This window comes from Eurosta solidaginis, chromosome 5, assembly GCF_040869045.1.
Source record: "Eurosta solidaginis isolate ZX-2024a chromosome 5, ASM4086904v1, whole genome shotgun sequence".
Classification (NCBI taxonomy): Eukaryota; Metazoa; Arthropoda; class Insecta; order Diptera; family Tephritidae; genus Eurosta; species Eurosta solidaginis.
The window spans coordinates 64550689-64622777 of NC_090323.1; the positions used below are offsets into that span (position 1 = coordinate 64550689).

General features: G+C 38.2%; 1 long non-coding RNA gene across 1 annotated transcript; it reads right to left on the reverse strand.

The window, feature by feature from the left end:
• Positions 1-8840: 8840 nt before the first annotated feature.
• LOC137251652 (uncharacterized) lies at positions 8841-30336 on the reverse strand. The gene is made up of 3 exons (XR_010953308.1): positions 29998-30336; positions 29725-29933; positions 8841-8909 (listed from the first exon to the last, which is right to left on the reverse strand). It is a non-coding gene; the product is annotated as an uncharacterized lncRNA (long non-coding RNA).
• Positions 30337-72089: the final 41753 nt, after the last annotated feature.

Here is a 72089-nt window from a genome sequence, read left to right on the forward strand (position 1 = left end):
AAATAGTGCTTGAAGTGAGCACAGAAGGTTCACACATCAATACCAAACTGGTCATAAAATAGGAACGGTGTGCTTGAAAAAACTGTTTTTAAAACAAGCCCATGGGTCACGAGTTAAGAAAAAACGTATTTGATTTAAATTTGTAGTCGATTTAACAGTTTCCGTTCCCAATTCAAGAACGGTTTGTGCTTGATCATTGGTGGTGGTGGGAAGGTAATTTTTTGATAGGTACCCAGTTATTTTTTTTTATTAATAATATTTTTTTATTAATGACAAAAAAATTTAATTATTATTAAATTCCAAAAGTATAAGAAGGGAATAATATAAATTTTTTCCATATATTTCTCTTTCAAGCTGATTGCTTACAAGTGACGATTCGATGAAATTTTGTTTGGCGTTAATTCATTGTTCGTGTCTTAAGACATTATTGCTCACATTTTACTTACAGTTTTTGTACTTCTTTTGAACGGAATGGAATGAGGAAAGAAGGAATAAAATATCAAGCGAGGTTCATGTCTCCGTTATTAAGCACAACTAGTATTTTAGCGAGTTACTCAATATTTCTCTTTCAAGCTGATTGCTTACAAGTGACGATTGGATGAAATTTTGTTTGACGTTAATTCATTGTTCGTGTCTTAAGACATTATTGCTCACATTTTACTTACATTTTTTGTACTTCTTTTGAACGGAATGGAATGAGAAAAGAAGGAGTAAAATATCAAGCGAGGTCCATGTCTCCGCTATTAAGCACAACTAGTATTTTAGCGAGTTATTCAACCACTGCCCCTAGATGGGTCTAACTCTCCTTTGCGCGCCTAGCCTAAAGTTGCAAACAAGCATGCATACAAGTGAAGCTCCCAACTCAATGGAGGTCGCCCCCTCCTCTGCTTCCAAACTGCGGTGTCCACTGAAATACCTTCTTGGTCGGAGCGTCTTCGTTCATTTGCATAATATGGCCTAGCCAGCGAAGCCTTTGGGTTTTATTCACTGCACTATTGTCATATATATGCGTAAAGATCATCATTATACCTCCTTCGATAGTCGCCATTATCGTGATTTTTGTTCTTTGAGCGAGGACATCTCTTTTTACTCTTTCTTGGATAACAGCAAGTAATTCGTTTTGTCCACCAGAGAAGGCAGAGCCCACAGCACGTTTGTTATTATTATTGATTGTACAATGACGGTTTAGTTCTGCTGATATAACTATCTTATGTTAAAGAAACAACACGATATGGAGTCGCCTTGTCTTAAGCCTCATCTGGTTTCATTGGCTCGGAGAGGTTCTTCCCAATCCTTACGGAGCTGCGATGTTGCTAAACGTCATTTTACGAAGCTTTGTTAACTTTTCAGGGAACTTAAATTCAAACATATCAGCTTACAAGCAGCTTCTGTTTGCGCTGTCAAATGGTGCTTTGAAGTTCACGATAAGGTGGTGAATGTCGATTTTCTTATCGTGAATCTCCGCAAGGATCTGGTGCATCGTGAGGACCTGTTTGATAGTAGATTTACCAGGTCTGAAAGCGCACTGATAAGGTTCAACTAGTTTGATGACTCTGGGCTTATACGCGATATTAAACAGGCTGATGTGGAGGTAGTTGAGAGTACACATAAGTACAAATCTGAAGGCATGCGTGCATCGGACCATATTTTGCATAGGAGTTGATGCATGTTTGAACAGCCCGGATAGTATTCCGTCATTACCTGGCGCCTTGTGTTTTTTAGCCGGGATATTGCCTTTCTCACGTCGTCATGATTTGTGCCGGAACGCTGCTCATGCACTCAGAGAAAAATTGCATTTTAAAATCAAAAATAAAATTTTTATTTTTAATATGCACGTTTTTAACGAGGACATTATTATTTTAAAAATGAAGATTTTCAAAACAAATCAAAATATTTTTAAATTAAATATGTCATTTTTAAAATTAAAGTGTATTTTAGATTTTAAAATGTTTCATATTTGAATTAATAATGTTGCATTTTTAATTCTAATATTGACATATTCATTTTAAAAATTGCGTGCGATTACAACGTTCCATACTTGAATCAAAAATGTACCACTTTAGTTCAAACATAAACGTCTTTATTTTAAACATGTTCATATTTAAAAGTATGGCTCATGCATAAGTAAGAAGAAGCAGTTTGCTGAGTTTAGTTGATTTTATTTGCTGTCCGTTCTGACAAAAAATTTATTTTGTGGATTTTGCTTGATATATTGTGAACAAAATGAACAACTCGTTGCAAATTGATGATTTTATTTATAATTTCGAGAACGTGGAATCTGAAGGAGTGTGAACAAATTTAGAAGGAGTAGTTGTTACTACCACACAAATTGTTGACAATCAGGATGAGGAGAAGTTGGTAGAGCTGCTGAAAGAGTTTGATTTGGTCGACGTTTTGCCATTCCTAAAAGGTGAGTAATTACTTAACAAATAAATATTTGTATCGAGCTAATAACTTGCTATTATTACATATATCTGACAACGACCTGCAGCTTCGCAGATAACTTTCAGAAGCCTGCAATTTCTAAAGGCTGCTGACCTACAGGAAGCCATTCCGCCGCTGGGTCTACGTGTAGAGTTTAGAGAGAAATTATTTATTTGGAAGAAAAAAGAGGTGCGTATGTACATTGGTAAATTCTTAAAAAATCTTTATCCGTTCACATATTTTATTTTGTTAATAGTATGGAATAGATGATGAAACCATGTCGATGCCAAGCAAAGTAACTGAATGGTTACAAAGTAATAACTTTATGCCGTCAAGTCAATCATCTTCTTCGCCTCACTGTCTCAACAAAGTAAGTTTAATAAATTATTTTCGATCTAAATACCCCTAATAACTATCCTTTCTTGAACAAGGATTTACTAAGTTTACTCCAACAAACTTGCAAGGGGAAGCTTTTATTAGAATCCTACAAAAAAAAATCAACATTTGACCAACAGAAACCGTGACGACCTCACAAGCATAGTTATTGACGAAGTTATAGCAAATGACATTATACTAAAAGCCAAGGATTTTGCAAATTTGCTCGAGCAGATTATAAATCTCTTTCCAAACGAAAATGGTGCTCGGGTAATATATTTATTATAAAATTGATTAAAAAATATAACTAATTCTGCCACCTGTTTTTCTAATTTGCCAGGAATACTATTATATTCCGCGCAAGGGTAAAAAATGCCCTAGTGGAAAGTTATATGGGAAATATGTTAACCAACGCAGTAAGAAAAGGAAGAGCATGTGCTTTGAGCAAAGCACACCATCACCTGCTAGTGATAATACTGGGGCCCCCACCGAAAATGACGAAGTTCCTGAAATTGATGTTACTATATGTAGAGCATTGAAAACATCTCTCAGTAGAAGCATTGCTGATTGGAATGAAGTCAAAGATAAATGGCAAAAAACATTTAACTTGAGACAGAATGACTTAAAAGAACTAACAAATATTGATTTTCTCCAAACCTGGCCGAAATATACTGATTCGCGGGCTCCTGAACTGGTAACTATGAAAATACATACATACATACTTAGTTTGAATTTCCCAGCAACACATCCACACATTGCAGATATACCTTGATTTTAAGATCATGTATCCTGGTAAGGAGAATTGTTTATATTCGAAATGGGAAATTTTTACCGAAAAAATACAACGCTTTTATGAAGTTAATCTACACAACGATTTTTGCAAGCAGCTCTTTTCTCTCGCTAAAGCTTCAACGAAAAAAGGTACATAAACGCTGATCAAGTGTAATGAAACAAAAACAAAACACTACAAAATCCATGCGCTTACTTTAATTTATGTTTTTTTTTAGATACACAAGACTACATTCTTACAACGCTTCTAAATGGAGTTCTTCCACCTTCGTCGAGGTTTCAAAGTTCGTGCGGGAAAATAAGGAAAAAGGCCACAATAGCAGACGCACAAGAAATCGTTGTTTTGCTATTAACTTCAATCAACGATTACGAAAGAAAAATTACTGAGTTAATAAGTATGTACTACTCTGTAGGAATGACAATACAGCCTTTCATAATTGTCGAAGGAATAGTTGAGGAAGATATTATAGGATTTTATATATATTTTGATAAAACATTATATAAATTTGAGTCCTTTCTAGAATGTTTAGATATCTGTTTCAAAATATCCTCAGGCATGTGAAACTTCTTGGACTTTCATACAACACTTTTTTTTTTGAAATTTATACTTCATATGACTGCAAGTCGGCAAACCTGACGTCCCTTTTGAGTTTTATGACAAATAATTAATTCGTTCAAAATGTTTTTTTGCTTTAAGTGTCACAAACATTTTTCAGAAGCTGACGCCTTAATATGTCATTTTAAAGTATATCATAAGCTTTCTACGAAACTTTTACGACTGCGTTGTAAGCAAGATAACTGCAATCAATTATTCGCAAAATTTTCTTCTTTTCGCAATCATTTGCAAAATATTCATACAAAATTTGAAAGCACATCCGCACAAAACGTAGCTCCAACGGAAGATATGTTGTTACCGATTTTAAGTAATAGTTCAAGTACAGAAACGGAAACACAAGATGGTGCTAATTTATCAGTGCAAAATATTGTTAATGAAACTAAAAATCTAAAGAAGAAGGCGCTGTATTTATCTTTAAGTTTGTATGCTCAAAACAATTTGCCACGAAAACAAGTATTCGATATTCAGTATCTTCTCTACTTTCGTCTATATCCTTTATTATACATAATGTATTAAACTCAGAGGCTATTAGTGATATTAATGATGACTTGCAACTACTACTAGAATTTTGTAAAAACCCTTTTCAGGATATAAGCTCTGAGTATAGACTCTTTAAGATATTAAAGGAACTTAACTTATATGAACATCCAAAGACTATCACCATCAAAGAATCTGTTACTGAAACAACAAAATACGGTATCCAACCTTAGCTCCTAAATCATTCGACATATACATTATGCCATTAAATTTTCAGTTCAAAGCTATTTTTGAGATTCCATGCCTTTTGCAGAGCACATTACAGAATACAGAAAAATACTTAAAAGAAAGTAGTATACAAAACTTTGTCAGCGGCAGAATATTTAAAGCACGAAAAGATAAAATTCAATCTGAATTAGTTATACCATACATTCTTTATTTTGATGATTTCCAAATCAACAATGCTCTCGGCAGTCATACGTACTCAATATGTGGATGTTATTATAGTTTTCCATCAATGCCAAAACACCTGTTGTCCAAACTACAATACATTTTCCATGGAGCTTTCATTTCAACAAAAACAGTTAAATCCAGCGGTGTTGAGAACTCATTTCTATACCTTGTACATGAGTTAAAGCTCCTTGAAGAAGGTATTGAAATTGTGACGGAAAATGGAAGTAAAAAAGTTCATTTTGTGCTAGGTTTAGTAATAGGAGACAATTTAGCCGTTAATAGCATAATGGGGTTTGTTCAATCATTCAATTCTAAGAGATTCTGTCGGGTTTGCACTAGAGCAAAAGACCAAATGAGAAGCGATGTATCAGAGGAGCAAGAAGCTTTGAGAAATGAAGAGAACTATTACAAAGACTTATCAGAAAATAATTATCAGGAAACAGGAATAAGGGAAGTTTGCGTTTTTGATAACTTAAAATATTTTAGTGTGACTGAAAATTTTACATTTGATTTAATGCATGATGTTTTCGAAGGAGTTTGCATATATGATGTTTGTAATGTTTTGCTAAATTTGATTAAAGACGAAGTCATAACACTCGATATTATTAACAGTAGAAAACAATTTTTTCAGTTTGGCGAAGTAGAAATAGGCAATAAATCTCCCCCTTTAGAAGCCGGAAGATTAAGTAATTATAATTTAAAAATGTCCGCATCTGAAGCGGCATGTTTCATTCATTTTTTACCCCTAATGATAGGCGACTTAATACCACGCGATAACGAGCACTGGAAGTTTTTTTAATTTTAACGCAAATAATAGAATACATATTAAAACCTCAAATAGCTACTGAAGAGCTGGTTGTCTTGGAAGAGCTAATTAAATCGCATCACTCTATTCATATTCGGCTTTTTGGGACATTAAAGCCCAAACATCATTTTCTTGTGCACTACCCCACAGCTATTAAAAACTGCGGACCTCTTAAATATATTTGGAGTATGCGTTTTGAAGCGAAGCATAAAGAAGCTAAAGTATATTTTAACAGCATTACTTCGAGAGTTAATCCTCCATATTCTATAGCAATAAAGTCAAGTATAAAATTTTCTAAATTTTTGTTAGATAATGAAAAATCATTTGAATCAATTATTAGTTATAAAAGCTATGAAATTCTAGATTTAACAAAAGAGGAATTTTTTTTAAAAATAAATATCAATCAACCCATTAATTTTAAAACTGTAATGTTGTTAAATGAAGTACATTATAAAGGCCCTTATTATAAAAGCAATTATTATTTATGTTCTCACAAGAATTCTGAATTATTCAAAATTAAATCATTTCTGTATCAAAATAATAATCTTTATATTATATGCTATCCTATATATATTAAAAGCTTCGACCAACATTTTCATTCCTATGAAGTTGGCTTGAAAGAAGACGTTTTAAAAGTTATAAATATATCTATGTTTACAAGTCAACCATTACATTTATATTCTATAAATAATGGCAAAACATACGCAAAACCAAAATATCTTTAAACGTTGTATTTATCATGTATTTATTCTGTAACAAAACAATAGACATGTGATGTTTTGATCAGTTTTGATTATCTTAACTTGTTTGAATAATACACATAACTTTATTATATATAAATATATATGTAGCTCATTTCATTTAAATGCCGAATTTAATATGATAAAATTATAATAAGGCATTTTTGATAGTACGATTTTAGATTTACGTTTTTGATTATAACTAACAATTTTTGTATGGCTTAAAAAAGGTGAATAAATAAAGTGTGGTGAAGTCGAAAAAGTAAAATGTTTCATTATCAAAACGAATACGTACATTTTTAATTCAACAATTTAGGTATTTGATTCGATATAACTCATATTTGATTTAAATATAAATATTTTTAAATCAAATGCGTTTGTTATTTAAATTAACAAAACCCATGCTTGAATCAAAAAGGAAAATTTTTAAATTAAATGTGATCATTTTTGATTCAAAATCGTGATGTATTTAAAATGAAATTGGAAAATGTTTAAATCAAATATCTTTTTACTTGATTTTACAACTTTATAATGCACATTTTTAAAATAAAAATTTTCATATTTACGTCACTTTTAAATACGTTTTTGCTTGGATTAAGCACGTTTTCATTGATCTTACAATGTTTTTTCCCTGAGTGTGTTCTCTTTTATGCAGGTTGAAATGCGTGCGAATGTCGCGTCAGTTGCCAAGGACTTGCCCATGTCTATTTGCAAGGTTTAATTGTGTTATTCAGTTGACACGTGTACAATGAATATATTTTTAATGAAAAGTACAAACTCTTAATTAGTTTTATCAGTTTCCAAGCAGCTGTTCCTTGTTTATTTTAATTCTTTATTTTCTTTGCCGTTCTATGGAAAGGTTACTGCTTTTGCAGACGACCTTGCTTTAGCCTATAGTTCATCGAACTATCTGGAATGTTTAAGTTTGTTTAACGGAGTAGATTGAATGTTATACATTTATTTAGTTTAGTATACAGAATATATGAACCAAAATTGGAATAAAAAGAAAAAAAATCTGTACCTTTTATTGTAAACATATATAATGTGAAATTCTAATTTTCCGAGATATTATGATACAATATTATAAACTGGCTGACGACATTGTGTTCACTCTCGTATTACACTCAATGAGATGAAATTAGCTGGTATAGATCTATGCATCTTTTTTACGGCGGCCACCGTGGTGTGATGGTAGCGTGCTCCGCCTACCACACCGGATGCCCTGGGTTCAAACCCCGGCAAAGCAACATCAAAAATTTTAGAAATAAGGTTTTTCAATTAGAAGACAATTTTTCTAAGCGGGGTCGCCCCTCGGCAGTGTTTGGCAAGCGCTCCGGGTGTATTTCTGCCATGAAAAGCTCTCAGTGAAAACTCATCTGCCTTGCAGATGTCGTTCGGAGTCGGCGTAAAATCATGTAGGTCCCGTCCGGCCAATTTGTAGGGAAAATCAAGAGGAGCGCGACCTTAGATCTCTTCGGAGGTTATCGCGCCTTACATTTTTAATTTTTTTTTTTTATTTATCTTTGTTTTATAAATTTTGCTAATTGAAAATGCTTTGATTTTTAAATGTAAGATGAATCAACCCGAAATATATCTGTAAATGTAACACCATAAAAACATGATTTATTACTAATATTTTTATACTACACTGATGTATTCAGAAATACTCCGTATGAATTTATTCTGAAAATTGTATTTGGCTGCATAATATTTATATAGTAAAGTGAATAAATTTTTAATGAAAAATGTAGAGGAAAAATATAGCAAATTCTTCAAACTATTATAAAAAAATTCTTTAGCAGAAAATTAGCCACCCACTTCAGTTCCCTAGAAATTAAATCTTAGGGAACGTACCCAAATTACGTGACCCCTTTAGAGGGGGAGGGGGGTTTCTTTAGGTATTACACCTGGTCACAGGGGGAGGGGAGGGATTGGGGCTTTGTCACGTAGTCAATAATCTCTAGAAAATCTTCGAATTTTTTTGTGGAATTTATTTCGCGCCAAAAATTTCCATGGAAAATTGTCAGAAAAACGTGCACGGTAATGCAGTGGACGACGTGTCTCGCGTGCGACCTCTGCATGTCCTCTCCAGGAGACCAAAAGGGATCTTATGTATCGCGGAGCAAAGCGCGGAGTGGATAGACATCGAGGCTATCGACGAGGAAACTGCTGATGCTACTGCTCCCATAATCTACGATGTATCCCAGTGGCTTGATGCTGGAAGCGTATTCTTTATAAAGTTGAATTAGATGAAAAGAAATAAACAGGAAAAAGACTTTATAAATTAAGTTGTTGTTCGAATATGTTTTTAAATACATTTTTTCTTCTTAATATTATTAACTTGTAATTATATGTATGCACGCACGCTTCGCGTAACGCGGCGGGTGCCGAATTAATAGAAACAAATATAAATCAAATAATTTTTTTTTTTTTAACTTAGCAAAAAATAATTAAAAATCATACTTATGAACTACTACGTGAAAACTAAAGAGGGGGGGGGGGGGGGTCTTAAAATATACTACCGATGGTCACCGAGGGGAGGGAATGGGATAAAAAGTTATTAGAAATAAATATAAATATTTAGGCACCTGGGTCTCCTTTAGGAAAACCTCACAATTCAAGAGGTCATAAGTTTACATAATAGAAAAAATATTTTTACTTTAGCCACAGGTAGAATAGGGAATACTAATAGAAAAAAATCTTTTATTCTAAGTCCAAAATAGAATAAAAAATAGTAGTACAAAATATTTTTATTTCAAATATACCAATAGAATAAAAAATAATAATAGGAAATATTTTTACTTTAAGCTACACATATAATCCATAATAATAGGTTTAAACCAATATAAAACATTTGCTAGTAACCCAAATGATTTGAAAAAAAAAAATCAAAACAATCAAACTATAGACATTCCAATTTACTCGGCAATAAAAATGTAAACAAACAAAGGGAAAATAAATATATAAATATAAAGTCATGTTGGCATCAAGTTAAGGTTACTTCATAATAATTTGTCAACACATGCCGATTTTTAAGTGAGTCGACGCTCTTAAAGACCGGCTGTGCAAAACACATTTAAAATTCTGATATGTAGATAAAAACAAATGTCAATAACACTTGATGCAAAACATTATTCATAATCACAAGCACATAACCATACAAATATACATATATATATTATACACGTTCCTCCCTTCAAAACATATTAAAAAATGTACACACAAAAGAACAAAAGAAACAAGTAAGGAAGGCTAAGTTCGGGTGTAACCGAACATTACATACTCAGTTGAGAGCTGTGGAAACAAAGTAAGGGAAATTCACCATGTTGTAAAAAGAACCTAGGGTAATCCTGGAATGTGTTTGTATGACATGCGTATCAAATGGCAGGTATTAAAGAGTATTTTAAGAGGAATTTATTTTGTATGATATGGGTATTAATGAGTATTTTAAAAGGGCGTGGGCCTAAGTTCTATAGATGGACGCCTTTTCGAGATATCGCCAAAAAGATGGACCAGGGATGACTCTAGAATTTGTTTGTACGATATGAGTATCCAATGAAAGGTGTTAATGAGTATTTTAAGAGGGCGTGGGCCTTGGTTCTAAAAGGTGGACGCCTTTTCGGGATATCGCCATAAAGGTGGACCAGGGTTGACTCTAGAATTTGTTTGTACGATATGGGTATCAAATGAAAGATGTTAATGAGTATTTTAAAAGGGAGTTGGCCTTAGTTCTATAGGTGGACGCCTTTTCGAGATATCGCCATAAATGTGGACCAGGGGTGACTCTAGAATTTGTTTGTACGATATGGGTATCAAATGAAAGGTGTTAATGAGTATTTTAAAAGGGCGTGGGCCTTGGTTTTAAAAGGTGGACGCCTTTTCGGAATATCGTTATAAAAGTGGACCAGGGTTTACTCTAGAATGCATTTGCACAATATGGGTATCAAACGAAAGGTGTTAATAAGTGTTTTAAAAGGGAGTGGGCCTTAGTTCTATGGGTGGACGCCTTTTCGGGATATCGCCATAAACGTGGACCAGAGGTGACTCTAGAATGCGTTTGTACAATATGGGTATCAAATGAAAGGTGTTAATGAGTATTTTAAAAGGGCGTGGGCCTTAGTTCTATAGGTGGACGCCTTTTCGAGATATCGCCATAAAGGTGGACCAGGGGTGACTCTAGAATTTGTTTGTACGATATGGGTATCAAATGAAAGGTGTTAAAGAGTATTTTAAAAGGGAGTGGGCCTTAGTTCTATAGGTGGATGCCTTTTTGAGATATCGCCATAAAGGTGGGCCAGGGGTGACTCTAGAATTTTTTTGTACGATGTGGGTATCAAATGAAAGGCGTTAATGAGTATTTTTAAAGGGCGTGGGCCTTAGTTCTATAGGTGGACGCCTTTTCGAGATATCGCCATAAAGGTGGACCAGGGGTGACTCTAGAATTTGTTTGTACGATATGGGTATCAAATGAAAGGCGTTAATGAGTATTTTTAAAGGGCGTGGGCCTTAGTTCTATAGGTGGACGCCTTTTCGAGATATCGCCATAAAGGTGGACCAGGGGTGACTCTAGAATTTGTTTGTACGATATGGGTATCAAATGAAAGGTGTTAATGAGTATTTTAAAAGGGCGTGGGCCTTGGTTCTAAAAGGTGGACGCCTTTTCGGGATATCGCCATAAAGGTGGACCAGGGTTGACTCTAGAATTTGTTTGTACGATATGGGTATCAAATGAAAGATGTTAATGAGTATTTTAAAAGGGAGTTGGCCTTAGTTCTATATGTGGATGACTTTTCGAGATATCGCCATAAAGGTGGGCAGGGGTGACTCTAGAATTTTTTTGTACGATATGGGTATCAAATGAAAGGTGTTAATGAGTATTTTAAAAGGGCGTGGGCCTTAGTTCTATAGTTGGACGCCTTTTCGAGATATCGCCATAAAGATGGACCAGGGGTGACTCTAGAATTTGTTTGTACTATATGGGTATCGAATGAAAGCTGTTAATGAGTATTTTAAAAGGGAGTTGGCCTTAGTTCTATAGTCGGATGACTTTTCGAGATATCGCCATAAAGGTGGGCAGGGGTGAGTCTAGAATTTTTTTGTACGATATGGGTATCAAATGAAAGGTGTTAATGAGTATTTTAAAAGGGCGTGGGCCTTAGTTCTATAGGTGGACGCCTTTTCGAGATATCGCCATAAAGGTGGACCAGGGGTGACTCTAGAATGTGTTTGTACGATATGGGTATCAAATTAAAGGTATTAATGAGGGTTTTAAAAGGGAGTGGCCCTTAGTTGTATATGTGAAGGCGTTTTCGAGATATCGACCAAAATGTGGACCAGGGTGATCCAGAACATCATCTGTCGGGTACCGCTAATTTATTTATATATGTAATACCACGAAGAGTGTTCCTTCCAAGATTCCAAGGGCTTTTGGTTTCGCCCTGCAAAACTTTTTCATTTTCTTCTACTTAATATGGTAGGTGTCACAAACATTTTAACAAGTTTTTTTCTAAAGTTATATTTTGCGTCAATAAACCAATACAATTACCATGTTTCATCCCTTTTTTCGTATTTGGTATATAATTATGAAATTTTTTTCTTTTTTCGTAATATTCGATATCGAAAAAGTGGGCGTGGTCATAGTCGGATTTCGGCCATTTTTTACACCAATATAAAGTGAGTTCAGATAAGTACGTGAAGTAAAGATATATCGATTTTTGCTCAAGTTATCGTGTTAACGGCCGAGCGGAAGGACAGACGGTCGACTGTGTATAAAAACTGGGCGTGGCTTCAACCGATTTCGCCCTTTTTCACAGAAAACAGTTATTGTTCTAGAATCTAAGCCTCTACCAAATTTCACAAGGATTGGTAAATTTTTGTTCGACTTATGGCATTAAAAGCATCTTAGACAAATTAATTGAAAAAGGGCGAAGCCACGCCCATTTTGAAATTTTCTTTTATTTTTGTATTTTATTGCACCATATCATTACTGGAGTTGAATGTTGACATAATATACTTATATACTGTAAAGATATTAACTTTTCTTTTAAAATTTGAATTAAAAAAAAAAAACTTTTAAAAAGTGGGCGTGGTCGTTCTCAGATTTTGCTAATTTTTATTGAGCAGACATATAGTAATAAGAGTAACGCTCCTGCCAAATTTAATCATGATATCTTCAACGACTGCCAAATTACAGCTTGCAAAACTTTCAAATTACCTTCTTTTAAAAGTGGGCGGTGCCACGCCCATTGTCCAAAGTTTTACTCGTTTTCTATTCTGCGTCATAAATACAACTCAACTACCAAGTTTCATCGCTTAATCCGTATTTGGTAATGAATTATCGCACTTTTTCGGCTTTTCGAAATTATCGATATCGAAAAAGTAGGCGTGGTTATTGTCCGATATCGTTCATTTTAAATAGCGATCTGAGATGAGTGCCCAGGAACCTACATACAAAATTTCATCAAGATATCTCAAAATTTACTCAAGTTATCGTGTTAACGGACAGACGGACGGACGGACATGGCTCAATCGAATTTTTGTTCGATACTGATGATTTTGATATATGGAAGTCTATATCTATCTCGATTCCTTTATACCTGTACAACCAACCGTTATCCAATCAAAGTTAATATACTCTGTGAGCTTTGCTCAACTGAGTATAAAAGGCCAGCACAAAAAATCACACATGTCAAGCAAATGTAAACGGATATAAAAATAAGTAAACAAACTCTTCACGCTCAATATCAAGTTACCGCAATACAATAAATTAAAATAGCAAACTAGAAAGCAACTAAAATTTTTTAAACTCTAAATGGGTCATTAAGTCACTTTAAGGATCACATACAATTGTTCTCAAGTGTATGTGACTCTTCTTAAAGGTGGATGGTGTGGCATTACCACAATACAAGATACTTGTATTTATGTAAATGCCAGAATAAGTCTAGCTTGTAATGCACAAGCAAATTAATTTCACTTTCGACCACACACAAATAACTCATAGCGACATAGTCATAGCGGCATAGATAAGTTATATTGAACCCAGCGGGGAGCCGTATCCGTTTACAGTTTTTTAACCCATAAGCGTAACACTCACTAACTCACGTATCGATCAACATGCCTGATCGACAGCGTCGGTTTGTCGGTGCGACTGACCAAACATTATTATATAGTTCAGTAATAAGAATATTCTACTGAATAGGTATATAGAAATAGAATGTAGTTATTCTTAGTGTGTAAGTATTGTATGTAAATGTTGTAATAGTATTGTAAGTAATTTTACTATAAAAAAGAAAGTATTCATGAATAAAAATCAATCTGATGTCTGCGCTGAGTATAAGCGCTCTTCAAATTATATTTTCGTTTTAATTTACTTTAAACTTTCTACAAGTGTTTCCCAATTGAAAGAGTTGATACCTTCCAATATCTGGGTATTTCTGTGGACCAATCTTTAAGTTGGTCAACACATATTTCTCGCCTGAAGTCATATATGTGATCCACTGTGCGTTATTTTTATAGTCTAAGGAAGATATGTTCAAACACAACGCTTTATTACCCTTTGGTTCACTCTAAGATTCAATATGGCATATGCTGCTGGGGTGGTGCTTCTTACAGTAAAATCCAGCAACTCCTTACTATTAAAAAATGGGTCATAAGGAAAATTGGTAATGTGAACCGTTTCCACCATAGCATGGAGTTATTTAGAGAGCTGGAAATTCTTCCAGTAAAATAAATGTAGGTAGGTAGGGAGGTATAATGGATGCGACCATGGTCGCCCAAGTTGCTAATGAAAAGCCGTTTTGATGCCATAAAACTCGTCTGAACCTACTGAGTACTACATGGATATGCTTTATAACCAACCTGAGTTGTTTATAAAATCAAGAATGTTTGCCAACCCTATTTCCGCCAATCTCCCTAGATCTTCCAAAAAAGGGCTCCCGAATAATCTTAAATGGGTTCTAGCCAGAGCCGGGCATATACACAGAAAATGCTTGACAGTCTCTTTTTCATCTATATTCTTACAACTTATGCAGTGGTCATTGTGCGGAATACCCATCTTTTCCGCATGCGTGCCTAAAGCCCAGTGACCAGTGCAGACCGCTATAAGTCTATGAGTGTCGGCCCTAGATCTCCCCAGCAGATTCCTTGTTTTCTTTTCATTGTAGTCCGGCCAATCAAATGCCTTTTGAAATCGCACAACCCGCGATGCTCTTAAATTTTTGTCGAGCTTTGTTCACCTAAAAATCTCGAATAACTTTCTTGGCCACCCCCAGGGGTATACCTGCTTCGACACTGGCTATTCCCTCACCCCACTCTGCTCCCCTACGTGCAAGTTCGTCATCGAATGGTATCAAAAAGTTTCATAAATTGTGTTTTATTTTTATAAAAGCGGTATTCATGTATAAATTGCCATGCATCGTAAAATGCCAAAATTTTGTGCCTACTGCTATTTTGATTCTCAAGAAAAATGCAAAATTTTTCTTGAATGTTTGCTTTTGATCGGTGTACAGCGCTTAAAAATACCAAAATGTAAGCTTTAGATTTCAAAGTATTTTCGAAAGTATGTATGTATTCTGTTTTTAAATACTTTTTGTATTTTTTATTTGGTACTTTTATCATCACTGGGTGTGTACATTTCATATTTATATAATTTTAATAAAACAATGTAATAATAACAATGTAAATAAATGTTATGTTTAAAGACGCAGAGTGAAAATTTCTGAAAGTGATCACCGAAAAACGTCATAATTTATTTTTGAGCAACAAAGATATTATTTGATATCTATCGATAATACAAACAAATGTTCGTCTTCGATTTTTTCAAAAAATACTGTAACCTTAATTATCGCCATTTGAATTTTCTTTGTCCTTTTTCTTTTAAAGTTGAATAGCAGCCGATAGGCTCCACCGATTTTGACAATTCGGTAAAAGTCCAGTTGAGGGGTCGATTGCTAATACGCTACCAAAAATATCGAGAGAGATGTCAAACGACGCATATTGACATCAGTATTAATAACACTGGTTTACAGCCAAAATGCACCAGAGACGCCATTATAAAATTCCTATGTAAAATCACCCCCTGATATCGAAAATCAAGGTTATTTTTAATTCTATGGTAACGTTTTTGATATCTTTACGAATAACGGTTTTTTTCCAAAAAAAAACAAATTGGGTTCACTTAATCATTAATTAAACGAATTGAGCAATTCCAAAAGGGTTTGAAGCTTTTAAAAGGAAATACAATTTTTTATAAACTATGCATACAACACTTTTTGCTAGGCCCTGCCGATTCAAAGATAACGAACAATCATTACGGATTTTTTTCCATTTTTTTTTTGTAAAAATATAAAAAAAATTTGTACTTTGCGAGGAAGGATCTCGAAAACTTTTTATTTTTTTGCAGACTTGTTTTTTTCTCTCTAAGTTCTGTTTTATTACAAAAAAATAAGCTTTCATTCAACAAAAACGATGGACTAATACAAAAGTTATAAGCATTCATGTAAATATTCCCATTTAATACTTAACCCTAGTGAGATAACGTACGTCTGTGACAGTCATACTGAGTCATACGTCGTTTTAATTTTGCCCTCAGTCTCCCACAATTGTTAAGAGAGAACATTCTCATTCTCAGTTTTCTCAGCTACCATTACCAGCTTGTCAGTGGGGGTGTTGTTCAGTTGTAACTTTTAAGAAGAGTGGTGTTGATGGAAATCCGTCAAATCAATCTTCAGCATTCTAAGGCGGCTTCCGCAAACTTGTTGCTCTGTCTTGAAAAAGGCGGAGTGGATATAGTCCTTGTCCAGAAGCCGTAGCTGAGTAGTAACGGCGGAATATATAGCTTCTCCAAACCCAATTGTCAACCTCACCTATCCGCGGCGAATCCTGTTTCACTAACAGACGAGGCTCTGGCGACCCCAGGCTTCTCATGGATGGCCTGAAGGTTTAATGTGGCCACATAATTCGTTCCCGAGATGGTCGGGCTAGCACCTTAATGGTGCTGTGGTACCGGAGCGTACCGGATCCGTATCCGGCAAGGGACCATCACATCGATAACACCCCCCAAAGCCTTCGGAGAGCAACCTTATCGCTACAACAACAACAACAACAACTACACACCGGTGTCGAAGCATGCGGTGAGCAACAGGGTCTGGGGGCTAGGAAGCTGCAAAGGTCGGATGAGCGGAATTCCTCAACGACAAAGAGGACCCGAGGAGGTGGGGACGCATTTGCGTTTAGCGAAATCGCTAAACGAGCGGGCTCCATCACCCTCGGTGTCCTGGATAGGAGTAGGGAGGATGGTGCCATCTCCCGGGAGGAGTGGCCGTGGGTCGCCAGAACCATATCAGCGGCCTATATGATCGCTGTTATGGAGAACCCAGGTCCGCGGCCATGCTTTGAATACTCGGGGTGATATCATGGATTTAGATTGATTACTTGTGTTGACGAGGGGTCGGCCTGTATCTTTAAGAGAATAATTTCTTTGGTTGGGGAGGTCTGGAGGAGAGCCCGGCTCGAGGCCGTGGAACAGATGGATCTCCCCCTTCGACCGAGGGCTCGAGTGTGGTTGCCTGCCGGACCTGTCTGTCATCAGTGCTAGTCGTCTTGCTGATAGGGCAGAGGAGGAGCTACTAGCCTCCGAGGGCGAATCATCGATGGCGGGATCCGTCATCAGTGTAAATTGTCTGTTTGGGGGTGAGGAGGATCTCCTAGCCTCCGAGGGCAAATCCGCCAAGGATGGGGTGCAAAAGAAGAGTGGCGTTGATGGAAATCCGCCAAATCAATCTTCAGCATTATAAGGCGGCTTCCGTCAACTTGTTGCTCTATCTTGAAAAAGGCGGAGTGGATATGGTCCTTGTCCAGGAGCCGTGGCTGAGTAGTAACGGCGGAAAATTTTCTGGATTAAGGACGGGCAAATTCAAAACCTTGGTGCATGGGGAGGCAGGTAGGCCTAGATCCTGTGTGCTTATTAAAAAGGAATTTAAAGCTTTTATTCTCTCTAATTTCAGCAATGCTGACGTAACCACGGTCTGCCTCGAGCGAGGCAGTAACGAAATGTGGGTGGTCTCAGCGTACATGCCCCGTGGGGACGTAACGGGACCACCACCTGTGATACTGGACGAAATCACCGCTGAAGCAAGGCGGAGAGGTGTTGGTGTAATCATAGGTGCCGATGCTAATGCCCACCATAGCATATGGGGTAGCTCGGATACGAACACAGAGGTGAGTCTTTATTTACTTTTATTTGTAGATGAGGGACTTTGTATATGTAATAGGGGGAATGACGACTTTTATTACTGCGGTAAGGGCGGAGGTGCTGGACCTCACCCTGGTTAGCAAAGAACTGGAAGATCGGATATCTGGCTGGAGGGTTCTCAATGAGCACTCCTTCCCTGATCACCAATATATTCAGTTCTCGGTGAACGAAGAAAGTCCCGGTAAAATATCTTTTAGGATCCCTAAAAGTACGAACTGGCACTTGTATTGTAGGAAGCTGGGAGAGCTATTGCTTGCGACGCCTATCATTGGTTCGGACCTGTCCGAATCTGAGATAGACGTTCTAGTGGAAAACTTCATCTCGGCAAGCAATAGCGCCTTTCAACAGTCCTGTTCATTGAAAACTTACAGGAGGAAGGACAAGCCGCCTTGGTGGTCTGATTCTCTTGGCGACCTAAGAGCGTCCAGTAGGCGGCTCTTTAACAGAGCCAGGATGAGTAAATTACCCTCGGACTGGGAGCTCTATAAGGTGAGTCTAGGGATTTATAAATATGAAATGAGGATAGCCAAGCGAGATTCATGGCGAAGCTTCTGCGAAAACGCAGAAGGCTGCAATGAATCCGCGAGGCTTAGAAAAATACTCTCTCCCGGCCCTCGGGGGTATCTGAGAGATGATGGTGGAGACTGGTCGATGAGTAGTGAGGATTCCCTAAGGCTTTTACTGGACAATCATTTTCCCGATGTCCCAGTTGCGCAGGGATCTTCGCCTGCATGGTCGGCGGTCGCTGGCCATGCAGAAATGCCTGCCATTCCACTACGGGGAAGTCAAATAACCTGGGCTATAAGTTTGTTCAAGCGCTATAAGTCTCCCGGCCCGGATTCCTACGCAACTTCAAAAGTCTTTAGGGATTTACTGCCGCTGGTTGGCCATCATCTACACTAACTGCCTCAGGCTTAACTATATCCCGAAGTCGTGTCACACGGTTAGGGTCATCTTCATTCCGAAGGCCGGCAGAAGCTCTCATATATTACCTAAGGATTTCAGGCCAATCAGTCTCTCGTCGTTTCTTTTTAAGACGTTTGAGCGGTTGATTGACCTGTACCTAAGGGAAAGGATTCTTCGGGGGTTACTGTCGGCTCCACAGCATGCCTATTGTCAGGGCAGATCGACGGAAACGGCTCTCCATTCGATTGTAAAGCAAATAGAAGGGTCCCTAGAACACAAAGAGTTTGCTATGGGTGCCTTTCCAGACATCGAGGGGGCTTTTAACAATGTCTACCGGGGGAAATCGAAAGAGCTCTGGTGGGTTTAGGAGTCGAAGCGGCTTTGGTTGATTTTATTAGCAAACTTCTATGCAGCAGAATTGTCGCAGCTGAGTGGGGAGGGGCCATAACTGAGAGGAAGGTGTGCAGGGGCACGCCACAGGGGGGTGTCCTATCTCCTCTGCTCTGGGTGGTGGTAGTCAACGAGCTTCTTGTGGAGCTGGAAGCCAATGGCTGTAGGGTGGTTGCCTATGCAGATGACCTGTTATCCTAGTCAGAGGCAAATTTCTGGACCCATTGCGCGATGTTCTGCAGGGCTACCTGCATACTGTGGCTAGGTTGGGCTAAAGCATGTGGATTGCCGGTCAACCCGGGAAAAACATAATTGGTCTTTTTACAAGGAGATATAAGATACCCGACTTCAGAACTCCCTCGATTGGAGGGGTACCGTTGGTACTTTCTGACAGGGTTAAATATTTGGGGATTGTTCTGGACAAGAAACTGTCCTGGAGACCCAATGTGGAAGATAGGGCCAGGCAGGCCGCGGTTGCCTTGTACTGCTGTAGGGGGGCTATCGGAAAGAGATGGGGGCTCTCGCCAGGAGTAGTATACTGGCTTTATGAGATGGTGGTCAAACCTATTCTGCTCTATGGGGTGCTGATCTGGTGGAAAGCACTGGACACGACGAGCACCTCCAAAATGTTAGTGTCAGTGCAACGGACGGCGCTGATCGGTATCAGTGGCGCTCTGAGAACAACACCTACCTTGGCACTGAATATCATGCTGAATATACATCCAGTAGATATTGCGGCGGCCACCGTGGTGTGATGGTAGCGTGCCCCGCCTACCACACCGCATGCCCTGGGTCATACCCCGGAAAAAGCAACATCAAAATTTTAGAAATAAGGTTTTACAATTAGAAGAAAATTTTACTAAGCGGGGTCGCCCCTCGGCAGTGTTTGGGAGGCGCTCCGGGCGTATTTCTGCCATGAAAAGCTCTCAGTGAAAACTCATCTGCCTTGCAGATGCCGTTCGGAGTCGGCATAAAACATGTAGGTCCCGTCCGGCCAATTTGTAGGGAAAATCAAGAGGAGCAGGACGCAAATTGGAAGAGAAGCTCGGCCTTAGATCTCTTCGGAGGTTATCGCACCTTACGTTTATTTTTTTTTAGATATTGCGGGAAACGCAGCCGCGGCCCGGTCGTTGGTCAGGCTTCGTGATATGGGTTTTGGGCTTTCTGACTTCGGACACTCTAGCCTTCTTACCAGTTTGGACTTTATCCCGGACAGGACGGACTATTGTATACCGATAACCGCTCTCTATGCAATCTTCACCCCAGTCATTCCCCCGAGGGAGGAGTGGGGAAGAGGATTTATCTGCGACATAGGACCCGTTAACTTGTTCATGGATGGGTCGAACGGAAAAGTTGGCGGGGGGGCTAATGTAAACCGCAAGTTTAACTTGGCTGATCACTGTAGTGCTACTACGGTTAGGGAATTTAACATCTACTCTGATAGTGGCTATAAAGGCCTTGAACCCAATTACAGTGCGATCGAGGGTGGTCTGAGTGCCAGACCTCACTTGCGATTGCATCGAATTATTATACTCAGTTGAGCAGAGCTCACAGAGTATATTAACTTTGATTGGATAACGGTTGGTTGTACAGGTATAAAGAAATCGAGATAGATATAGACTTCCATATATCAAAATCATCAGTATCGAAAAAAAATTTGATTGAGCCATGTCCGTCCGTCCGTCTGTCCGTTAACACGATAACTTGAGTAAATTTTGAGGTATCTTGATGAAATTTGGTATGTAGGTTCCTGGGCACTCATCTCAGATCGCTATTTAAAATGAACGATATCGGACTATAACCACGCCCACTTTTTCGATATCGAAAATTTCGAAAAACAGAAAAAATGCGATAATTCATTGCCAAAGACAGACAAGGCGATGAAACTTGGTAAGTGTGTTGACCTTATGACGCAGAATAGAAAATTAGTAAAATTTTGGACAATGGGCGTGGCACCGCCCACTTTTAAAAGAAGGTAATTAAAAAGTTTAGCAAGCTGTAATTTGGCAGTCGTTGAAGATATCATGATGAAATTTGGCAGGAACATTACTCCTATTACTATATGTATGCTTAATAAAAGTTAGCAACATCAGAGAGCGACCACGCCCACTTAAAAAAATTGTTTTTTTTTTTAAGTCAAATTTTAACAAAAAATTCCATATCTTTACAGTACATAAGTAAATTATGTTAACATTCGACTCCAGTAATGTAATTGTGCAATAAAATACAAAAATAAAAGAACATTTCAAAATGGGCGTGGCTCCGCCCTTTTTCATTTAATTTGTCTAGGATACTTTTAATGCCATAAATCGAACAAAAATTTACGAATCCTTGTGAAATTTGGATTCTATAACGATAACGGTTTTCTGTGAAAAACGGCGAAATCGGTTGAAGCCACGCCCAGTTTTTTTACACAGGCGTCCGTCTGTCCTTCCGCTCGGCCGTTAATACGATATTTTGAGCAAAAATCGATATATCTTTACTAAACTTAGTTCACGTACTTATCTGAAGTCACTTTATCTTGGTATAAAATATGGGCGAAATCCGACTATGACCACGCCCACTTTTTCGATATCGAAAGTTACGAAAAATTAAAAAAATGCCATAACTCTATACCAAATACGAAAAAAGGGATGAAACATGGTAATTGGATTGGTTTATTGACGCAAAATTTAACTTTAGAAAAAAACTTTGCAAAATGGGCGTGACAACAACCATATTAAGTAGAACAAAATGAAAAAGTTCTGCAGGGCGAAATCAAAAGCCCTTGTAATCTTGGCAGGAATACTGTTCGTGGTATTACATATATAAATAAATTAGGGTACCCGACAGATGATGTTTTGGGCCACCCTGGTCCACATTTTGGTCAATATCTCGAAAACGTCTTCACATGTACAACTACCACCACGCCCTTTTAAAATACTCATTAACACTTTTCATTTGATACCCATATCGTTCAAACAAATTCTAGAATGACCCCTGGTCCACCTTTATGGCGATATCTCGAAAAGCCTTCCACCTATAGAAAAATACTCATAAAATACTCATTAACGCCTTTCATTTGATACCAATATCGTACAAACAAATTATAGAGTCGCCCCTGGTCCACCTTTTTGGCGATATCTCGAAAAGGCGTCTACCTATAGAACTAAGGCCCACGCCCTTTAAAAATACTTATTAACACCTTTCGTTTGATACACATATCGTACAAACAAATTCTAGAGTCACCCCTGGTTCACATTTTGGCTATATCTCGAAACGGCGTCCACCTATAAAACTAAGGCCCACGCCCTTTTAAAATACTCATTAACACCTTTCATTTGATACCCATATCGTACAAACAAATTCTAGAGTCGCCCCTGGTCCACCTTTATGGCGATATCTCGAAAAGGCGTCTACCTATAAAACTAAGGCCCACGCCCTTTTAAAATACTCATTAACACCTTTCATTTGATACCCATATCGTACAAACAAATTCTAGAGTCGCCCCTGGTCCACCTTTATGGCGATATCTCGAAAAGGCGTCCACCTATAGAACTAAGGCCCACGCCCTTTTAAAATACTCATTAACACCTTTCATTTGATACCCAAATCGTACAAACAAATTCTAGAGTCACCCCTTGTCCACCTTTATGGCGATATCTCGAAAAGGCGTCAACCTATAGAACTAAGGCCCACTTCCTTTTAAAATACTCATTAGCACCTTTCATTTGATGCCCATATCGTACAAACCAATTCTAGAGTCACCCCTGGTCCACCTTTATGGCGATATCTCGAAAAGGCGTCCACCTATTGAACTAAGTCCAATCCCTTTTAAAATACTCATTAACACCCTTCATTTCATACCCATATCATACAAACAAATTCTAGATTCCGCCCTGGTCCACCTTTATGGCGATATCCCTAAATGGCGTCCACCCATAGATCTATGGTCTACTCCCTCTTAAAATACTCTTTGATACCTTCCATTTGATACACGTCATACAAACACCTTCCAGGGTTAGCCTAGGTTCATTTTCCTACATGGTGATTTTCCCTTATTTTGTCTCCATAGCTCTCAGCTGAGTATGTAATGTTCGGTTAGACCCGAACTTAGCCTTCCTTACTTGTTTTACAATTAAGATTATCTGGGTCCCGTGCCATAATGATATTCCGGGTAATTGTCAAGCGGATCTCTTAACCCGAATCGGTACAACTGAACCGGATGAAGATGGCTGTAGGGATGTCGGAATTCCTCTAGCCACCTGTGGATTGCTCCTCCATAGCTGGGCATCGAGTCAGCTCAGCAAACGTTTGGCGGACACTACGTCTTGCAGGGTAGCAAGATCTTTCTGGCCGAAAGTGGATGGCAGGAGGACTGCTGGAATAATTGGGTTCACTAAGGCTCACCTATCAATGGTCATTGGGGTTTTGACAGGGCACTGTTCCATGGGTATCCCTGCGGTACGTCTCAATATATTGGAAACTCCATCCTGCTGCGGCTGTATGAAGGACGATGACGTGGAATCACCAAATCACTCTATGCTTGATTGCCCAGCTTTTGCCAGAACCAGGTGAAAGTATTTCGGTCGCGACTCACTTGGATATCCCGAGGATCTATCCAAGGTTGAGATCGGGATCATTCGGAACTTTATCGTTGCTACGCAACGATTCTCTAAGTAGATATATCTACGTCACCGTTATTTTAGTTTATTATATGTGGTATCACAACGGACTTCATGTTGTCCAAGTCCACCCTACCTAACCTAACCTACCCTACCTGGAGGCACTCCCATCTTCCAATCATTCCTACTTGGAATGATAGTGGTTATGTTGCCATCAAACTGAAGTTTGCGGGGATTATAATCTATGTCGGAATTTAGTACCCCCGTCGGGGTAGATTAAGGATGCTGCCATGCCCCTTCTGAGTATCCTTCCAACACCCAGACTGTCTAAGTCTCAGTGCGGTCTGCACCGCTGTACATAGTATGTGCATGTCTATCAGAAGCAGGTTTAAGATGGGGTCCAAAGCCGCACAGGGGCAGGGGCGGCAGGCTCCGGTGGCCCCAACGCATGCAGTACGTTGGACCTTCTGTAGCCTGGTAAGCTTTCACTTCTTGCTAAGAGCTTCCCACCACACTATAGAGCCATCCGCCAGCACTGGCCACACTACTGTCTCATGCAGCAAAAGGACCATCTTCGGCCTGATACCCCACTTCTTACCGAACATCGCCTTACAAGCATAGAAAGTGACGCAGGCCTTCCGCACTCGCTCCTCGATGCACGCTTTCCAATTGAGTTTTGAGTCTATAGTTAGTCCCAGGTACCTGGTACTGCTTGATAGTGTTAGTTGCTGGCCGTATAACATTGGTAATTCAAAGGTAGGTGGTTTGTACCTCTTTATGATGAGTAGTAAATCCTTATTCTCCGGATTTAGCCTAAGCCCACATCTTAGTTCTGCCAACGCTCTCTCCATGATTTCACTCATCACTGAAGAGAAAGAACCCGAAATCAAGATTTCCACATCGTCGGCGTACGCCACGACCTTCGCACCATTTGCTTCGAGTTTTGTTAAAATGGCGGTGATGGTAGTAATCCACAGCAGAGGCGAGAGCACCCCACCTTGTGGCGTGCCTCGACTTATCTGCTTAACTATTTTTGCTCTTCCGAGCTCATCTGTTATCCCTCGGTTGAGGAGAAGAGACTAGATCCAATTTCTTATTGGTTCCTCCACCCCTGTCCTTCCGAGAGTTGATCTTATCACGTAAGCCTTCACGTTATTGAAAGCACCAAACAAACGCGGCTAGAGTGAATTGTTTATGCATGAGGGATTTCTCCACCGACCGCACCACCTCATGTAGCGCAATCACTGTAGATTTCTCCTCAGGTAAGCGTGTTGTGCCGTGGAAAGAGGACTCTTATCCAGAAGTTCTCTTATATGAACATCAAGCAATCACTCCAGAGTTTTTAGCACAAAAGAGGTAAGACTTATTGGCCTAAAATCCTTGGCCAGTTCAAATATTTTTGGGTGGTCTTCATACCTAAGGCAGGAAGAAGGGGATTTCTTCCTGCCTTAGGTATGAAGACCACCCAAGTTTTCCTCCACGAGAAAGGAACGTGGCTATAGCGTATACATGCACAGAAAATATCTTTTAGCTCCTTAACCAAATATTTTTGAGTCTTTTGCAACATGATGGGGAGAACACCATCAACCCCTGGTGTTTTGTATGGCGAAAAGCTGTTTATCGCCCAGGCGATTTTATCTTCTGCTAAGAGCTTAGCTATAAGTTGGTCAGTAGACTCCTGCTGTTCCACTACTTCTACTTGAGCTACCTCTCCGGGGCCATCCGGAAAGTGAGCATCTATGAAAATGTCTAGTGTCTCAGCCGCTGATCCTGCCCATGCTCCATCAGCGCGTTTGACAAAGGTCTTATTTGAATGACAACTGGCAAATATCTTTCCTAGTCTTGCTGAGTCCTTCGTGGAATCGATGGACTCGCAGTGTTCCCGCCAGGATTTTGCTTTCTTGTATTCCCTCATGGAGGTCCTATACTGGTGAAAGTCATCTGTTGAATGGTATATATTGAATACCTTCCTGAGATTCGACCTTAGATCGTTAAGGTTCTTGTTCCACCAAGAAGGGAAGGTCTTCTTGCTGCAACCCTATATGCTACCTGAGAACTACTTTTCAGAGATCGTACTCGGTCGTCTAGGCTATCAGAAGATTAAATAGGTGCTTTGTTCCTACCTAGCCTCTCCCTGACTATTCTGCTGAACAGACCCCAAGATGTTCGCTTAGGATTTCTGTAAGGTGGTTTTATTACACTCTCCCAGTCTATTTCAAAACGGGTCATACGATGATCAGACATGGAGATCTTTTTCGAGACCTCCCAGTTCCTAACTGAGAGATCTTGGTAATCATTGGATATCGTGATATCAAGGACTTCCTCCCACCCTGCGAAGTTCTCTGAACTTGGGAAAACAAAGGTGGGAGCATTGCCCCTGTTACATATGCTGAGATTATTTCTACTATATAGTCAATAAATAATATTGAAAAAAAACTATAAAACACGCTTTTATAGCTTTTAGTTCGGTTAGCTATAAAAGCGTGTTTTAGAAAATAATTTTCAATTAAAAAGAGTTTATATAACAGTAGTAGAAGGTCAAAAAATCATTTATAGTTAATCACCTCAAAATAAAATTATAATAAAATTTAAGTTATTAACATAATAATTTAATTGGGGTGCATTTGACTACATTTCATATCTTTTCTCTCAGATAGTTGTCAATAGAATGATTGTAACATTCAATATCAAGCACCCCACGCTTTTTACTGTGAATTAAATTATTCTGTTAATAACTTGAATTTTATTATAATTTTATTTTGAGGTGATTAACTACAAATGATTGTTTGACCTTCTATTACTGTTTTATAAACTCTTTTTAATTGAAAATTATTTTCTATTTTTTAGTTCCGTTAGCTATAAAAGCGTGTTTTTTTAGTTTTTTTAAACTATTATTTATTTTTAATTTTTTAGTTCAAGTAATTTTAAAAGTTTTAGTCGAGAGTGATAAAACCTCGAAACGCCAGCGGTCCATGGAGGAATCCAACCCCACGGCACCGAAAAGGGCCAAGACGCAGGGAGGCTGGACGCGGTCTTTCGCCGAAATTGCCAAGGGTCGGCAGATCATTGGCATTATAGACGAGAGCAGCGAAGATGACAGGATCCCGAAACAACAGTGGAAGTGGATCGAGGCCGCGATCGCTACGGTGGCCGTTAAGACTAAGAAAGACAACCCTGGTCCACCGCCATCTTACACCGATGCAGGGTGGTTCCAGGGCAATGTCAAGCTAATTGCCTGTGACGACGCCAGGTCGGTAAACCTCTATAGGGCCGCCGTCACGCTGATAGGGGTGGTATATCCGGGCGCGCGCCTCAAGGTAGTGGAGGCGCGTGAAATCATCTCACGACCAAGGGCTAGAGCCTGGGTTCCAGTGACGCCAGCGGACCCAGCTGACATCCTGGAGCTGCTCCAGGAGTACAACTCGCCACAGGTTTGGAAGTCAACCCGGATAAAACCGAGCTTGTCTCCTTCACGAGGACGTGCAAAGTACCAAACCTTACACCGCCAAGAATTGGGGGTACGTTCTTAGCGTTTAGCGATCAAGTCAAATATTTGGGAGTCATTCTGGATAGGAAGCTATTATGGAGTGACCATATTGTGGAGCGATCCAAGAAGGCAGCAGCAGAGCTGTTCACCTGCAAGAGGGCAATTGGCACCTCCTGGGGATTCTCCCCTAAGGTGACCTACTGGATTTACACAGCCATTGTGCGCCCGATTCTTCTTTATGGTGCCTTGGTCTGGTAGCCTGCACTAGCTAAAAGTACCTATCTTAAAATGCTTCAAAAGGCGCAACGGAGTTCGGAGCTCTGCCTTACAGGGGCTCTCGACTCTACTCCAGATTCCGTTACATACATACATGGATACATAGGTACATAGATAGATACAGGCCAAGCTAATGAAAGCGTGTTAAAAAGGGCTCCAGCATGCTCTTTCGTAGATGTGCCATGCATCCACTTCTATCATTAATAAAGGAATGCGTTTTTCGCATTATGTGCAAGGTTTCAAATCTATGGTCATTTGGGGTGGTCATAAGTTCAATTGACCTTATGTCAGTTAACCTTATGTCACCCCACCATCACAGTATTGCATTGTCAGCAAAGTTTCAATCAAACTTATGGCAATTCAAAGTGGTAATAAGGCCAATTGACCTTATGGCCGTTGACCTTATGTCACCACACCATCACACTAATGCATTGTCATCGAGCCTTGATACGTGTGTAAAGTTTCAATCAAACTTATGGCCATTCAAAGTGGTAATAAGGCCAATTGACCTTATGTCCGTTGACCTTATGTCACCGCACCATCACATTAATGCATTGTCATCGAGCCTTGATACGTCTGCAAAGTTTCAAATTAATCATACTTCTATAAACCGGTATTGGGTGATTTTAACCTCCCTTACGTAACCTGGTCCTTTTAAGATGATAGCCGATCTTTAATTCCCGGTAATATGTCCAGCTTTTGCGAAACTTATCTGGTAGATAAGTTTTTAAGCATAGATCTAATTCAAATAAATAGTTTTTGTAATAAATTAATGAGATTTTTGGATCTGATTTTTATAACTGGTAACATGAATTTCTCATTGGACTAGTGCTCTGAACCTTTGTCTTATGCCAGTCAACATCATGTTCCTCTTGTCTGGAAACTTGATTTTTATGCCTCCCCATCACTCCAGGGAACAAAGAAGTTTCGTGATTTTAATTTTAATACTCATAACTTAAAGCTTTTGAATAATGAACTATGCTCTGTTGACTGGGCTGTGCTTTTCGAAGGGGTCGGGGTAGTCGAATGTTTTGAGTCCTTTAAAAACATCGTATTAGAACATATCGAGCTTTTGTACCACCTAAGAAAAAATCTTGTCACAGGATTCCATGGTACACCAAGGAGTTGAAGAAATTCAAGAATTTGAGAAACAAATTTTATAAAAGGTTTAAGTCTTCAAATGGCTCTTCTTATAAGTATTTTTACTTGAGATATGCGAAGAAGTTCACATCTCTTAATAAATCTCTATACAGGAATTATGTGCGCACAGCGCGAATTCAAGAGTAACCCTAAGTCTTTTTGGCGATACATTAACTCGAAGAAGGCTCGTTCAAATATTCCAACAGGCGTGTTCTACAATGAGACTAGGGCAGGTTCGACTTACGAAGCTGCTAATCTCTTTGGGGAATTCTTCAAATCGAACTTTGATAGCGATTCTCAATCATCGCCTAATATAGTCTCCAATTTAAATAGCGCAATAAATTTTGGCTCTCTGGTGCTCACTTTAGAAGATATAGTTGTAGGAGTGAATAACATAAAACCCTCTACCCTCATATAAAGAGGCTAGAACGGATGCAAAATACCTTCATAAAATTTTCCCTGCGCAGATTAAATTTGGAAGAGCCTATTCCGTCTTATAATGCTAGATGTCTCCTTATTAACCTGAAGACGTTGGATAACAGAAGAATCTTGCTTTCGCTTAGCTTTGTGTTTGACATCATTCAAGGCATAGTAGACGCTCCGACTCTTTTACAACGAATTAACTTCTTGGTTCCACAGAGGAACCTAAGAAGTAATGATTTGTTTTTTATTGAATGCGTGAGGACTAACTATGCATATTATGCTCCTCTCATCAGAACCTTACGAGAGTTTAATTTGTTCTCGAATTCTTTGAATATAGATTTCTTAATTGGAAAATCTAAATTCAAATCACAATTAAATGAATTTTTAACTTAAACAGTTACTTTGTAAATAAATTTAATTCGTTATGTAGTCTGTAAGAAACATTGTATTTCAAAGATTACTATATTTAAATAAATAAATAAATGTATAAATAAAATTTAGCTCAAAGATTCCGTTACATACATAGATACAGGCCAAGCTAATAAAAGCGTGTTAAAAAGAGACTCACATCGTTCATTCATCTCGCTGCTTCCCCATACCGTGTGTCTTGTGTTGGCATCGCAGCCCATGACCGTCATCTCCTTTCCGGCTGGTGTGTTTATTAACGTTTCCACCTCCTCAGGGGGTGCGGGTCTATCGTGAGCGATATACACCGAAGCGATCGTTAGGCATCGACCGCCTCGTTACTCAATCCTTGCCGCTGCAACGACATAAGTACTGAAATTAGGTAAAAACAAAGCATTAAACGTATTCTTAACGAGGATACACGTCCTCGACTTACCTTCTCCAAGTGTATAAAAGAGGTTATAATCTCTTGCCTGCAGGCCCAATATCTTCGACCACCAAACCCACGGTTCCTGTATCAGCCATATATCGATGTCCTCCTCCCTTAGAAGGACCATTAGGTTATCCGAGCCAATCTTGGCATGTTGCAGGTTAATCTGCGCTACCCTAATCACCGGACCGTAATCACTGGCTGGCTATTCATCGGAACATCCCATTATGCAGCCTCACGCAGTGGAGGAGTTTAAATAAACAAAAACCGACCAAATGGGAGGAGCATCTAAGGAACTGTAACCTGTCTGCGGTTGTTGGTAAATTGTAGTCAACCGTCCAATCCAACTAAAAACAACGATAAAGTATCTATAGCCTTCGGCGATCATAAAAACCAAGGACGCGGAAGACATCTTAAAAATATTAAATGCGCAACATACAAGCATAAAATTCACTATGGAAAAAGAAAAGGAAAATAAAATATCCTTCCTAGATGTAGAAATAATTAGAAAAAACAAACAGTTATCAATGAATTGGTACACTAAATCCATCGCATCGGGCCGATTAATTAACTATCATTCAAACCACCCTTGAAAGCAAAAAATTAATATTCAAAAATTGCTATCCAAGCACCTTTATTGATAGACTAATTAATAACGCAATAAATAGAATTAGGCAAAACCCCGACATAACACTAATAAAAAGTGCATCGGTGTAACATACATACCGGGTCTTACTGACAATCAAATACTACATAAAATAATAAACAACAAAAATATTAACTACGCGCACAAGCCGAACAACACACTTAATTATATTTTTACAAAAATCAAAGATCCAATTCCAAAAGATCAACAAAATGATGTGGTGTATAAAATAACATGCAATGGTCGCGATGATGATAAATGTGGAAAATGTTATATTGGAACAACCAAACGACAACGGGTATACGTATCAATGAACACCAAAAAGACGCAGCAAACAAAAAAATGAACACCGGTTTAGCTCATCACTTAACAAAGAGCAACCATATAGTGGACTTCTCAAATGTCGAAATATTAGATATTGAAAAAAGAGAAAAAACGAGAATGTCTCTAGAAAGCATAAGAATACAACAACAAATACTCAACACACTAAATTTTAAAGAAGACTTTGACAACATCAGCAGCGTCTACTCAGCTGTTATTCAGAGATGCAAATCAAAGTAAACAAGAAAATGCAAGTGCCGACTCTTTATGTTTGTTTAAAAATAAAGTGCAATTTATAATCTAATTGTAATATAATTAATGTAAGTAAAAGAAAAAAATTTGTGTGAAGTTTTAGTTCCATTTTTATTGTTAGAAAAAAGTATCAAATGTTAATATGTATATTATTTTTACATATTTAGCATTAAAGAAAATCCCCAGAAGATGACGTGAGAAAAAAGAACGTCGAAACGCGTCGGGTAAACAACAACAACTGTGTTTTAATTTTTTGACCATATGTGCTCAACCCAGCAAACACAAAACTGTATCTGATTAGAAGAAATGCGCGAGCGCCTTTTGCCGACAATTTATAATACTGTAACGAATTTACTGCAATTCCTCTTATTTGCAACCTTCTACTAACGTTCGTATCGCTAAACTGTTGAATAAATAACTCCAATATTTAATAATGCAAAATGGCCTTTATTAAAGTTCTTCACAATAACACTGATACTTCACAACCAATAGCTTGCTTAAATGACACTGATTCTCGTGCCTCTACTGTGGCGGCCTTTTATACTCTGTGATTTTTGTTTTATTGTTTAGATCTCGATCTGTATGAGCCAGATACCAAAAATTATTGATAATAGGAGAAAATTTATATTGAGTCTAACAATTTATAGATTTTTCAGCAGTGGGGGAGAGGAGGGGGGGGGGGTGTATCACTGCTCACTTTGTAAGCCCCTGACTTATTTCACCCATTGAATTTGTTTTTGTTATTGGTGAAGGTCAGTATACGTAAAGTTATAATGTGTAAAAAGTGTTAAAAAGTAATTATTCAAAGGTGTCGTGGGACCCCCTTCCCCCCTTTCCATGTTCGAAAAAAATTTCGCCAGTAGACTATTATCTCTGTCCCAAATTTCATCAACATCCGTGTAGCCGTTCTGGCGTGATTCAGTCACAAAGACGAAAAAATATAATAATTAAATTATAACTGTTCCTAGAGGGCGGGGACTTCCCCCCTTTTCAAAAAAAATATAGCTAGTAGATCCTTCTAGACTATTGGCTATATGTGTGCCAAATTTCATCCAAATCCGTCCACCCGTTCTTGCGTGATTGAGTCACAAAGACAACGTCTGGACAAACATCCAAACATCTAAACATTGAAACATCCAAACTTTCCCATTTATAATATACTAGCCTTTACCCTCGGCCCCGTCCGCAAGGAGAAAATGAAATATATGGACTATTCACGTTAGCCTGTTTATAAAGTTATCTGTTTAAAATTTTGTTTCTGGGTAATGAATTTTATATTTGGAATTGAGTAAAAAAGAACTAAATGAGTTGATAACCTGATAACATCCCCAAAAGGTCCCGAAATTATCCATAAAAAGCCACGAAATGACCCCGACGCTATCGCGGACGGATCCCTAAAACCACCCAGAAATGCCCCCGAAGGGTCTTCAAAAGTTCCCGGAATAGACCCAAAAAACCCGAAATGACAAGGACACGATTCTAGAGTTATCCAGAGAACCACACAGAAATGATCCCTGAAGGGTACCAAAATGATCACGTAATAGTCCCGAAAAAGTTCCGAAATGACCCTGACGGGCTCCCCGACCGATCTCAAAAACAATCCAGAAAATATCCAGGAAGGGTTCCTAAATTATCCCGACATATTCCAGAAAAAGTTCCGAAATGACCCCGAGGGGATCCACGACGTATCGCGAAAACCATACAGAAATGATTCCGGAAGGGTCCCAAAATGATTCCGAAATAGCCCGGAAATGACCCCGATGGGATCCCGCACTGATCCAGAAATGATCCCGGAAGGGTCCCAAAACTACATATCCCGAAAAAGTAACAAAATAAATTTCGAAATTACTCTTACGGCATCCCGGACGGACCCAGAAATGACCTCGGAAGGGTTCCCAAATTACCCTGATGGATCCGGCAAACCATCAAGAAATGATACCGGAAGGGTCCCCAAATGATCGCGAAATAATACAGAAAGTTATGAAATGACCCCTAAAGGGTCTCCAAATGATCCCGAAATATTCCCGAAATTACCCTGATGGATTCCGAAATCCATCCAGAAGTGATGCCGAAAGGGTCCCCAAATGATCTCGTATTAGCCCTGAAAAAGTTCCGAAATTACCCAGATGGGCTCCCGGACGGATCCGAAAACCATCCAAAAATGATCCCGAAATAGTCCCGAACCTGACGGGATCTCGAACGGATCCCTAAATGACCCTGACGGGATCACGGACGGATCCCGAAATCCATTCATGAATGATCTTGGAAGGGTCACAAAATGATCCCGAAATAGTCTCGGAAAATTCCCGAAATTACCTTAATGGGATCTCGGACGGATCCTGAAAACCATGCTTCAATGATCCCGACAAAGTCCCGAAATGAACCTGACGGGATCCCGTACGGATCCCGAAAACCACCCAGAAATGATGGCGAAACGGTCCCCAAATGATTCCGTATTAGTCGCGAAATAGTCCAGAAATTACCCCGATGGGATCCCGCACGGATCAAGAAATGATCCCGGAAGGGTCCCATAACTATCCCGAAAAAGTAAAAAAAAATCTTGAAATGACCCCTACGGCATCCCGGACGGATCCAGAAATGACTTCGGAAGGGTCCCCAATGATCCCAAAATGGTCCCGAAATTACCCTGATGGATCCGGCAAAACATCAAGAATTGATGCCGGAAGGGTCCCGAAATAGTCCCGAAAAAGTCCCGAAATTACCCTGATGGCTTCCCGCACAGATCCCGAAATCCATGCAGAAGTGATGCAGGAAGGGTCCCCAAATGATCCCGTATTAGTCGCGAAAAAGTCCCGAAATTACCCCGACGGAATCCCGGACGGATACCCAAAACCATCTAGACATGATGCCGGAAGGTACCCCAAATGATACCGAAAAAGTGCTGAAATGACCCCGACGAGATCCTGGACGGATCCCGAAAACCATCCAGAAATGACGCCGGTAGATACCCCAAAGGATCCCGATGGATCCCTAAAACTATCCAGAAACGATGCCGGAAAGGCCCGCAAAAAATCCCCTAATAGTCCCAAAATGACGCTGACGGAATCCCGGACGGAACCCGAAAAACATCCAGAAATGATGCCGAAAGGGTCCCCAAATGATCCCGTATTAGTCGCGAAAACGTCCCGAAATGACCCCGACGGGATCCCGGACGGATACCCAAAACCATCTATACATGATGCCGGAAGGTACCTCAAGTGATCCCGAAATAGTCCCGCAATGACCACGACGGGATCCCGGACGGATCCCGAAAACCAACCAGAAATGATGCCGGTAGGTACCCAAATGATCCCGAAATGACCCCGACGGGATCCCGGACGGATACCCAAAACCATCTAGAAATGATGCCGGAAGGTACCCCAAATGATCCCGAAAAAGTCCTGAAATGACCCCGACGAGATCCCGGACGGATCCCGAAAATCTTCCAGAAATGATGCCTGAAGGGACCCCAAATGATCCCGTATCAATCGAGCAAAAAGTCTCGAAATGAACCCGATGGGATCCCGGACGGGTCCCGAAAACCGTCCAAAAATTATCCCGAAATAGTCCTTAAGAAGTCCCGAAATGACCCTGACGGGATCTCGAACGGATCCCTAAATGACCCTAACGGGATCACGGACAGATCCCGAAATCTATCCAGGAATGATCTTGGAAGGGTCCCAAAATGATCTGAAATAGTCTCGGAAAAGTCCAGAAATTACCCTGACGGGATCTCGGACGGATCCTGAAAACCATTCTTAAATGATCCCGAAAAAGTCCCGAAATGAACCTGACGGCATTCCGTACAGATCCCGAAAACCATCCAGAAATGATGCTGGTACCTACCCCAAATGATCCCGAAATAGGCCTGAAATGACCCCGACGGGATCCCGGACGGACCCCGAAGACCAACCAGAAATGATGCCGGTAGGTACCCCAAATGATCCCGAAATAGTCCCGAAATGACCCCGTCGGTATCACGGACGGATCCCGAAAAAGTCCTCAAATGACCCCGACGGGATCCTGAAAACCATTCTTAAATGATCCCGAAAAAGTCCCGAAATGAACCTGACGGCATTCCGTACAGATCCCGTAAACCATCCAGAAATGATGCCGGAAGGGACCCCAATGGTCCCGAAAAGATCGCGAAATGACTTCGACGGGAGCCCGGACGGATACCGAAAACCATCCAGAAATGATGCCGGTAGGTACCCCAAATTATCCCGGAAAAGTCCCTGAGGGGATCGCGGACGGATCCCGAAAACCATCCAGAAATAATGCCGAAAGGGTTCGCAAATTATCCCGTATTCGTCGAGAAAAAGTCCCAAAATGACTCCGACGTGATCCCGGACGGATCTCGAAAACCATTCAGAAATGATGCCGGAAGATACCCCTAATGATGCCGAAATAGCCCAGAAATGGCCCCGATGGGATCCCGGACGGATCCCTAAAACCAGGTATGATTACGGAAGGGACCCAAATGACCCGGAAAAAATTCCGTAGTGATCCCGGAAACCGTAAAGAATTTATCTCTCAAAGGTACGCAAATTATCCCGAAAATACCCCGACGGGATGCCGGACGGATCCCGAGACCCATCCAGAAATGATGCCGGAAGGGTCCCCAAATGATCGCGAAATAGTTCCGAAATTATTCCGGAATAGTCCCGAAAATGTCCCAAAATAACCCCGACTGGATCCCGGACGGATCCCGAAAACTATACAGAAATTATCCGGGAAGGGTCCCAAAATGATCCCGAAATAGTCCCGAACAAGTCCCGAAATGACCCCGGCGGGATCCCGGACGGATCCCGAAAACCATCCAGAAATGATCCCGGAAGGGTCTCGATATGAGCCTATTGGGATTACAAATAAGGTGAAGCTAATTATAAAACCAAGTTAATAAGGCAGCAGGCGCGTTGGAGCGAATGACGAGTTACATAGAAACATACAGGTAAAGCTAATAAAAGCATGCTAATCAATACAATTGAAGGAGGGAGGATGGCGGGAGAAGAAGGAGAGGACCACTGATAGTTTTTCCAAATTGTTTAGATCTCGATCTGTATATGCCAGATACCAAAAACTATTGATTCAGGAGAAAATTTAAATTGAGTTATAACAATTTATAGATTTTAAACCAGGGGGGAGAGGAGGGGGGGAGTGTAGTATCCTTTTTTATTATTTATATTTTTATTAAGAATATTCACATATAATGAGTATAACTTCTTGAAGGTAAAAAATTGAATCCAACTGAAAATTTTTGAAAATTAAAATATCAAAATTGAAAATTAAAATATTGATGGAACATATTAATACAAATTTCAAAGTAACTTAAACACAAAGTTAAATAAAAATAAGAACCCTACATTACTCCCCCTTCCAGAGAATTAACATTAAATAAATTAAATGTGACTTTCTTCTTTGTTTTAATGTTATTGTGATGAGTGTTAGAGTTGTTAGGTAACGTTTCAATAATCGCTGGTTTTAGCCTGTCAATCGGGATAGTTTTGATCTCATTATCAATTTCTATTTTAAAGTACTTCTTGTTTTTTTCAAGTATCTTGTATGGACCTTCATACGGTTGTTGTAAAGAACGCTTATTAATTAAACGAACAAAAACAAATTTACATGTTTGCAAATCTTTCGGAACATAAAAACCAACATTAGAGTTATGATGATTTAAACTCGAATGAACATTTCTAAATTTTTCACGTAATTTACCCAAAATTTCATTTGATGATGAATTTTCAGATGTTGGAACAATAAGTTCACCGGGTAATCTTAAATTTTGTCCAAGAACCATTTCAGCCGGTGTAGCCGAAATATCTTCTTTAAATGTTGATCGCAAACCTAACAGTATCAGAGGTAGCTCTCCATACCAATCTCTGATTCCATTTGTAGCCATTAAAGAAGATTTCAATTGCCTATGAAATCGCTCTACCATGCCATTCGCTTGAGGATGATAAGCTGACGTTGTAATTTGATGACTACCTAATAACTTTGTTAATTCTTTAAACAATTTTGAAGTAAATTGAGCACCCTGATCAGTAGTTATTTCTAGAGGTACACCAAACCGAGATATATACTCACATAAAAATTTATTTGCAATTGTTTCTGCAGAAATTTCCCTTAATCCGTATGCTTCTGGTCAACGTGTGAATCTATCGATAATAGTCAAAATATAGCGATGTCCCTTTGAAATAGGTAAAGGTCCTACAATATCTAAATGAATATGTTCGAATCTTTTGTTCGGTATTGAAATTTTACTAACTGGTGACTTCGTATGTCGATAAACTTTAGATTTTTGACAACTAATACATTCCTTGGACCATCTATTAATTTCTTTATTCATGTTTGGCCAAAAATATTTTTTTATAATTAGACGGCGAGTGGCTTTAGTACCCGGATGCACTATCCCATGTAACTTATCAAATACTGTTTTGCGTAAATTATTTGGAACGAACGGTCTAGGACAATCTCCGGATGATTCACACCATATATTGAAATTTAAAACAGGAAATTTAACTAATTTTAAATTTTGAAATGATTGTTGAGATACAAGATTGTTTAGCTCATCATCTTGTTGCTGTTCCTTTTCTAAAATTTTAAAATTAAGTTCTTCTATTTCAAATGCCCTAGATAAAGTATCGGCTACTACATTTGCTTGTCCAGTAATATGCTGAATATCATTTGTAAATTGTGCAATAAATTCAAGATGTCTGGTTTGTCGTGGACTACGTTCAGTTTTTGAATTTAGAGCAAAAACTAAGGGCTTGTGATCAGTAAATACAGTGAATTCTCTTCCTTCTAATAGATATCGAAAATGTTTAATATTAAGATAAATTGCTAATAGCTCTCTATCAAAAGCACTATATTTCATTTCAGCTGGTGAAAGTTTCTTCGAATAGAATGCGAGAGGTTCAGACTTATTGTTGAAATTTTGTTGTAGAACACCACCGACTGCCGTATTGGATGCATCTACAGTTAAAGTTAATTTTGCATCTTTGCTAAAATGATTTAACAAGACCTTAGATGCAAACTTGTCTTTAATGCATTCAAACGCTTTAATAGATTTATCATCCCAAACTAGAGTTTTGTCTCGGTTTTTACTTGTTTTATTAATTAAATCATATATAACTCCAGTAAATTCGGCTAATTGTGAAATATATCTATGGTAATAGTTAACCATACCAATAAACTTTTGAGTTTGTTTAATAGATTTTGGTAGTTCAAAATCTCGAATAGCTTTTATTCTATTTTCCGATGGGCGTATTCCTAATTCAGAAATACTATGTCCTAGAAAATCAATTCTAGTAACACCAAAAATGCATTTATTTGGTTTCACATTCAAACCATATTCACACAAACGTTCAAAAAGTATACGGAGATCTTTAATATGTTGCTCTTCACTCTCGCTAGCAACTAAAATATCATCAATGTACGCGTAAACAAAATCTAATTCATTTACAACTTCATTGATGAATCTTTGAAAAGTTTGTGCTGAGTTCCTCAAACCAAAAGGCATTCGAATGAACTCAAACATGCCAAAAGGAGTAGTAATCGCCGTTTTATAAATATCTTCTTCTGCCATTGGAATTTGATGATACGCTCTAACAAGATCTAATTTTGAAAATATCTTTTTATTTCTTAGATAAATATTAAAATCCTGAATATGTGGTAAAGGATAGCGGTCAGGAACAGTAACAGTATTAAGTCGTCTGAAATCACCACAGGGACGCCAATCATTACTTTCCTTTTTTGGTACTAAATGAAGTGGTGAAGCTACAGAAGAATTTGATGATCTACAAATTCCAGTTTTTACAAGAAAATCAAATTCAGCTTTAGCTACCTTAAATTTGATTGGGTCTAGACGTCTGGGCTTTGAGAAAGGAAGATTGCCTTCTGTAACAAGTCTATGAACTGTGGCGTGTTTAACTGGTTTTGAATAGTTTGGCTCTTCTATAAGAGAAGGAAATTCTTTCAACAATTTCGTGTATTGATTTTCTACTGAAAACATTTTTGGAAGAGAGATGTTACAATAGTACGAAATTGTGTTAACTGATAAATTTGTTAATGGATCTATTAAACATTTGTTTTTAATATCAATAATTAGTCCATATTTGCATAAAAAATCTGCACCTATAATCGGCTTTGCTATACCAGCTATCAAAAACACAAAAGGAAATTCCCGTCTTAAACCTAAATTAACATTTACAAGTTTTTTTCCATATGTAAAAATCGTTGAACCATTGGCTGCTGTTAAAATAATATCTGATGATTTTTTTGTACACGAGAATTTCGAAGCTGGAAGCACAGAAATTTCTGCCCCACTATCAATCAAAAATTTTAACCTGTTTTCTTTGTCAAATATAAATAAACGACGAGTTGATATTTCTGAAATTCCGTTATCTGTCGCTGCAACAACGGAACATTTTAGTTTGTTGGATTACTATTTTTTACAAACGCGCATGGTTCCTCACATCTCCTAGCTTTATTTCCGAATTTGTAATGATATCTACATAACCAGTTGGGATTATCACGAGATTTCGAACGATATCTAACAGGACTTCTAAAACTATTTCTACTTGTTGAACGTGATCTTGAATAATTCTGACTAATTTCTTTTTTAATTTCACTTAATTTTTGAAAATTTTCACAAATTAAAGATGTTGTCTTAACCAAGTTAGTAATAATAGAATTTTCGCCTTTAGAATTTTGAGAACTGTTAATCAAAGCAATTTCATTTTTACTGATAACTTCCCAAACGTTATCAGCTAATTTAGTTAGATCATTTATGTCATTGAAATTCGAACTTGTTAAAATTACATTCAAGTTTTTGGGTAATTTTCGCATCCAAAGTTTCTTTAACATTTCTTGGCTAAAATTAGAACCAGAAAGTAGAACTAAAGATCGGTAAAATTCTGAAGGTTTGCGATCACCCATTTCAGAATCAGACAACACTTTATCTAATTTTGCATTCTCACTTAAGGAATGTCTTTCGATCAAAGTTTGTTTTAATGCAGAATATTTATTTATTTCCGGTGAATTTTGAATAAAATCCAAAATCGTCATTATGACATCCTGAGGTAATGCAGTAATAATATACTCATATTTGGTCGTTTCTTGAGTAATTTTTTTAGTATTGAACTGCATTTCAGCATGTATGAACCATGCCTCAGGACAACTTGTCCAAAACTGAGGAAGTTTCACTGAAGTGGAAAAAATTTCGTTATTGTTTTCGTTCGCATATGGATTTATTAGATCATTTTGCGAAGAAACACCTTCTAAATCAATAAGCGAATCGTTAACCCGATGTGTTGGTGTAGACGTGTTTCTGTCGTTTGGTGGCGTGCGAAGCATAATTGAAATGGAATCTCAAAAATCAAAAAATTAATCTTTTAAAATAACGTTCAAAACTCAACGTTATTAAATGCAAAATATTCTTTTAAATATCCAGAAGAAAGAGTTTACAATTATTTAAAATGTATTAAATTTTAATTTCAGATAAACCTTAACTAATATAGTTATATATATATTTAAAATATATCAAAATTTATATACATAGTTCTGAATAACAGCTCACCATTTCTTCCTTATTTTGATTTGTTGTTGCTTGTTATATCTATCGTTATTGTTGTTATTGTTGTAACTTACGTTCTCTTTATGGAGCTGTGTTGACGGCTGACGGTGTTGTGTTAAACTCAGCGCACTTTTCAGGTTTTTTTAAGTTACCGGTAAGTCACTTTTGAAAATCTATTTCTGGATTTGAACGAATTTGCATTTGGTCTGTTGCAATTCATGCACTTTTAATTAAAACATGAGTTGTTGAAAGCTCTTCTTGAATTGATGTGTTGTTGTCGGTGCTGCTGGGCTATTTGTTTGTACTTGTTGTTGTTTAATTTTGAGCTGCTATTGTTGAAATTTTCGGATTTATGTAGTTTTACGCCAAAACCAATATATATATTTTTTTTAATATTCCTTTCTTCTATAATTTCTGTTTTGAAATTGCTTTTGTTTTGTAATTCTAGTTTAAATGTTTATTGCCAATTGTCGTTCAACAATATGGTGTAACTGATAAAAATTATATATTGTAAATTCAAAAATTTTAGAACTGAATTTGAACTGATGGTCACACTAATCTTTGGTTTGTTCGAATTTCTGCCTGATTTTAGGCGCACTAATAAATTATTTTTGTTTGGGGTAGTAAATTTGTATGCGTACAATAAATATTTAAAATATCACATTCTTTTTTGTTTAAAGGTTGATGTTTAGTTAAATACTCCTGGCAGGATCGCCAATTGTAGTATCCTTTTTTATTATTTATATTTTTATTAAGAATATTCACATATAAAGAGTATAACTTCTTGAAGGTAAAAAATTGAATCCAACTGAAAATTTTTGAAAATTAAAATATCAAAATTGAAAATTAAAATATTGATGGAACATATTAAAATACAAATTTCAAAGTAACTTAAACACAAAGTTAAATAAAAATAAGAACCCTACAGGGAGGAGGCGGAGGGTTTGACTGCTCGCTTTGTAAGCCCTCAACTTATTTGACCCATTGAGTCTGTAATATTGGTGAAGGCCCGTATAGGTAAAGTTATAATGTGTAAAAATTATTAAAAAGTATTTGTTCGAAGGGGGTCGTGGGCCCCTACCCCCCTTTCCATGTTCAAAAAAAATTTCGCTAGTAGACTATTGTCTGTGTCCCAAATTTCATCAAAATCCGTGTAGCCGTTCTGGCGTGATTCAGTCACAAAGACGAAAAAATACAATAACTAAATTATAACTGTTCCTAGGGGGCGGGGACCTCCCCCCTTTTCAAAAAAATATAGGTAGTAAATCCTTCTAGACTATTGGCTATATGCGTGCCAAATTTCATCCAAATCGGTTCAGCCGTTCTTGCGTGACTGAGTCACAAAGCCAAACGTCTGGACAAACATACAAACAAACAAACATACAAACATACAAACATACAAACATCCAAACTTTCCCATTTATAATATATATTAGATTAGATTAGATACTAGCCTTTACCCGCGGACCGTCCGCAAGGAGAAAATAAAATATATGTGCTATTCACGTTAGCCTGCTTATCAAGTTATCTGTTTAAAAATTATTTTTGTCTAATGTATTTTATTTTTGTAATTTAGTAAAAAAAAGAACTAAATGAGAAGATAAGCTAAAAGGCACGCTTTCATGAATAGTAAAATACAGTTTTTTCGAATTAAAAAAATACATTTTGTTTTTAAATTAAATTAACTGACATGAAAGAGGTGAAAGAATTACTACTCATAGAACAAAGAAGTGAAACTACAATTAGCTAAAACCAAAGAAAATTTTTAGATGAAAATAGTGTTGTTTTTTCGGGTATTTAGTTGGTTAAAATATTACAAAAAGTGTAATTATAGTTGTAACAGTTCCTTACACGATTATAGAACGAAAACGATGTGTTAGATTGAAGATGAAACATACCGAATTTTAATTACGAATAATTAGCAGCAAATCCACGGCCATAAAAGCTCATAATTTAAAAAGGCATGTGTGCTGAACTACCGGTTGCGAAGAGACCTAAAATGATCCCGCAAGGGTCCCAAGATGATACTAAAATTCCAGGACAGATCCCGAAAATCATCCAGAAATTAACCAGGAGGGGTCCCAAAATGAATCAGAAATAGTCCCGAAAAAGTCCCGAAATTACCCTTATGGGTTTCCGTACAGATCCCAAAAACCATCCAGAAATGATACCGAAAGGCTCCCCAAATCATCTCGTATTAGTCCCGAAAAAGTACAGGAATGGCCCCGACGGGATTCCTGACGGATCCCGAAAACCATCCAGAAATTATGCCGGAAGGGACACCAAATGATCCCGAAAAAGTCACGAAATGGCCCCGACGAGATCCCGGATGGATCCCGAAAACCATACTGAAATGATGTCGGAAAATATCCCATATGATCCCGAAATAGCCCCAAAAAAGTCCCGAAATGATCCCGACGGGATCCCGGACGGATCCCGAAGACTATACAGAAATGATGCCGGAAAGGTCCTCAAATGATCCCCTAATAGTCCCGAAATGACCCTGATGGGATCCCGGACGGATCCCGCAGACTATTCAGAAATGATTTGAGCTCGTATTAGTCTAGAAAAGTCCCGAAGTGACCCCGACGGGATCCCGAAATCTATCTAGAGCTGATGCCGGAAGGTACCCCAAAATGATCCCGAAATAGTCCCGAAATTACCCCTACGGGATCCCGAACGGATCGCGAAAACTATCCAGAAATGATACCGGAGATCCCCGAAGGATACCGGAAACTATGCAGAAATGATGCCGGAAAGGTCTTCAAATGATCTCCTAATAGTCCCGAAATGATCCCCGACGAATCCTGGAATCTATGCAGAAATGATGCCGGAAAGGTCTTCAAATGATCCCCTAATAGTCCCGAAATGATCCCGAACGGATACCGAAAACTATCCAGAAATGATGCCGGAATGGACCCCAAATGATCCCGAAAAAGTCGCGAAATGACCCCGACGAACGGACGGATCGCGAAAGTCTTCCAGAAATGATGCCGAAAAAATCATCCCGAAAAAGTCCCGAAATTACCCTAACGGAATCCCGAAAAGCATTAAGAAATTATCCCGGAGGGGTTCCGAAAAGGTCCCGCAATGACCCTGACAGGATCCCAGACGGATCCCGAACACCATCCAGGAAGGGTCCGCAAATAATCCCGAGATAGTCCGGAAAAAGTCCCGAAAAAACTCCGTCGGGATCCCGGACAGATCCCGAAAATCATACAGAAATTATCCCGGAAGAATCCCATAATAAACCCGGAATAGTCCCGAAATAACCCCGACGGGATCCAGGACGGATCCCGAAAATCGTCCAGAGAGTATACCGGAAGAGTCCCCAAATGATCTCGAAGTAGTCCCGAAGTAACCCTCACGGAATCCCGAAAGCTATCCAGAAATGATGCCGGAAAGGCCGCCAAATTATCCCGGAATAGTCTCGAAATAACCCTGACGGGATCCCGAAAGCCATCCAGAAATGATACAGGAAGAATGCTTAAATGATCCCGGAATAGTGCCAAGAATGTTCCGAATTGAACCTGAGGGGATCCCGGACGGATCCTGAAATGATCTCAGAAGGGTCCCCAAATGATCTTGAAATATTCCAGAAAAATTCACGAAATTACCTCGTCGGACTGATGCCGAAAACCATACAGAAATAGTCCCGAAAGGATCCCAGATACCATCCAGGTATGATCCTTAAAGAGTCCCCAAATGATCCCGAAAAGACCATGACGGGATCCCAGATTGATCCCGAAAGCCATGCAGAACTGATGACGGCAAACTCTCCAAATGATCTCGAAATAATCCAGGAAAAGTAATGAAAGACCCCGACGGGATTCCATAACCGTCAAGAAAGTATCCCTGAAGGGTCCCCAAATGATCCCGAAGCAGTCCCGAAAAAGTCCCGAACTGACCCCGACGGGATCCCGGACGGATCCCGAAAACCATCCAGAAATTATGCCGGAAGGGACCACAAATGATCCCGAAAAAGTCACGAAATGAATCCGACGACATCCCGGACGGATCCCGAAAACCATACAAAAATGATCTTGGAAGGGTCCCAAAATGATCCCGAAATAGTCTCGGAAAAGTCCAGAAATTACCCTGACGGGTTCCCGGACGGATCCTGAAAACCATCCTTAAATGATCCCGAAAAAGTTGTAATGGTAAAATGACCCAAGTCATCTTTTCAATGACACATATGGGAACACTATAACTTTCATCACTAACATGTCATTGTGAATACTAAGAGGAATAGGAAATATATACATAAATAAGTATTCAGCCATCGCAAGGCTGTAAGGGAGAAAGAATAAGATACATATGTGGGGTAAAATATGAAAATGTCGATTTGCAATAGTGAACTCGCCATTTTCATATTTCACCACCATTATTATATTTTCGGCAACTTTACGAGCAAGACGTTTGCTCAAGTTTGTGTGAATTTTGCGAATTTTAAAATAATAAAAAATTATTCTAAATTAAAAAGAGTATTCGTTTCTTTTTAATGCGGCACCATATCTGGCGTTCCTAGAAATTAAAACATTCAATGGCGACTACATGGTGGCGGCGCCCTCCGAGACAACAGAGGCGATGAAGGTGACGCCACAAGGCGATTACCAACAAATTGGTAGGTTACCGGCAAGAGGGCAAGGGAAGTTGTTCACATGGCGACCGTGAGGCTGGAGCCTCGGTCATTTTAAATTTGGCAGCGACGGTGAGTAGAGTGAAAATGGTGGTGGTGAAAAAAAAAAACAAATTAAAATAAAATTTTTCTAACAAATATCTAAAAAATTTTAATAAAAACGGAAATAATAAAATTTTCCTAACAAATATCTAAACATTTTTAACAAAAGCGGAAATAATAAAATTTTTCTAACAAATATCTAAACATTTTTAATAAAAACGGAAATAATACAATTTTTCTAACAAATATCTAAACACTTTTAATAAAAACGGAAATAATTTAATTTTTCTAACAAATATACGCAAATCTATAACGAACAAGTAAGGAAGGCTAAGTTCGGGTGTAACCGAACATTACATACTCAGTTGAGAGCTATGGAGACAAAATAAGGAAAATCACAATGTAGGAAAATGAACCTAGGGTAACCCTGGAATGTGGTTGTATGACATGTGTATCAAATGGAAGGTATTAAAGAGTATTTTAAGAGAGAGTAGGCCATAGTTCTATGGATGGACGCCATTTAGGGATATCGCCATAAAGGTGGACCAGGGCTGACTCTAGAATGTGTTTGTACGATATGGGTATCAAATGAAAGGTGATAATGAGTATTTTAAAAGGGAATGGGCTTTAGTTCTATAGGTGAACGCCTTTTCGAGAAATCCCCATAAAGGTGGACCAGGGGTGACTCTAGAATATGTTTGTACGATATGGGTATCAAATGAAAGCTGTTAATGAGTATTTTGAAAAGGAGTGATCCTTAGTTCCCTAGGTGGACGCCGTTTCGAGATATTGCCATAAAGGTGGACCAGGGGTGTCTCTAGTTGTACGATATGGGAATCAAATGAAAGGTGTTACTGAGCGTTTTAAGAGGGAGTGGGCATTAGGTCTATAGTTGGACGCCTTTTCGAAATGTCGCCATTAGGGTGGGCCAGGGGTGACTCTAGAATGTGTTTGTACGATATGGGTATCAAACGAAAGGTGTTACTGAGCATTTTAAGAGGGAGTGGGCATTAGGTCCATAGGTGGACGCCTTTTCGAGATATCGCCATTAGGGTGGGCCAGGGGTGACTCTGGAATGTGTTTGTACGATATGGGTATCAAATGAAAGGTGGTAATGAGTATTTTAAAAGGGAGCAATCCTTAGTTCTATAGGTGGACGCCTTTTCGAGATATCGCCATAAAGGTGGACCAAGGGTGACTCTAGAATGTGTTTACGATATGGGTATCAAACGAAAGGTGTTACTGAGCATTTTAAGAGGGAGTGGGCACTAGGTCTATAGGTGGGCGCCTTTTCGAGATATCGCCATTAGGGTGGGCCAGGGGTGACTCTAGAATGTTTGTACGATATGGGTATCAAACGAAAGGTGTTACTGAGCATTTTAAGAGAAAGTGGGCATTAGGTCTATAGATGGGCGCCTTTTCGAGATATCGCCATTAGGGTGGGCCAGGGTGACTCTAGAATGTGTTTGTACGATATGGGTATCAAATGAAAGGTGGTAATGAGTATTTTAAAAGGGAGTAATCCTCAGTTCTATAGGTGGACGCCTTTTCGAGATATCGCCATAAAGGTTGACCAAGGGTGACTCTAGAATGTTTGTACGATATGGGTATCAAACGAAAGGTGTTACTGAGCATTTTAAGAGGGAGTGGGCATTAGGTCTATAGGTGGACGCCTTTTCGAGATATCGCCATTAGGGTGGGCCAGGGGTGACTCTAGAATGTTTGTACGATATGGGTATCAAACGAAAGGTGTTACTGAGCATTTTAAGAGGGAGTGGGCATTAGGTCTATAGGTGGACGCCTTTTCGAGATATCGCCATTAGGGTGGGCCAGGGGCGACTCTAGAATGTTTGTACGATATGGGTATCAAAGGAAAGGTGTTACTGAGCATTTTAAGAGGGAGTGGACATTAGGTCTATAGGTGGACGCCTTTTCGAGATATCGCCATTAGGGTGGGCCAGGGGTGACTCTAGAATGTTTTTACGATATGGGTATCAAACGAAAGGTGTTACTGAGCATTTTAAGAGGGAGTGGGCATTAGGTCTATAGGTGCACGCCTTTTCGAGATATCGCCATTAGGGTGGACCAGGGTTGACTCTAGAATGTGTTTGTACGATATGGATATCAAATTAAAGGTATTGATGAGGGTTTTAAAAGCGAGTGGCCCTTAGATGTATATGTGAAGGCGTTCTCGCGATATCGACCAAATGTGGATCAGGTGATCCAGAAAATCATCTGTCGGGTACTGCTAATTTATTTATATATTCAATAACACTAACAGTATTCCTGCCAAGATTCCAAGGGCTGTTGATTTCGCCTTGTAGAACTTTTTCATTTTCTTCTACTTAATATGGTAGGTGTCACACCCATTTTACAAAGTTTTTTCCAAAGTTATATTTTGCGTCAATAAACCAATCCAGTTACCATGTTTCATCCCTTTTTTCGTATTTGGTATAGAATTATGGCATTTTTTTAATTTTTCGTAATTTTCGATATCGATAAAGCGGGCGTGGTTATGGTCGGATTTCGGCCATTTTTTATACCAAGATAAAGTGAGTTCAGGTAAGTACGTGGGCTAAGTTTAGTAAAGATATATCGGTTTTTGCTCAAGTTATTGTGTTAACGGCCGAGCGGAAGGACAGACGGTGGACTGTGTATAAAAACTGGGCGTGGCTTCCACCGATTTCGCCCATTTTCACAGAGAACAGTTAACGTCATAGAATCTATGCTCCTACCAAATTTCAAAAGGATTGGTAAATTTTTGTTCGACTTATGGCATTAAAAGTATTCTAGACACACTAAATGAAAATGGGCGGAGCCACTCCCATTTTGAAATTTTCTTTTATTTTTGTATTTTGTTGCATCATATCATTACTGGAGTTGAATTTTGACTTAATTTACTTATATACAGTAAAGATATTAAATTTTTTGTTAAAATTTGAATTAAAAAAAATTTTTTTTTAAAAAGTGGGCGTGTTCTTCATCCAATTTTGCTAATTTTTATTTAGCACATATATAGTAATAGCAGTAACGTTCCTGCCAAATTTCATCATGATATCTTCAACGACTGCCAAATTACAGCTTGCAAAACTTTTAAATTACCTTCTTGTAAAAGTGGGCGGTGCCACGCCCATTGTCCAAAATCTTACTAATTTTCTATTCTGCGTCATAACGTCAACCCATCTACCAAGTTTCATCGCTTTAACCGCCTTTGGCAATGAATTATCGCATTTTTTCGGTTTTTCGAAATTTTTGATATCGAAAAAGTGGGCGTGGTTATAGTCCGATATCGTTCATTTTAAATAGCGATCTGAGATGAGTGCTCAGGAACCTACATACCAAATTTCATCAAGATACCTTAAAATTTACTCAAGTTATCGTGTTAACGGACGGACGGACGGACGGACGGACGGACGGACATGGCTCAATCAAATTTTTTCTGGATCCTGATTATTTTGATATATGGAAGTCTATATCTATCTCAATTCCTTTATATATGTACAACCAACCGTTATCCAATCAAACTTAATATACTCTGTGAGCTCTGCTCAACTGAGTATAAAAACAGAAGTAATACAATTTTCTAATAAAATACATGCAAATCTACAACGAAAAACAGAGTTAATACAAATTCCTAACTAAAGTCCATAAATTCATAATTAATTTAACTAAATTTCACAACTAAAATTTATAAAAAGCAGCAGAAATAAATTTTTTTTCCTCAATTAAATCTACGACTACAAACGAATATAAAAAGAAGCAGAGATAATACAAACAAAAACTACCGGAAATAATAAGACATTTAAAAAAAAAAACAAAGAGAAAAAAAAAGATAATTATAATTCGAAAAATTAATTCGCCTACGTAAGGGCAAACTGTGCCACCAAGCATCGGAATTTCTAACGGCATTCCTCCACCTACTCACAAAACGGCACAAAAACCACGCCATATGAATATACGAAGCAGCAGCAACAACACCAGCAGCGCATTAATACTGGCAGCGCAGTAGCAGCAGCAGCAGCGACTAAGACAAAACCGCGGAAGCAGCATTTAAGTATATTACTATATTACTTACATATGTATATGTAGTTTTTCTGCAAATTTTTTCTACAACCATTTACGTATATACATAATTTTTTTTGAATTTTGACATAACGGTGGTTTGTGAAAAACCAATTGATTTTTTTATATAAACGGTGGTTTGTTAAAAACCAAGTAATTTTTTTTGACAATATGCGGTGGTTCCGTTAAAAACCAATTAAGATTTTTTATTACATGGGGTGGTTCCGTGAAAAAACAAATTGAGATTTTTTGAAAAAAGCGGTGCGTCCGTGATTACATTTTGGAATTTTTACCAATTAATACTTACATACTTTTGAGCCATTTTAAAATCAATTACTTTTTACAGATTTTACATACAAATACAGCAGTTTCAATTAATTCTTCTAATAAATTGTTAAATATTTCTTTAGCGACTATTCAACTGTAAATCAGTTCCCTTTGTACAACATTTTTTTTTTCTTTTTCCTCAACACTTCAGCTTCAAATATAAATTCAACATTCAAACAAATGCTTCATTAATTTCATATGTACAAACTTAGAAGTGGTAAACGAGTGCAAAAAACTTCAGATTCAGAATCCGATTCCGATAAATCAGCCTCAAGCTACGAAAGTTTAACTTCATCTTCGACCGAAAAAGTCACTAAACAGGAAAATAAATTATCGTTGTCAGCATATTTCCTAGGCTTCGAAAATTCTTCCATTAAAAATTTAACTTCTAATTTAGTTTCAAATCTTAACGATTCAAATAGTGAAATATTAACTTCAACTTCTTCTATTTTAAAATCAGACCTTAACGATCCAAATAGTACCAAAATGGCCTCACCTTCTGCTAATTCAGCTCCAGATCTTAACGATCAAATCATGGCAACACCTGAGGAAAAGAGAATTTTCATTAACACATGTGCTAATTCTATTAGAGAAAACCACAGTGGTGATCCTCTAGCACTTGATTCTTTTATAGACAAAATTGCATTACTTCAACAATTCGCTACTGCAGATTTAAATGATACTTTTATAGCGTTCTTAAAATCACAGTTAGAGGGTAAAGCCCGTGAAGCAATATCAACACAAGTAACTTCAGTCAATGAAATTAAAACAGCTCTACGTAATAGGACCGGACAACTCGAAAGTTGTAGCAGGGAGAATTGCAGCGTTGCACGTTAACAGTAACAATTATACAGATTTTGCAAAAAAAAGTTGGAGATTTAGCTGACTCACTTGAGCGGTCTCTTATTATTCAAGGGATCACTCAAGCGAAAGCTCATGAAATGGCAGTCGAACAAACTGTTAATGTGTGTCGTTTAAACGCAAAATCCAATTTAGTAAAAACCATTTTAGCCTCAACGGCATTTACTGATCCGAAAGACGTAGTAGCAAAATTAATTGTAGAACAAAACAACGAAGTAAATGAACGTCAGTTTCTAGCTTTTCGATCACGTGGTAACAGTACATTTAGAAATTCACGTGGTAGTTATCGAGGTTTTTACCCAAATCGCAGCTATACTGGTTATAGAAATAATAATAGTTCATTTCATATAATAACAACTATAACGGCAACAATAATCAAAGATATAGGAATTATAACGGAAATAGAGACCAGAATAATAACAATAATAATACGCGTTCAAATAGAAATCCTAATTCAAACAATAGTAACAATAGAGGTAACAATTCGAGATCAGCCAATGGTAGAGGTAGAAACGCAAACGTTCACGCTTTAAACGCCAACGCCCCTCAGGAGCGAACACTGAAGGAGGACGAACTAAGCCAGTAAGCGAACTTCCCTCACCAATAGGCATCTATTGTTTAAATTTAAATTACTCAGATTTCATAGAATTACAACTTAACGAGTCACAAACATTTTGTTCTTTCCTAGTAGACACGCAAGCCGACATTTCTTTAATAAAGATATCGTGTTTAGACAGAAATATTACCTTAAATACGAACGACATTATTAACATTACCGGTGTCACTTCAAATTCAGTTTCGACTTTAGGTAAAATTACCGTAAATTTAAATTTTTCAAACTTTTCTATTAAACATACTTTACATGTAGTAAATGAAGACTTTAATCAGGGATGCACCTTAACGTTAAGCTAATCGTTTATCAAAAAATTTCCACCGTTTCCGTTGAAACACTTCGAAATATTATCGATAAAGAAATTATCAAGATAAATTGTATCTCGTTTTTAACCGAAACGAAAAGCTTTCGTTAACGTTAAAAACGTTAACAAAAACGTGATACTTTATGTTTGAATTGTGCTGGCAATGCTATAGCCATGGTGAAGCCGTAAGATGGCAACAACGAGTGCACATACACACACAAACTCTATGTAATTTGTTTGTGTAATTCGTTGGTGGTAATGTCAAAAATACTCTGAGAAATGTTTGTACTGTCAAAATTCATGAGAAAAGTTGCAATCAGCTTGGCTAATGCTTTCACCTTTAATGACTCCGCCATCAATCAGCTTTGCCAGCATAGTTTGAAATTAATAATCAACATAAACGATTTGATTTCGTTTTGATATGGCAGAAAACGAAACGAAATCATTTCGTTAATTTGACGATCTTAACGTTAATAAACGAAACGAAATGACTTCGTTTCGTTTATTAACGTTGATTATCGTAACGAAATGATATCGTTTCGTTGGTTAAGCATGCCTGACTTTAATATTCCATCCGATGGCATACTGGGTAAAAATTTTCTGAAAATTAACAAATGCATTATTAATTATGAAAGAAATAGTATTTCCTGCACGAAACAGAAAGCGACAGTTGTATCATTCCACCAAGATGTGAAATATTCAGACTTTTTGATTTAGGAGATTCAACCGAGCCACTTTTCGTGGACTCGCAGGAAATTGAAAAAGGTGTTTTCACAGCTAGGTACATTCTTAATTCCAGTAACCCAATAATTAAAGTTATAAATACCACGAATGATATAAAGTATGTGAAAAGAAATAGTATTAGGACAGAAAAACTTCCAACCTACAATGTTTATACAATTAACAAGACAGAAGCAGAAGAGAAACGAACGAAAAAACTAATTTCAATTTTAAAAAATCAAATACCTCAGCATGCTCAAAGTAAATTAATTGACCTTTGCATAGATTATGCCGATATTTTCGCTCTCGACACGGACAAAATGACTTTAAACAACTTCTACGAGCAAAAACTAAGATTGACAGACAACGATCCGGTATATGTTAAAAACTATCGATTGCCATACTCTCAACGCGAAGAAATAAATCGCCAAGTAAATAAATTGTTAGACAACGATTTGATTGAACCCAGTTATTCCAATTACAATAGTCCTTTGATTGTAGTCCCAAAGAAAGATACTAATGGTCAAAAATCATATCGTATGTGCGTAGATTTTCGCGCAGTAAACAAAAAACTCATTGCTGATAAATTCCCACTAGCTAGAGTTGACGATATTTAAGACAATCTCGGTAGAGCAAAGTATTTTTCCACTTTAGATCTTTTTTCAGGATTTCATCAAATCCCCTTGCATCCTGACTCTCGTGACATTACGTCTTTCAGCACTGACCGTGGCGCATTTAGATGGAAAGTGCTTCCATTCGGCTTAAATATAGCACCTAATTCATTCTCGCGAATGATTCGGGTATACCACCCAACGTCGCATTTTTATACGTCGGCGATATTATCGTCATAGGTTGTAGCGAAGCACACCATATTAAAAATCTTTCAAAAGTTGTCGATACTTGTAGGTCTTTTAATCTCAAACTTAACCCAAATAAATGCAACTTTTTACGACCAGAAGTTACATTTTTAGGTCACAAATGTTCAGCCAAAGGTTTTTTGCCAGACGACTCTAAAATAAACGCAGTTAAAAAGTATACGAAACCGACTGATAAAAACGCGGTACGACGATTCGTCGCGTTTGCAAACTATTACAGACGGTTTATACCTAATTTTGCGTCTCTGGCAGCGCCTCTAAATCGATTAAGCAGAAAAAGAGTTGCATTTGTATGGGATGTAGAGTGCGAAAGAGCATTTTTATCTTTGGAAGCAGCGTTACTTTCACCAAAATTACTCCAATATCCAGATTTTACTAAACAATTCATTATTACCGTTGATGCTTCCACAACTGGATGTGGCGCTATTTTGAGTCAAGAACAACAAGGTAGTGATTTACCAATTTGTTTCGCTTCTAAAGCATTTAATAAAGCAGAGCAGAAAAAACCAATTATAGAATTGGAACTCTTAGCTATTTACTTTGCAATCAAGCAATTTCGACCATACGTTTATGGCACCCATTTCATTGTAAATTCAGATCATAGACCTCTAGTATACTTATTCAATATGAAAGTCCCATCTTCAAAACTTTCAAGAATAAGACTAGAACTAGCAGAATATAACTTTACTATAGTTTACATAAAGGGTAAATCAAACGTTGGTGCTGATGCACTATCGAATATTACACTCGATGAGATCAAGGAATCGAACAAACAAATTTTGACAGTGCAGACAAGGGCAATGACAAAAAAGGCAAACGACAAAAATTTACATAGGAAAACAGACAAAAACGGCGAAAGACATTTTACTTTACATGTCTACGACAAATTTTCATTTAATTTTTCGAAAAAAGTTCCACGAATAAGATCTGCAATTACGTACGATAAAAATAATAAAACAACATATTTAAGAATTTTTGCGCATATTAAACATAAGAAACTCGAGTTACTTAGTTTTGAGCTTGTTAACGAAATAATGACTTTAGAGCAGGCATGCTTAAAGGCTCCATTACTGATACTTAGCATAGACTTGACTTGGCTTGCGAACTGTCACTTACAGTTCTGTTAAATGAACATTGCATGTTACTGATTACTCAAAACTTAACTTGACTTAGAAGTCTGTTGAATTTTGATTTTCTATGTAAGTTCTAAATGACGTTTATATTTTGAGATGCCATTTGTTTGTTTCCATTTCATTTTGACATTTTGTCATACAAATTGACATTTATTTAAAAATAAATTTCAACGCTGATTATGCTGCCAGATTTTATGCGCCAAGTGGAGTATAATCGTGGCTAAGTTGCCAAGTTTACGCCAAGTCAAGTCGAGTCTATGCTAAGTATCAGTAACGGGGGCTTAACCAACGAAACGATATCATTTCGTTACGATAATCAACGTTAATAAACGAAACGCACTCATTTCGTTTCGTTTATTAACGTTAAGATCGTCAAATTAACGAAATGATTTCGTTTCGTTTTCTGCCATATCAAAACGAAATCAAATCGTTTATGTTGATTATTAATTTCAAACTATGCTGGCAAAGCTGATTGATGGCGGAGTCATTAAAGGTGAAAGCATTAGCCAAGCTGATTGCAACTTTTCTCTTGAATTTTGACAGTACGAACATTTCTCAGAGTATTTTTGACATTACCACCAACGAATTACACAAACAAATTACATAGAGTTTGTGTGTGTATGTGCGCTCGTTGTTGCCAGGCGGCTTCACCATGGCTGTAGCATTGCCAGCACAATTGAAACATAAAGTATCACGTTTTTGTTAACGTTTTTAACGTTAACGAAAGCTCTTCGTTTCGGTTAAAAACGAGATACAATTTATTTTGATAATTTCATTATCGATAATATTTCGAAGTGTTTCAACGGAAACGGTGGAAATTTTTTGATAAACGATTAGCTTAACGTTAAGGTGCATCCCTGCTTTAGAGAAATTACTTTCGAGGCTTGAATCAGAAGCCGGCAAACACAAGATTAAGCAAATTGAATGGCCTAAAAACGATATTTTGTTCGAACATTATACTATTACAAATTTCAAAAATATTGAAAATAAAATTTTAAAATCATTAGAAATTATACCAACAGATCCAGTTGAGACAGTAACAGATGAAGATACAAAATCAAAGCTAATGAAAATTTACCATAATGATCCCATTTCTGGTGGACATTGCGGAATGGAAAGACTTTACGCAAAACTGCGAACAAAATTTTATTGGAAGAACATGACTCGTGATATATCGAAATATATCAAAAATTGTAAAGATTGTCTTTTAAACAAGGTTAAGCCTAAAACAAAAGAGAAACTTGTTTTAACACCAACTCCTTGTAAACCATTTGGTATACTAGTAATTGACACAATAGGACCCCTAACTGAGTCCAAATATGGTAACAAGTTTGCACTTACCATGATTTGCGACATGACTAAATACCTGGTAACAGTCGCTGTGCCAGACAAATCGGCAAAAACAATGGCTTCAACAATTTTTAAAGGATTCATTTTAACTTACGGCACAATGAATGCCATGAAATCAGATTTATGTACAGAATTTAAAAATGAATTATTCGAAGAATTAACTAAACTTGTAAGTATTGAACATAATTTTTCAACTGCATACCATCACGAAACTGTTGGCACGATTGAACGTAATCATAGAGTTTTTAATGAATACTTACGTGCATATTTAAAAGATACTTTCTCTGATTGGGATGTTTATTTAAAATACTTTACCTTCCTACACAATACTATGAGTAGCACAGTTTTCGACAATCAGTTTTCTCCTTTCAAGTTAGTTTTTGGGAAAAAGGCAACTTTGCCTAATGAATTGACAAAAGAAACAATTGACCCAATTTATAAAGTCGAAAACTATGCCAAAGCAGTTAAGTATAGAATGCAGAAAACACACAAAATGGCAAAAAACCTAAATAATAAAAATAAATCACAAAGTAAAAATCTGTACGATAAAACGGCACGACATTTAGTTGTCAAAATCGGAGATAAAGTACTTTTACAGAAAGAACCACATCATAAACACGAAAATATTTATCAAGGTCCGTTTACAATAACTAAAATTAACCTAAATAACTATTAACCTAACGTAACTATTTTCGATGAAGCTAAAAACAAAGAAAAAGTAGTACATAAAAATCGCCTAAGTAAAGTAAATTAACATTACTTTAATACTTCGATAAAACTTTAAAGTTGATTGAAAAATAAATCCAAAATTATTTTAGTATGTACTAGCATTTAAGCAGCCACGAAGGCTCAAAAAAATTGTTAAAAAAAAAAATAAATAAAAATAGCACAAAAATTGTGTACATTCAAATGAAAAATGTAACCTATCAAAATTATAGTACAAGCAAAAAAAAAAAAGTTTAATAAAAGCTTAGCCTATTATCGAACAAATTGTATTTACCAAGCTACAAACAAAACATATTCTACATGTAACAAATTAATTAATTGTACAAAGAAAAATTCAAAAAAAAACACAAACAACAAACAGAATATTTTAAACAAAAATGTAACTAAAATTCAAGTATTTTAGTTCTAAGTTCTTTTTTTCAATTAATAATAAAAATGGTTCCGAACCAACGAATTAAAAAGGGGAGGTACACCCTAATATAAATATATATTCGTTTGTTCGCAACAATTTTTATAAGTTTATGGTCAAAGAAGAATGTGACAAAACTGATCACTTTGTCAATTCTTCTTTTCCCCAAAAAGGAAGATGTAATGGTAAAATGACCCAAGTCATCTGTTCAATGACACATATGGCAACACTATAACTTTCATCACTAACATGTCATTGTGAATACTAAGAGGAATAGGAAATATATACATAAATAAGTATTCAGCCATCGTAAGGCTTTAAGGGAGAAAGAATAAGATACATATGTGGGGTGAAATATGAAAATGTCGATTTGCAATATTGAACTCGCCATTTTCATATTTCACCACCATTATTATATTTTCGGCAACTTTACGAGCAAAACGTTTGCTCAAGTTTGTGTGAATTTTGCGAATTTTAAAATAATAAAAAATTATTCTAAATTAAAAAGAGTATTCGTTTCTTTTTAATGCGGCACCATATCTGGCGTAGGAGACCGCCACGCGTTCCTAGAAATTAAAACATTCAATGGCGACTACATGGAGGCGGCGCCCTCCGAGACAACAGAGGCGATGAAGGTGACGCCACAAGGCGATTACCAACAAATTGGTAGGTTACCGGCAAGAGGGCAACGGAAGTTGTTCACAAAGTCCCGAAATGACCATGACGGGATCCCGTACCATCCAGTCCCGAAATGACCGCGACGGGATTCCTGACGAATCCCGAAAACTATCCAGAAATTATGCCGGAAAGGACCCCAAATGATCCCGAAAAAGTCACGAAATGACCACGACGGGATCTCGGACGGATCCCGAAAACCATACAGAAATGATGCCGGAAAATACCCCAAATGACCCCGAAATAGTCCCGAAAAAGTTCCGAAATGACCCCGACGGGATCCCGCACGGATCCCGAAAATTATGCAGAAATGATGCAGGAAAGATCCCCTAATTATCCCCTAATAGCCCCGAAATGATCCTGACGGGATCCCGAAAACCATCCAGAAATGATGCCGAAAGGGTCCTCAAATGATCCCGTATCAATCGAGCAAAAAGTCCCGAAATGACCACGTCGGGATCCCGGACGGATCTCGAAAACCATCTAGAAATGATGCCGGAAGGCACCCCAAATTATCCCGAAATGACCCCGACGTGATCCCGAAAACTATCCAGAAATGATGCCGGAGAGGTCCTCAAATGATCCCCTAATAGTCCCGAAATGACCCTGACGGGATCCCGGACAGATCCCGAAATTCATCTAAAAACAATGCCGGAAGGTACCCCAAATGATCCCGAAAATGTCCTGAAATTACCCCGACGGGATGCCGGACGGATCCCGAAACCCATCCAGAAATGATGCCGGAAGGGTCCCAAATGATCGCGAAATAGTCCCGAAATTATCCCAAAAATGTCCCAAAATAACCCCGACGGGATCCCGGCCGGAGATAATACTTTTTTTTTATTAATAGAACGCCAACAATGCCGAAAATATTTCTCCAACGCCAGACGAATTACCACTTGAAATTCCACCACCTGCTTTTGCGGAAGATCCGAACGAGTTTGCCTCGTTTTGCTTGTGGTAAGTGAATCGCCCAGTCGAACTTCCTCACGTCCTGTTACTCCCAATCCCGTGCCACGTAGTGCTGCTGCGAGCAATTCTGCCGCGCCGAATGCTGATACGCCCAGACAAGTTTTGTTGTCAACGTCACGCAACAGAAGAAGGAGCGCTAAGGATGAAATTTTGGAATTGGTGCAACAGGACATGAGGAAAAGACGTCATGAACAGTCAAGACTGGCTGAGTCCCTAGACAATTTGGGAAATGGGTTGATGTCGTTGGCTGCGGAAAATCAGGAGATGGTGGCATTGCAAAGACAACACCGGGACTAAGCTCGTATGATGTCAACCAGTATGCTTTAAGTTTAGCTTAAGAACATTGAATTCCTTTTTTTTAAGTATTAAGTAATTTAAGAAATTAAAAAAGACTGAATTAATTTTTATTTGTTTTATATTATTGAATTTTTATTTCATTTAAAACGAATTTCTTTTAATTTGAAATGTATCAATATAGTGCAATAATTTTTGCTTTTTAAATAACCAATATGAAATGTGATAAACTTATTTACAAACTTAAAAACAGACTATTCTGTACTTTTTGCTATTTGATTTACTTTATAAACAAATGTATATTAGTTTTTAAGTAAGCAATATGGAATGTGATAAAACTCATTACTATGAAACAAAATTATCAAAGAAGATACTCAGTACTATTTTTTTGTTATTGACTTATTTAGAAATATAAACCCACAAATAAGAAACCTGCAAGTCAATCATATAATTAATAACAAGTTTTGAAAATTTTAAATTTTGTCTAAATTTTTATTCATTCTTCAGTATTTGTTTGTGTTTTGTTTACATATATTATTTTATTATCCTATTCGCAGGCAAAGTCAGGGTATATGGTTGATTAACTGCTGGCGAATCCTTTCGCCTTGGCGGTGAAGATGGGTGTTGGTGGTAATTTCTGGTGCAGTCGTTTCCTCGTCTGGCTCCACTTCTTCAATTTCCATTTCGTCACTCGAAAAATTTTTTCTTACAACATTGTTAAGAATAAAGCAGGCGTTTACAATTATAGTTACTCTTTCGGGACTATAATTTAAAGTGCGATGTTGTGCCAAGCATCGAAAACGTGACTTAACCACTCCAAATCCTCTTTCAATAAAATTCCTTGCCTTACAATGTATTTTATTAAATTTTTGTTCCCGAGGATTTGCGGGCTGAGCTAAAGGTGTGATAAGCCAAGGCTCTAGGAGGTAACCGTGATCACCTAGTAGTAAGCTTCCTCTCTGCCCGCTCATAAGCGCACGCTCGTTTGATGTTGTCCATATACCTGAGTCGTGGCATGTCCCAGGAAAAGTTGCATCAATTGCCAGAAACTTTAAGTTTTCGTCGCAAACAGCTTCAACATTGACGCTGTAGTATCCTTTGCGATTCATGTAGAGGGTACACGGTCTGGCCGGAAAAGTTCTTGGTGGACAAATGAGCGCCACATGTGTGCAATCGATTGCACCGATAACACCCTTCAAACCAAACTTTGCGTAGAACCTTAACAAGTAGAAACAAAAAATATTATCCCATGTACTATCAGTAAGTTTCTACGTTCAACGTTACCTTGCTTTTATAGCCAACTGCTCCTCGTTTGTGGTAGGAAAACTTACTTCAGATGCTTTTTCTTTCACAATTAAATTTGTAATGTATTTGATAGCTCGTGATGCAGAAGATTGGCTGAGCGCAGCGTATATATTATTAGCAACACATTTTTGATACGATCCATGTGCTAAAATGTGAGACAACAAAAAAATCGCACTCCAAAGGCAGAGAAGTAGGTTGGTCATCCTTTGGCCACAACTCTTCTATAAGTATTTTACAGGCTTCTTTCGGTAAACGAAAATGCTCTTTGAAGGTACTACAAGGAAGGTTCAAAGGATCACTACTGTCCAGAAGACTCTTTAAGTTATGTCTCCGTTCCAAAATTTCATCATATTCTTCATCTTCAGCAAGCAGCAATAATAGTAAATTGGACATTTTTATTATATTAAACTGATTATTGGCGTTTGAACCGTTTTGGCTAATTTTTACTTTTCCTTGTATTTGTTTATTGTATTTGTTTATTTGTTTTTAAAATGCTCGATTTTATTCACTTTCGCTTTATTTATTTTTCAGAGTAAACATCAGCTGTTTTATGTGGTTACGTCGATGTTACCACCTATTTTAGTGGTTACGTTGTTATCCGGCAACTTTTGCCTTCAGAATACCAAAAAGGTGTAAAAGTTGTTACCACTGTAGAATAGGGCCGACAGTGACAAATATTTTTTTTAAAGTGAATTGTGTTCATACGGCCTTTTGTCTACCAGCTATATCCCCCCACCTGCGGTAAGGTATAGCTGACACAGCTTAAGGTAACATAGTGCAGTTTTTTCCAAGTAAATTTTCTTTAATTCTGCACTATTTTCTGGGACACATAACCACACTTTCATTTGGATAGTTCACTTTTGTTTATTTTCAACAAAAACAACGCTACACTTTATTTTATGTGCATAAGTACCCAACAAAAAATTCACTGGTACTTGCACGGTGACAAATAATTTTGTTTAGAGTGAAGTGTGTTCATACGGCCTTTTGTCTATCAGCTATATCCCACACACAGCTTAAGGTAACATAGTGCAGTTTTTTTTCAAGCAAATTTTCTTTTAAATTGAAACTGCACTATTTTCTGTTTCACATAACCATACTTCCATTTGGGTACTTCAGTTTCGTTAATTTTCAACAATAACAAAAACACACTGTTTTATGTGCATAAGTACCCAACAAAAAATTCACTGGTACTTGTAACTGTTGAATTGTTTTTTATTTTATCTTACACTTTCCCTTATTTTTCACTTTTGCATATTTGCTTTGATTTTGCTCATAAAATCAATAGAATAGCGATATATTTGTCAAACACGTAGTATAGTTATTTTGTTGAAATACATATAAATACAAACAATTCATTTATTCCTTTCAAATTTGGGTGGCGACCTGCGTACATATTTAATTTACACTGAAACAAATAAAAGTTCATATTAGAAAAATTTTTCTCATTGATTACGGTGTTAATTAATTTGCGTTGCTGGGTCATATAGGTGGTTGCTATTTTTTATTTTTTTTTTGCTAATTAAATTTAAAATACACATTAAATTGCCTTAATTTCTGTATTGTATTCATATACAAAAATGGAATCCTTCATACAAAAAGCAGAAGCTATCTTGGAATTCGAAACGGATTTCAATGATCAACCCACAGCTGACCACTCCATAATATCCCTCAGTATTCAGCAGGGTGAATTTAAAATTATGTGGGAGAAGCTAAGGGCTGCATATGAAGAAGCTACCTCCTCAACTCAGGGGCTGCAAGCAAAAGAAATTTCTTCAATTAAAAAGAAATATAAACTGTTATACCAATCGTATGTACGATGCTTGACTGCACTGGGTAAGTTGTCTGACAAGTTATCCAAAGGCACCAAGGAAACTGAAGCTCCAACCACCCGAGCACACAATATGCGTCTTCCTCCGTGCGTTGCAGCTGTGTTTAAGAGTGATTATTTGTCGTGGCCAACATTCCGAGATATGTTCACGGCCATTTACATATCGAACAAGGACCTTGCCCCAATTGAGAAGCTATTCCACCTTAGTCAAAAAACTCATGGGGAGGCCAACGATATTGTAAGCAATTCACCTGTCACTAATGAAGGTTTTGATATTGCCTGGAAGAGTTTAAGTGAAAGGTATGAAAATAAGCGTAGTTTAGTGAAGGCTTAACTCGACACCGTCTTCGGCATAAAGCCCATAGAGTCTGATTGTGGTAAATCAATAAAGGATTTACAATTAAAATTGAATAATTGTATGACATCATTAAAAGGTCATAAAATAGATCTGTGGGACGCCCTCTTTGTATACCTGGGTGCTGAAAAATTGCCCGAAAGCAGCCTCTCGCTTTGGGAACAGTCTTTGGGGAACAAGACAGAGATAGCCAAATGGGAGGACATGAACAAATTTCTTTCTGACCGATTTCTTGCGTTGGAAAACGTGTCTGGCCATAGAGGCAATAAGACTTCAAAAAGTGTTAAGCCTCATATTACAAAACCAACTCCTGAACCCCAACAAAAAAAGGTTGGCAGCTTCTAAACAAGCGTCAAGAAATTTAATTGTAAAATGTGTCACACAAATGAGCATAAACTACGCAACTGCACGAAATTACTTAAACTTTCACCTGCTCCTAGAGTCGATTTTATTCAGAGCAATAATAGCTGCCTGAATTGTTTATCGTCTGGACATACTGTGTCGAAATGTACAAGCTCATACAACTGCAGCACTTGTCATTCTCGACACAATACGCTCCTACATATACAAAAAATTCAACAAAAGACAGCAGCGCATGCCAAGCATTCGGATGATGATGCCCCATCAACATCAAAACAGGCTAGGGAGAGACAAAATTCAAAGTCCCATGAGAAGCAAGTCTCGAATGTGCAATCTTGTAATGCGCATACAACCACAGGTGTACTGCTAGGCACTGCTCGTGTCAGCATTTATTACAATAATACCAATTTTTCAGCTAGAGCCCTAATTGACTCTGGTTCTGAGTGCTCGTTCATAACCGAACGTCTTAAACGTCGAATTAACCTGCCATCCAAGAAAATTCACGCTCAAGTTTCCGGTATTACCAACGCATTCTCTGCACAGATCAAGGAATCTTCTTCAATAGAGTTGCGGTCCCTAGTTGACCCATTATTCTCTTTGAACGCAACGGTCCTTGTCCTGCCTCAACTAACAGGGAATCTGCCAACGTGCCAGATCAGCGCGATGACAAATCAATCATTCCCAGATATCGAGTTGGCAGATAAAAGATTCTTTGTAAATGAGCAAGTGGATCTAGTTCTCGGAGGGGACACTTACCCTCAAATAATTCTGAACGGATTGCAGAAGAATGTGCTTGGTACACCCTTAGTACAAGAAACTGTTTTCGGCTGGATTCTTACAGGCCGTGCAGATGCTCAAGAGCAAACAAACCAAATAGTCTCTTACTACAGTGACAGGGAAATATACTGTCTCACTACCATTTAAACGGGAATTTCCATCAAACATCTCTCTAGGACCATCTCTTAAAGGAGCCTGCTCTCAGTTCTTCCGGAACGAGACACGCCTCGCAAAAAATTCTACCCTACAAACGGAGTACAATCGAGTTGTGACCGAATACGAGGAATTAGGACATATGTCAAGGATCAACAGCATCGTGCCACTAGACTCCTCTGACCATTATTTCCTACCTCATCACGCCGTCATCAAGGAAGAAAGTACCTCCACTAAAGTTCGCGTTGTTTTTAACGCATCTAGTCCGACTGCAAACGGAGTAAGCCGGAACGACGTTCTTTATACGGGCCCTACCCTACAAGCGGACTTGACGATTCTCATTCTTCGCTGGAGACTATACAAATACGACTTCAACAGCGATATTGAGAAAATGTACCGACAAATTATGGTTCATCCGAACCAAACCAAATACCAGCGCATAGTATTCCGTACCAGCTCTGAAAGCCCTATCAGTCTTTACGAAATAAATACTGTGATATTTGGGGTCAACTGTGCTCCTTATCTAGCAATAAGGACACTTTTACAATTGGCAGAGGACGTCGAAGACACCTTTCCAATTGCATCCACAATACTAAGAGAATACATGTATGTGGATGATATTCTTGCTGGTGGACACTGCATCCAATCAGCAATTTCTGCCAGAGATGAAATATCTCAAGCATTGCAATCAGCCGGCTTTCCACTAAGATAATGGACAGCTAATTCCGACCAAATACTAAAGGATATCCCTAAAAAACATCTCCTTAACAAAGATTTCCTGGAATTCGAAGACGCAAGTTCAGTGAAGGCACTAGGAATCAGGTGGAATGCACATAATGATGAGTTTTACTTCATCGCAAAACCAATGGAAAATTGCGACACTTTAACCAAAAGAGTGATCTTATCGGCAATCGCTAAATTGTTCGACCCATTAGGATGGCTTGCTCCAATAGTAGTTGTAGCCAAAATAACCATGCAAAACATTTGGCTTGAAGGTACGAAATGGGCTGAAAATGTATCACCAACTACTAGGGAACGTTGGAACACCTTTATGGAAAAGTATCATGAAATTAATAACATTGGAATACCGCGCTGGACTCACTTTTCCCCGCACAACAAAGTGGAAATTCAAGGTTTTTGTGACGCATCAGAGAAAGCGTATGCCGCGGCGGTATACCTGCGAGTGGAAAACAACGACCAAGTTCTGACCAATTTGCTATTGGCAAAAACAAAAGTAGCTCCGGTAAAAACTATATCGCTTCCCCGACTGGAATTATGCGGAGCCGTACTACTCTCCGAAACGATGGAAACAATTCTAACAAATCTCAACTTAGGGAATCCAAAAACCTACTTATGGACCGATTCAACGATTGTACTGGCATGGATACGAAAACCCCCTTGTTCGTGGTCAACTTTCGTAGCACACCGTTACACGAAAATCGTCCAAAACGCCGGAAAGGATAATTGGAGTCATGCGGATTCGGGATCAAATCCAGCCGATATGGCTAGCAGAGGACTCCCAGTACAAGAAGACGTCTCGAAATGTCCTACACAAGATATATCTTACAACACAACCATAGAGGAGAAACAAGTGCAAGCTCATATAATCACGACCAAAATTAATTGTGAAATTCTGGATAGATTTTCGAATCTACCTAGAGCTTTGAGGGTGATATCTTATGTCTTGAGATTTCTCGAAAGAACTCATCCACAGACAAAAGATTATTTTAATTAAACTTCGTATCTGGTTTCATCAGATGAAATCGAAATCGCTACGCAACGCTTAGTTAAGATGTTACAACAACAGTTTTATCCCACAGAATATAAAAATCTGAAGGCAGGCAAGCTAGTAGATTGTAAAAGCGAAGTGCTTCCTCTTGATCCTTTCTTAGACAAGTATGGCGCATCCGCGCGGCTCTAGACCTACCATACCATGAACGCCATCCAATAATCCTACCCTACACATGCAAATTTTCTCGCCTTTTAGTTCAGCTTATCCATGAAATCTCTTTACATGGAGAAAATCAACTAATGTTTAGGCTTATTAGGACCCAATACTGGATTCCTAGGGTTAAAAATATGATAAAATCCATCATTCACAATTGTAAGGTCTGCACAATCTATAAAAAACGTGTACAAACCCAACTTATGGGTAACCTTCCCAAGGAACGTACCACATTTTCCCGACCATTTACTAATTCAGGGGTAGATTTTGCAGGACCATTCGACATAAAAAGTTATAGAGGTAGAGGTTGTCGAATTTCGAAAGGTTATGTCTGTATGTTTATCTGCTTTACTACGAAAGCCATTCATTTGAAAGCCACAACCGACCTTAGCACCCAATCCTTTCTCGCGGCACTTTCCAGCTTTATCGCCAGGCGAGGATGTCCGAAAAATATATATTCCGACAATGGGACTAACCTTGTCGGAGCCTCACGATCACTTAGATCTGAGTTTAAGGCATTTATAGTTGATTCGCGTGAGAACGCATTGTCTAAATATGCTCATCAACTTCTGCAATGGCATTTCATCCCTACTGCCTCTCCTCATATGGGAGGTCTGTGGGAAGCAGGAGTAAAAAGTTTCAAAAGCCACTTTCGAAAAGTGGCAGGTACGGATAAATATACTTTTGAGGAATTCACAACCCTACTTTGTCGAATAGAGGCTTGCCTCAACTCGCGACCACTAAGTCCAGCGTCGAACGAATCGACCGACTTAGAACCCTTAACCCCTGGTCATTTCCTGGCAGGCGGACATCTTCTCGCTCCTCCAGAAATAGATTCCAATGAAAATCCTGCCTCCATAGTCAATAGGTGGCATAAATTAAAAGCTTTGCATCAAACCTTTTGCAAAAGATGGAAAAGAGAATATCTCTTAGAAATGCAAAAGCGGGTTAAATGGAAACACCCGAAAGCAAACATCAAAATAGGGGATTTCGTCGTCGTGAAAGACGACAATATATCTCCAAACGAATGGAGACTTGGGAGAGTGGTCAAACTCCACCCGGGAGCTGATGACCTTGTCCGAGTTGTCGACATCACGACTGAAAAAGGTCAAATTACAAGGCCCTTGGCCAAACTGGTTCTACTTCCACCAGCCAATGAAACAAGTGGAGGGGTATCCACCGAAGACTTAAATCAGGACATTCCACTTCGTCAAAATAGGTAATGCCATTTCTAATTATCGGCGTACAAAGTAAACAACTTTTATTTCAAAATTAAAAAGCAAAAATCGACAGGGTGCAGATACCTAGTCTATGAAAACTACAAACAAAATCCCTGAAAAATAACCTATATCCCCAGCGGAAACATATGTATATAAAATACATAAATTAACTACTAAACTAACTACAAGCACATTACCACGTACAAACATTGGTAGCCGCAGGGAAATACACTCATTTAGTCGTTTGGTTTCTTTTTCGTCCGTTTCAAATTCCTTTTCAGCCATCTGTTCCTAAATATAAAAGGATATAATATTGCTTCAGACAAATAACAGTCCCACTACAATAACTTGACAAAGCTTTGGTTAACACAACCTGCATAATTCATTACCACGTTAATTTATCATGTTAAGAACCATTGTACAAAACGAAATGCAAGGCATTATTTATACTCTTAATTGAGTAGTTTTAATGATATCGTTTGATACCTACTAGTTATACCCGCATGCGGATGGGTATAATAGGACATTTTTTTTTGCGGTTTAGATTTCTTATGTAGTTAGTCCAATTACACCAACTTGACTTAACCATTGCATTAAAAAATTAGTGTAGTGTAATTTTACAATACACTAACAAAAAAACAGATGTGCATTTACTACGTCAATATTAATAAACAAAACCCATATTTGTAATCAGTACATTTCTTTTTTCCAATAATAACATTTTTTTTTTAGTTTAAGTGCTTTCTCTTATTTCTCATAATAACTCAAACATTTTTTGTGAGGTATTTGAGACAAGCAAAAGCACACAACAAAATTGCAATTAACTTTGCACAAATAAACTAATCTTTACAACTGATCGCTTCTGCGATCATTTCTGGCTTTTCTAGCACAAAAACTAGAAAGAAAACTTAAATGCACATCTTGTCTTAAAATATCTTACATTATTCCGGGACATAATTGGCATATTTAAATTTGTTTGATGTCCACCTTCCAACCTTCATCCCCAAGGAGTTCATAGTAATTTGCATAATCCGAAAAGAAGATAAAACAAGAAGTTATTAAAATGATTAATTTAACACAAACTATAAAATTTTACAACTTGTTTACTTACCATCATCATGTTTATTATGTAGTGACATTCTTCTTCATCCATTTGTCATTCTTTCATCCCCTTTCACTTAACACCAATTTCGCCGTGAGGTGTTACCATTTCAGCAAAATAAATGCACACCAAGTTTCAGTATGCGTGTTCCCGAGGTGCATCACAGGAACCAATTTTTTTTTTTTTTTTTTCATCAATATTCCAAATTAAATGAATGATGAATGCTTTACTGAATCTTTTGTAAAAATAACCACGAATGGTAAATGAAATAGGAAAAAACGCGAAAAGTTCAGAATGACTTACAATTAAAAATTATTTAGCAAGAGTTTTTGTCGAATACTACAATAACTAGCCTGAAATGCGAAACCTTTCTTGGGTGGCAGGAATCTAACTAAATCACAAACTTTCGATCATATTCGAAATAACAAATTTTTCTGTCGTGGTCCAAATTAAAAGTTTTCGGCCTTAGCACAGAAAGTGGAGTTGCCAACCACATAAAGGCATGTTAGAGGGTCAATATAACTTTCGAAATAACTCAAAATTCTTAAAGCGTTCGCCACCCAACCAAAATTCATTTTTAAAATAAAACATTTTATTAAAATTAAAACCAAATTTAACAAAATAAATCCAATCTGGATATAACCTTAAATCTTATAAAGTTGAAATCTGGAACGGAGACTTGGCCTCTTTGTCCAGATGGAAAATAATCTTACAATCGTCGAAATCTGGAACGGAGACATGTCCTTTTCGTCCAGACTGCGAAAAACTCGAAATACAAACGAGGTTTATGCTAATAAAGTGCGTTGAATTGTAACCCGTTCTTGTTTTCAGCTTTAATATGTTGCTTCTTTTCTTCCTACAGCGGCCTCTATTATCGATGAAGTACGAGCGCGATCAGCCAACACATATTTCTTCAAAATAAACAAAAAATTAAATCTAGTTTTTAAGTACTACTGTGCGTGACAGCTGAAGCATGGAATTCCTCCCACAGATGTTGCTTACCGCAAGGGGGCTGGCATGTTTAGGTCAGAACCTAAGTATTTATATCTATTTTACACGGCCACCCCAATGCATAATTCATTTAGTTGCACATATGTATTTACATAAATACACTGTCATGTATTGCTAACACGCATGCATACAGCCTCATATTGTCACTCACACATATAAGCAGCATAATACGGGTAACTGAGTTTCCCATCGGATAACAAATATCCCTTGGAAAACCCCCGCACGATCTCCGGTCCGACACAACGGAGATAATTTTCTTCTGTTCTGTTCTATTTCAACCACGGAGGAAGAAAGTCGCTGCTGCTGTCACGCCACATCATATACCAAAGGTAAAATATTGTACTAACTTAATACAAAATAAATTAATTTTTCTCTTTATTACTTATACAAATATTTGCCTTTTATTTCCTTTTCCATATCCACATATATATATTCTCCGTGCTACCACGCACCGTGCGAGAATATACAATTGGTGAAGGCCAGTATACGTAAAGTTATAATGTTTAAAAATTATTAAAAAGTAATTTTTCGAAGGGGTAGTGGGACCCCCACCCCCTTTCCATGTTTGAAAAAAAATTTCGCTAGCAGACTATTGTCTGTGTCCCAAATTTCATCAAAATCCGTGTAACCGTTCTGGCGTGATTCAGTCACAAAGACGAAAAAATACCATATTTAAATTATAACTGTTTCTAGGGGGCGGGGGCCTCCCCCCTTTTCAAAAAAATATAGCTAGTAGATCCTTCTAGACTATTGGCTATATGTGTGCCAAATTTCATCCAAATCGGTCCAACCGTTCTTGCGTGATTGAGTCACAAAGACAAACATCTGGACAAACATACAAACATCCAAACTTTCTCATTTATAATATACTAGCCTTTACCCGCGGCCCCGTCCGCAAGGAAAAAAAACATATGGGCTATTCACGTTAACCTACTTATCAAGTTATCTGTTTAAAAATTTGTTTCCGTCTAATGCATTCTATATTTGTAACTGAGTAAAAAAAGGACTAAATGAGCTGATAACCTGATAGGATCCCCAAATGATTCATAAATTATATATAAAAAGCCACGAAATGAACCCGACGCTATCGCGGACGGATCCCTAAACCATCCAGAAATGCCCAGGAAGGGTCTCAAAAAGTTACTGGAATAGACCAAAAAACCCCGAAATGACAACGACACGATTCTAGACTTTTCCAGAGAACTAAACAGAAATGATCACTGAATGGTACCAAAATGATCCCGAAATACTCCCCAAAAAGCTCCGAAATGACCCTGATGGGCTCCCGGACGGATCCCAAACACCATCCAGAAAATATCCAGGAAGCGTTCCTAAATTATCCCGACATAGTCCAGAAAAAGTTCCGAAATGACCCCGAGGGGATCCACGACGTATCGCGAAAACCACAAACAGAAATGATTCCGGAAGGGTCCCAAAATGAACCCAAAATAGTCCGGAAATTACCCCGATGGGATCCAGAAATGATCCCGGAAGGGTCCAAAACTATCCCGAAAAAGTAACAAAAAAATCTCGAAATGACTCCTATGGCATCCCGGACGAATCCAGAAATGACCTCGGAAGCTTTCCCAAATGATCCCAAAATTGTCCCGAAATGACCCTGATGGATCCGGCAAGCCATCAAGAATTGATGTCGGAAGAGTCCCCAAATGATCCCGAAATAATACAGACAAAATTATGAAATGACCCCTAAAGGGTATACAAATGATCCCGAAATAGTCCCGAAAAAGTCCCGAAATTACCCTAATGGGTTCCCGTACAGATCCCGAAATCCATCCTGAAGTGATGCCGGAACGGTCCCCAAATCATCCCGTATTAGTCCCGAAAAAACCCAGACGGGATGCCGAACGGATACCATCTAGAAATTATGCCGGAAGGTACCCCAACTAATCCCGAAATAACCCCAACGGGATCCCGGACGGATACGGACAGCTATCCAGAAATGATGGCGGAAATGTCCCCAAATAATCCCCTAATAGTCCCGAAATGAACCCAACGGGATCCCGGACGTATCCCGAAAACCATCCAGAAATGATGCCGAAATGGACCCCAAATGATCCCGAAAAAGTCCTGAAAGGGACGCCAAATGATGCCGAAAAAGTCCTGAAATGACCCTGATGGGATCCTGAACGGATACCGAAAACCATCCAGAAATGATGCCGGAAATGTCCCCAAATAATCCCCTAATAGTCCCGAAATGAACCCAACGGGATCCCGGCCGGATCCCGAAAACCAACCAGAAATGATGCCGGTAGGTACCCCAAATGATCCCGAAAAAGTCCCGAAATTACCTCGATGGGTTCCTGTACAGATACCGAAAACTATCCAGAAATGATACCGGAAAGGTCCTCAAATGATCTCCCTAATAGTCCCGAAATGACCCTGACGGGATCCCGGATGGTTCGCAGAAACCATCCAGAAATGATGCCGAAAGGGTCCCCAAATGATCCCGTATCAGTTGAGAAAAAGTTTCTAAATGACCCCGACGGGATCCCGAAAACCATCTAGAAATGATGCCGGAAGGTACCCCAAAGATCCCGAAATGACCCCTACGGGATCCCGGACGGATCCAGACAGCTATCCAGAAATGATGCCGGTACGTACCCCAAATGATCCTCTAATAGTCCTGGAGTGACCCCGACGGGATCCCGGACGAATCCCGAAAACCATCCAGAAATGATGCCGAAATGAACCCCAAATGATCCCGAAAAAGTCCTGAAATGACCCCGATGGGATCCTGAACGGATACCGAAAACCATCCATAAATGATGTCGGAAAGGTCCTCAAATGATCAACCAATAGTCTCGAAATGACGCTGACGGAATCCCGGACGGATCTCGAAAACCATCCAGAAATGATGCCGAAATGGACCCCAAATGATCCCGTATTAGTCGGGAAAAAGTCCCGAAATGACCCCGATGGGATCTCGCACGAATCCCCAAAACCATCTAGAAATTATGCAGGAAGGTACCCCAAATGATCTCGAAATAGTCCCGAAATGACCCCGTCGGGATCCCGGACTGATTACGAAAACTATCAAGAAATGATGCCGGAAAGGTCCCCAAATGATCCCCTAATACTCCCGAAATGACCCTGACGGGATCCCTGACGGATCCCGAAAATCATCCAGAAATGATGCCGAAATGGACCCCAAATTATCCCGAAAAAGTCCTGAAATGTCCCCGATGGGATCCTGAACGGATACCGAAAACCATCCAGAAAT